This window comes from Panthera tigris, chromosome A3, assembly GCF_018350195.1.
Source record: "Panthera tigris isolate Pti1 chromosome A3, P.tigris_Pti1_mat1.1, whole genome shotgun sequence".
NCBI classification, from domain to species: domain Eukaryota; kingdom Metazoa; phylum Chordata; class Mammalia; order Carnivora; family Felidae; genus Panthera; species Panthera tigris.
In genome coordinates, this window is record NC_056662.1 from 15,025,804 (window position 1) to 15,095,537 (window position 69,734).

Sequence of the window (69,734 nt, forward strand, 5' to 3'; positions counted from 1 at the left end):
TGTGGGGATTCTAACGATTGTTCTGCCTGTGAGGCCTGAGCTCCTAACCACCACTCTTATGGCACTTATTCAACCCCCACTGACCTGCCTGTCTGCCCCCTGACCTTCAGCCTCTGAGGACAGGACTGTGTTTTTTCCCCTGCTTGATCCCCAGCCCCAAGCATAGGGCTTGTACTGCAGGCGCTCAGTAATGGTATGGGGTGAATGGGAACAATACCTTCTCCGTCTTGTTGCAAGTGCCAGAAACCTAAATCAGATGGACTTAAACTAAAAAGGGATTTGCTGGCTCACGAAACTGGGATGCTGAGGCGTCAGCTGGAGGCCAGTCTCAATGTCACCTCCATCTCCCAGCTACTGGTCTCTGCTTGGCTTTCTCCCATCTGCAATTGTCTGCACCAGCTGCCCAGACTCCCTCCTCTTTTAAGGCAACCTCCTCTTAATAGGCAACCCTATTAGTAAAATCATTTTACTTTCTCCCAGGGATTAATTCTAAGGAACACTCTGATTGGTTCTGAGCTATAGGCCACCCCTGTGACTGACACAAGGCAGGCCATGTGGCCATCTGGGTGGCCCAAGAATTGGATCAAGGACCACGTGGAGAAGCCTCCTAATGCAGACAAAAAAATATACCCGCCTTGGCCAGCATTTAGTAAGGATCATCTCAGTGCTACTTTCTGAGCTGTCTTCTTAGACATCCTCTAGTCACGTATTTTCAAAGTTGAGAGAGCCTCAGAATCCCGGAGAGCTTGTTGGGGCCAAGAATTTGCATTTCTAACAAGTTCCAGGTGGAAGGGCCACGCCTTGAGAACACCGCTCATCTTCAACTTCGGGAGGAATGCAGATCCTCAGGCCCCACACAGACCCACTGAATCAACATCTGCACTGGAGGTAGACCCCAGGCAGACTTCTCTGCACATCCGATTGGGCAGCACTGCCGGGAGAGCTAGCCACACAGTGTCAGCCAAATCCCATCCCAGATCCACAGGCCACTTCTCACCTGCCTGCTCCGTGGGGGCACAGAGCAGGGAAGGAGCCTGGGCTGGCAGGAATAAGAGAAAAGTGAGAACCTTCCTGATGCCTTCCGCTGCGGTATCCTCCCCCCCACTCCCCCGCCGAGGCCTGCGCAGTCAGCTGCTGGCAGAGCTGGGTGAGGCCAAGACCCAGGCGGTGTTGGAGGGCATCTTGCTGCTGTGTTGGTCCACGTTGGAGATTTTCCTGCAGTACCTGGGCTGGGGCCATCACCTTACTCCACCTTTCCCCCTGCCCAGACCCCAACTGGTCAGCACAGGAGTTTCCTCTCAGGGCCCCAAAGGCTGGGGCCTGTGGCAAGCCAGTGGAGAGGGCCTAGGGGCTGGGGGCCTGGGCCAGTGGGTACAGGAGCGGGAGGAATCGCTGGTGATGAGTGGGTGAATGTGAGTGGGGGCATGGGGGGCCTGGGGCAAGGGGGGAGTCGGGAGCTGTCCTGAGGTCTCTGCCCGGGAAGAGGCATTCCCCGGCTGTCTCCCAGACCCCAGGCCTGCTTAGGGTGAGCTGAGTGCTTTCTTTTTCCTTTTTCAGGACCAGAACATCCCGTCATAAAAGGTGGCTGGTCCTCACCTCCCAACCCCCTCCTGTGTGCACGTGTGCACGTACACGCTTTCTTCTTAAAAAATTTTTTTTTTAAGATTTATTTTTGAGACAGAGAGAGACAGAGCATGAACCGGGGAGGGTCAGAGAGAGGGAGACACAGAATCTGAAACAGGCTCTAGGCTTTGAGCTGTCAGCATAGAGCCCGACGCGGGGCTCAAACTCACGGACCACGAGATCATGACCTGAGCTGAAGTCAGACGCTTCACCGACTGAGCCACCCAGGCGCCCCCGTACACGCTTTCTGATTCAGCCTCATCTGTAACTCAGCTGGGCAGCTCCAGTATCCACTGACGTCCCTGGTTCATGTCACAACTCTACAGAGGCATTTTGTGAGACCCATCTTATAGGTGAGGAATCAGATGCAGTCATGAAATGACTAAGCTCATAGAGGAACGAGTCCTCATCACCCCTGTGCAGCCACACAGCCTCTCAGCTGCTTCTAGTCCCTGGAGAGGAGCAGGGCAAGGGCCTGGACCCTACTCCACCCATGCTGAACACTCCCAACCCTGAGGAAATTACAAGGCAACTTGTACAAAAAAACAAAACAAAAAAAAAAACAAAACCCAACCAATGTATTTATTTAATATATTCATCACAAGGGCTCAACCAGACACTTAATTTAAAAAACAGAAATAAAACAAAAATAACACCACAGTTTAAGATACAGAGTCCTAGGCAGAAATGAAGGAAAGGACAGACCGTCTAAGGAGAAAATAAAAAGACAACACAAGGAAAGAGGCTAGACAGTCAGGGTTCTTGGCTGGAGACCTGCTTTGAGTAGGTTTCTTGCAGATACTTCTTGAATGCTGGAAGAGAACAGGCAGGTATCAGGGAGTGGTGGGGACGGGGGTTAAGATGCACATGAGGGCAATCAAGGATACAAAATCTGGGGAGCTGGAGAGGATTTCTTAGCACAACAGAGTCCCTTTTGCTGCCCACCCGGTCAGGTCTTGGGGAGGGGTTCTGCTTCCAGTGAGGCTGGGGAGGTGACTGGGGGGCCTCAGTGAGCAAATCGTTTGCACAAAGCTTTGCCTTCTACTTAAAAAGCCCCTCAACCTACATTAACGTGGGAAGAGTTTCCTGATTTTTATAGCAAACAGGCAAATCAGAAAACACCAAGGCAGAGGCAGAAGTGGATTCCCTAGGTTGACATCCACTCCCAACCCAGTCCTCAGGACACAGTCCCAAGTCACCAAGATCCTTCTGTGTGAGGGAGCCTTTGAAGGCTGGGGAGGGATCACCCGGTGCCGGGAAAGGATGGAGGACCCACCTGTGGGGTTTTTCCAGAGCTCAGCAGCATGTGTGTTCAAAGGGCTATCGATGTTAGGTTCTATGGACGGACAGAAAGAGAATAATCAGTAGGGGTAGAAGAGGCTGGCCTGGGGGAATCCCGGGAGGCCTGACAGGTTCCCGGGTTCAGGGGACGGGCTGGTCTCAGAAGTCACCTCCTAGCAGGCTCTGGATGGACAGCAGGATGGTCCTGACATCATACAAGGCAGACCACTTGTCCTTCAGGATGTCCAAGCAGATGTTACCCTGGGTGTCCACGTTGGGGTGGTAGCAGGGCGTGAGGAACTTGACCGTGGGCGCATTGTAAGGGTAGCCACTGGGGAACTCCAGGGAGAGTTTATACCTCAGGTCCTCGTATACCTGGCATCGGAGAAACAGGTGGGGAGTACACCTCCCACCCTGAGCCTCACAGCCCAACCCAAGCCCCAAAAAGGGGATTGCTAGGACCTTTGGGTTTATCTGGGACTTGACAAAAGACAAAGTGTTGCAATGGCTCTGGTTCTTTCTCACATATCTGGCAGGGACATCAGTGATCCTTATCCTACAGATAAGGGGCGTAAACTGGCATCCTGAGGGTTACCACAGCTGTGCTTTAGTCAGTTATAACATTAGATACTAACATGTAAAAACCAGGATGTTTTAGACATATACCCAGATTTTTTTATTCTTTAAAAGATTTTATTTTTACGTAATCTCTATACCCAACGTGGGTATAGACACAACCCCAAGATCAAGAGTCACACGTTACACTGACTGAGCCAGCCAGGCACTCGTGGATTTCTGACTAATCGTAAACCAGATGTGGAGCAGGGCGCCTGGGTGGCTCAGTCGGTTAAGCGTCTGACTTTGGCTCAGGTCATGAACTTGCGGTTTGTGAGTTTGAGCCCTGCACTGGGCTCTGTGCTGACAGCTCAGGGCCTGGAGCCTGCTTCTGATTCTGTGTCTCCCTCTCTCTCTGCCCCTAACCCATTCGCATTCTGTCTCTGTCTCTCTCAAAAGTAAATAAACATTAAAAAAAATTAAAAATAAAATACCCCAAAACCTACCAACCAAAACCCAGACATGCAGCAATGGCAAGCTGCCATCTTGGGACTTACTTGAGCCCTTTCATCGGCCAAAGTCCTCATGTACCCTCCATTCTCCTTTTTGTCTGGCCCCCTGTAGGCACTTAAGATGGGAAGCCCTGCTTTAAACCCAACCTCTTACTGTACAGAGGGAGAGACGAGGCCATAGGCTCAGAGCACAAGGCCATAGGCCAGCACGAGGTCCTGGCAGGGGAACGTCCTGCCAGGCTGAAGACTTGAAGCTGACCTGCACTTGGATTTCTCCTCCTACCTCTCCCCAGACCCAGCCAAGTCACACTCACCGACCTCAACCCTACACTTACTGTGCCAGCTGCTCCATGGATGGTCCCCACCCATTTGAAAAGGTTGTCGGATTCAGGGAAGGCAGAAATTCCTTTGTCACCAGACATCTGGGGGAAGAAACAACACCTGCTGGGCTGCAGACTACACTTTTAGGGGTCAGTGGGTGAACTCCTTCCTCTGAAGCGCATCACATTTTGATCCGAAATAAAGCAACCAGACCAAATTGACAGGCTTTTCTGGGGAAGCGATTCAGTTCTTGGGGGCTGAACCTTCCCCTTTGGGGAGGGGTACTGGGTATGTTAAGGAGAGAGGGGTTATGCAGAGAAGCAGAAGGGAGCTCTGTACCTCCAATCTTGTTGGGTGCTGGGAATTCAACTGAGCATGCCAGTGAGTGCTGGTTACACACAAAGCTTCCAGATCATTCACAGACTAGGTAGATTTACATAGGGGCACTGAAGGATTTGAGTTGATATTCAGGGTTAATGCAGACAAGGTCATCTGGGAAGAAGCATTTCAAAGTATGACAGGATTAAGAATATTAAGGGTGGAGAGCAGGGTATGGGTAAATCTCCAGGCAAGGAAGTAGGACCAGGCAGGATAGAGGGAAAGCCTTGTATGGTTTCAGGGAACTGTATTTTAGAGAGAACTTCATGGTGGGGGTGGGGGTGGGATGGGGAGTAGACACTGCTGGAAGGAAAGGTGTAGGTGGGGTATATGAACTTCTTCCCAGAAGGGCGCCAACTGGACTCGTGTTTTAATCCCCTGCACTATGTCTAGCAAAGAACCTGATGTACGAAAGTCGCTGATTAGCGGAGGGGAGTGGGAGGTGGAGGGTGGAAGAACTGGTTGGGGGGTCTGGGCACGTAGTCACTCACCATAAGGGTCATCAGCTCCTGCTGTAGCCTGCAAAATGAGTGCTGGGAGTCATCTGGGAGTCTGGAGGAGCCAGGGCTCCAGGCGGTGCTTCTCCCCCCACCCCAATCTCTCTGGAGGAGCTGTCATGGAGGCTTCCCCTACCCCGAGGTCAGACTTCAGCGGGGGCACACTCATTTCCACTTCCATAGGAGGGTCCCAGTGAGTCCTCACCCTTCCTAATTCCAGGCTCCCGCAGGGCGGTCTGGCTTGTTCTTCACTCCCTCAGCTTCTCTGACGTCTCTCCCCGTGCCGGGTCCCAATTTCCACCCACTTCCGTCCCCACTCTCCCCCCGCCCCCCGCCAAGTCACCGAAGGTCCCAGTCACACTTTCATCTTGGCTTACCCGCGGAGGATCCTGGCAGCCTGCCTCCCCCTTCCGTCCTCCTTCGGGAGGCCCTCCCAGGGCGGCCCGAGCTCCCGGCGTGCCCTCCTGTCCCCGTATCTGCCCGCTCAAGGAGGAGGTGGGGGCCCGGAAGTCCGAGGTCTCGACCCCAAGGCCCAGGGCGTGCTGGGCACGGCCAGTGTTACCTCCATACCGCTCACCTCTTGCCCACGGGGCCCCGGGCAGCGCCCCCGCTGGGCTCGGCTCCTTTGCGGGCGGCGGCGACGCTGGCGGCGGCTGGGTCGCGGTTCTGGGAAGCCATCCGGGCGGCGCGGGGAGGGAGACAGGAACTCGGAGAGCACAACTGCAACTGCAGGGCTGGGGGCCCGCCCGCCCGCGTTTGAATTGTAACCCTCCGGCTGCACCAGCCAATCAGCGGCTCGCTTGGGTTTGATCCAGCCAATGAGGAGCGCCAGAGCACTCTGTAACTGCGCAACTGCTAGACCCACCCTCCAGCGTACCACTATTGGGCGGCAGGAACAGACTTCTGATCGACGATTGGTAGAAGAGGCCGCCATTAACTAACGGATCTGCAGCGGATTGGTGGCCTTTGGAAAACGCCGACCATTAAAGGGCCAAGAAAAAGTCCACGTGGGATGATGAACCCTTCCAGGACAAACGCCGGGATGCGGCTGGGAACGGCCGGCGCGCTCAGCCAGGATCCCTACGCCCAGGGGAAGGGAGCGTCCGGGTCTCGTTGACGTTGGTACTTCTTCCCTCAACCCGGAAACCCCTGGTCCTCCATCTATTATAATGTCCCGGGCACCTCTGAAAACTCATGCGAGGGGAATGATGGCCAGAACAGGAGACTCTTAGAAACGGGCTCATAACGCTGCCTCTCCAACCGTCCTCTGGGACCTCGGACACGACATTTCGTATCTTAACCTGTAAAACGGGGGAGGTAATGAAAGCCTCTCATTTTCTGGTCTGTCATCAACCCCTATGGATGCCAGCCATCACATTCTGGCACTTCGTCTATACCTTAGGGGATGAAGAAATAAGAGAGACAGGGAAGGTTAACAAAGCACATGATGTCCCCAGCCTCGTCTCATAAAGCAGATAATGCCTGGGGCAGTGGGACTTCACTGGGTCTGACCTGGAATGGGGGAGGGTAGCTGGTCATCTTTTCCTGTGCCCCCTTCTTCTAGAGCCCTTGGTAATCCGTCCATCCCTACAATGCAGACCACACAGCAAGCTCACTATGTTTATTACAAACTGTTTAATTGCTTCTTAACCCGATAACTTTACAAATATAGAACCACGTGCCATTCTGGGGGTGCTCTGTAATGAGTCACTACAGACTAGCCCAGGCAGTTTAATGCCGCTGAGATCCATCCAGGAGCAGTCCCGGCAGTGGCCTCAGCCATGTGGGGGAGGGCCTTGGGAGGAGGGCTGCCAAGTGTGGCCAGGGGACCCGGCTTCAGGTCTGAGGAGGTGCTTCAACAGCACGATGCTCATGCTCTGTCCGTAGTGTCTCCATGTACTTTCGCATCTTCTCAACCATCCAGGAGGGTAGCACAAAGGATTTCAGCTCCTCCAATTTCAGGTCCAGGCATCCTCTGGAACAGACGTTGAGGAGAGTTGAAGCAAGGGAGGGTATGGGCCCAGGCTCACCCCAAGGGGCTACTGTGATGGGCGGGGAGAGGCAGGGGACAGATGACTGGTTTTACCTGTAGTCATCACTGGCAGCAAGGTCCCGGATGTCCTCCTCAATGAGGAGGTAGGCCTGAGGTGGGAGCAAAGGAGAGTGGTCACTGCCTTTGATTCAATTCAACTCAACAACACTTGATTAAACATGTGCTTACTGTCAGGGCTGGAAGGGAGAGGGGCACGATCTACAATTTAGGAGGGGAGACTGAGTAGGGAGAGACTGGGGAACAGCGCCCTGAGACCACCTTTCACACATACAGAAACTTTATGGGTTAGGGAGTGGGACTGGTGACTTATTTATGGCCCTTTCCTCTTAAAAAAGGCCTCTGAGGTAGCTTAAAATGAAATGGCAAGAGAGCTAGCAAAACACATATGGAAACAGGAAATCAGGAGGAGGAAGCCATATGTTAACTCTAAGAACGAAGATAATCTGGTTTTGAACTTCATGGCAAAAGGGAAAACATGAGAAGCTGCACACACTGCTGTGGTCCTGGGGCCTACGGAACAGCTTTGGCACAATGCCACGGTCTGCAGTGGGAGAGAGCCCTCTCATGAGCTCACCATACAGGGGATGTCATCCGTCACATGAGAAAGTCTTCTGTGAGAGACAGTTCTTTCTGCTCTTATGGTCAGGATTGTGTGTCCCCTGAGGAATCTGTTTTCACCTTATGAGCACTGTGAACTATCTAACAGATGAGGTGTCCTTGAGAAGGGCCTAGAGCTAAATTTGTGAAAACCCATGGAAGTGTGCTGGTTTATCAAGTCAGCAATTAAAAAAAATTAAAAAAAGTCAGCTGCTAGTCTTGCAGCGCCTGGGTGGCTCAGTTGGTTGAACATCCGACTCCGGCTCAGGTCATGATCTCATGGTTCGTGAGCTCGAGCTCAGCATCAGGCTTACTTCTCAGTGCAGAGCCTGCTTTGGATCCTCTGTCCCCCTCTCTCTGCCCCTCTCCTGCTCAAGCTTTCTCTCTCAAAAATAAAAATTAAAAAAGAAATAAAGCTCGTCTTGCTTATCGCTTAACTTTAGATCCTGTCCTTCCTTTTTCCCATCGATTTCTTATTTATGTTATGTTGCGTTTTATGTATCAGTGCTAAGCTCCCTGACATCTTCTTAAACAGGGGGTAGGAATAAGAAGAGTACTAAAAAGAAGATGGTTTTTCCTTGCCAGAAAGGAGATGGCATACTGGTTCGCAAGGCCACTGAGTTCTAACAGGTGCAGTCACAGTGGTGCGACTGAGGCCTCAGGTGGGAGACACTGCACGTGATGAACAAAACCCTGCTACTTTTAGAACACACACAGCGATGATTTTCCCCAAGATTGTTGCTTGATATAAGCTAAGTACTCTTTAAGCAGAGGTGATTCTGGAAAGGGCTGCTAGGTGTGGCAAACAAGTTTTACTGCATGTGCTAACTCCTACTGACAAGAGGTGCTGCCTGGATCACTGTGTTGGGAAGATTCTATAGCTGTGTCTGGTAGAAGAGTGTTGTGATCCACGAGTGCAATCTGTCAATGGGCACATGAGGGGAAAGTAGCGTTAAGTGTGTCTGGTGCTTGACATTTGTAGGCACAGCGAATACAATCTAAATACAAGGGATGATGTGGGAGGCTGAGGGAGTGGTGTGTGGGAAGGGAATCCAGGGATTAAGTCCGACCTTCAGCATGAAGGAATGGGCCGGGCCCTCTCCACCCTGACAAGTCTCCCTTTCCACATTCGTCAGGCTTTGAGTCTCACTGAGTCTCACGTGGAGGTAGGCCGGAACCTCGGTCCCCGGGCTGGGTGGGTCTCTGACATGGCACGTGTGAACAGTGCTTACCATCTTCCCTCCTGTTGCCCGCATGTGATGCTGCTCGGCCAGCCAGTGCTTGTCCTGGGGGTCAGCTGCGTACTGTGAGGGATGAAATCACAGACGTTAGCCTAGTGAGAGGAACTTTTCTCATTTGGTCCCAGAGCCATCTCTTGGTCCCTGAGTAGCTCTTACTAAGAAGACCTCGTCTCAGCCTGGTGGATGTCAGAGGGCTCGCCAACTTCTTCACAGTCAAGTAGAGCTGAGCCCAGGAGGCCAGGGGTCGGGACCCCCATACTAGACCTTTAGCACTTCTAATCCCTACCCCTTCCCTTCTCAGAACACAGAACTCTGGCAACTGGTCAGACTGATGACTACTATTCTAGAGCTTAACTCCTCTTTAAAAAATGACCTGAGGTAGTTTATAACACATGTGAATGGTTATGGTGACCATTATTTTCTAAGACAAAAATCAGGACAGGTCAAGCTCTGGGGGAGGCAGAATAGTACTGCGGTGAAGAACCTGGTTTTGGAATTAGGTTTAAATTCCGGTTCCTGCCCCTTAGTAGATGGTGTCAGCCTGGGCAGTAATTTGCTTGGGACTCGGTTTCTTCATCCGTGAAATGGTGTTCATACTTACCTCATCGGGTGCTCGGTAAGGATAAATGATACAGTGCATAAAAAGTAGGAAAGATAGCACCCGACACAGTAAGTGCTCAATAAAGGTAGGTTTTATAAGACAGGCACAACATTTGAGATAGAGACAAAGCAGAGAAATCTGCATCGTTACCACTCTTTGAGTTTAAATACTTATTTCATTTCCCAAGTAACATAAATATTAATCAGAAAATTTAAAAGTATGCACTTTCTGACCCAGCAATCTCACTTCCAGGGATGTATCCTGCAGAATCACTCACACATGTACACAGGCATATTTGGGAAAGCATTGTGTGTAATAGCAGAACTACTGGGAAAAAATGTAAATATCCATTAATAGCGGAGTAATGAAGTAAGTTATGGAATATCTAGTCTATAAGTTCTACACAGCTGTTAGAAATAAAATGAAGGAGACTTAATTTAATAACATGGACAAATCTCTCAGATATTATCCATAGATTCATAGTGGTCAGCATACTTTTTCTTTTCTTTTTTTTTTAAAGGGCCAGCTAGTAAGTATTTTATTTTATTTTTTTAATTTTTTTTTACATTTTATTTATTTTTGAGAAACAGAGTGAGACAAAGTGGAGGGGCAGAGAGAGGAGACACAGAATCGGAAGCAGGCTCCAGGCTCTGAGTAAGCAGTCAGCACAGAGCCTGATGCGGGGCTTGAACCCACAAACTGTGAGATCATGACCTGAGCCAAAGTCTGATGCTCAACTGACTGAGCCACCCAGGCACCCCAGCTAGTAAGTATTTTAAACTTTGCTGGCCACATACATTTTTGTCACGTATCCTTCATTTTTATTTTTTTAAATTACTTTTTAAAAATATAAAAAACCAGAGTTGGACAAAAATAGGCTATAGGTTGGATTTGGCCCCCAAGCCATGGCTGCTGGTCCTGAATGTTAGCTCTGTGGGACACCTGGGTGGCTCAGTCAGTTAAGCATCTGACTCTTCATCTTGGCTCACGTCATGATCTCACAGTTCGTGGGTTTGAGCTCCAGGTTGGGTTCTGTGCTCACAGCACAGAATTCCTGCTTGGAATTCTCTCTCTCCCTCTCTCCCTGCACCTCTCCTGCACATGTGCTTGTGCACATGCGCACTCTCTCCCTCAAGAATTAAAAAAGAAAGAAAGAAAGAAAGAAAGAAAGAAAGAAAGAAAGAAAGAAAGAAAGAAAAGAATGTTAGCTCTGTGAAGGCAAGGAGTTTTTTGTGTCTGTTTTGTTCACTGCTATGTATCTAGCACCTTGAGAGTGTTTAGCACTCAATAAATATTTGTTCAATGAATGAATTTTGGGGTAAAAAAAATACAATCAGAGAACACTATGTACTTATTTTTTTTTTTAAATTTTTTTTAACCTTTATTTTTGAGACAGAGAGAGACAGAGCATGAATGGGGGAGGGTCAGAGAGAGAGAGAGGGAGACAACACTATGTACTTATATACATATTACGGCTACTGACATATGTATTGTCAAATCACTAAAGGACACACACACACACACACACACACACACACACACACTCCCATGTGTGTGCACAGGGCGGGAACTGAAGGATGCTACCATGTTGGTGGTGGTGGCCTCTAGGGGAGGAGACTCCAAATCAAGGGTGAAGGGAAACTTTGTGTTTTGTTCCCTATTAGCTTCTGTATATTGAGTCTTTTTACAATAAGAATGGGGTGATATATTTATAATAAAAAAAGTTAAAAAGGAAAAAAATTTGAATAATGTGTCAGAAGGACAAGAATGGGCAAAAAATTCAATAAGCAGTTTACAGAAGAAATACAAAGGGATGCATCGAAATGATGCTCGTTGTCACTAACAGAATATAAAGTAAAACAACAAAAACATTTTCCCTCCACTTCTTAGATTGGAAAGATTACAGTGAGACATCACACCCACCAGTAATGAGTGTGGATCGGCAGTTTATTGCAAATGGCGAATCTAAGAATCGAGAATGTCTGCTGGTTACAACGAACATTTGCTGAGCCCTTGCTATGCGCCAGGCATTGCTCCGGGAGTTCACTGCACTCTCTCTTAATTCTGCTCATCCTAAAAGGTTGGTTTGTATCATTTTCTTTTTGTAGATGACAAAACAGACTGGGAAATGTGAAGCCACTTGCTCAAGGTCACCTGGCTACTAAGCGGTGGAACCTGGACTGAAACTCTACTCTTAACCACTGTGCTACTGGAGTTCCAAGTAGGTCCCGGAGCACAGACATGGGAGATAATGCTAGAGGGGTTTTAGAAGAGGTGGAGGTTACAGAAGAGTCAGGCAGAGATACGCCTGGGGGAGGAAGGTCATCAAGCGCAACAGCAGGAGTGAAGGCACTGAAAGGGAAACGAGGTAGCAAGTAGGCATACTGTCCAGGTGCTGAGGAGCCCAGGACGTAAGACTGAAAGACTAGAAGCAAGTCTGCCCATCAGAGAACTTGAACTTGCACAGAATGTAGCACACAGAGCCGTAATTCTGGGACCCCAAAGGAGCCGTGTGGTTCTGGCAAGGGGCACCAAGCCTTATGCACAGGTGCAACATCACCTGTCTTCAACACACACGCCCTACTATCTTTGTAATATATTTGGATGCTTTTGTGACTGAAAAAACATAAATTCATTTAAGGGGGTGAGGGAATTTGTGCCCCTCCCCCATTATTTTCTTAAATAGTAGAGACCAAAGTACCTTTGTTTGAAAAGGATTAGAACTGCTGCCCTGCTTCAATCTCTTTATTTTATAGACAACTGAATAAGGTAGTGGTAAAGAGCTCAAACTTTACCAAAGACAGGCCCGGCCTGGAATCCTGACTCACCACTTACTGGCTGAATAACTTTGGGCAAGTCACTTAGCCATTCTTTACCTCTGGGTTGTTTTTTGTTTTTTGGTTTTTTTCCCTTTGTAAAACAATATAGCAATCCCTATCTTAAAGGATAGTTCCATGAGATAATGTAAGTGCAGCACAAGAAACTGGTACACAATAAGCACACAAAGAAAGTTGCTGTCATTATTGAGATATAGAGTTGTTGAGTAAATTACAAAAGGTAAAGGTTAAGGGCAGAGGGGTGACTAGAACCCAGAAGTCCTGACTCCCAGATCAGTATTTGTTCTAAACTTCTCTGTGCCATCCAGAGCTCCCAACAACCATCTACACACACTGCAAAGGCCTGCCTAACTCCTAGCACTCACCTACCTTAAAGAGGTGCGGGTGCTTGATGTAGATTCTCCCTCTGGTGCCCCCCATCCCCAGGGCCCTGAAAAGGAACAGACGAGTGGTAAGGATTCCAGCAGCTGCAGTCCTAGGAGCAGGCCCCGGAGTTGCCCCCCTCCCTCCGCGCCAAAGCTCTTGGACTTACTTGTTGGCTCGAGATCCCAACACGAAGGTGGTAGATTCATTCAGCCGGGCTGGGTCCCACTATGCAAAAGATAGAGGCGGGTGAGGGTGAGGTGTACCTGGTGGACAGGATGGAAATACTCTTCCTACCATTATCTTTGTCCACTATTCCAAACAGCTGATTCAAGTAACCGAGTACTGACGATATGCTAGACTAAATATTGGGGATAAAGAGACGAGTAAGATACAGTCTGCTCTCCGGGGACCACAGACGTATGTGTAGTAATTATACCACCATGAGACAGGCAGGGGTACAGATGAGGGCCGGGCATGAGGGATGCCAAGGGGGAGAGCAACAGGAAGGCTCCCTTGCAGAGGTAATTCCCAAGTTAATTCTGAAAGGGCGGAGGAGAGGAAGAAAGGGACCAGGATGAATGCAGGAGGGGACAGTGGGCTTGGCGTGCTAGAGAAACCATGAGCAATTCTGTTACACCTAAAGGAGAGGGAGCACAGATTAGCAAGTGGCAACTGATGAGACTGGAGAGAGAGGCAGAGAGGGCTTGAGGCCCTGGTATGCTTCTTTTTGTGGGTCTGTACTTTATTCTGTAGGCCACGGGGAGTTACTGAGGCCTCTAAATAGGGAGAGTCAGATTTGCTTTAAAGACAGCTCACTTGCCCACAATGTGGCTAATGGATTGGAAGTGGCAAGACTGTAGGCAGGGAGCAGTTTAGAGGGTGCTGTCCTAACGTACTTCTGAAAGATGAGGGTCTGAGCTCAGATGGCAGTATGGATGACGAGAAGGGAAGAGGAATGGTGATATATTTGGGAGGTACAATTGTCCAGGACTTGAGGGGATGTAGATGGGAAGGAGGGGGAGAGGGAAAGATGACTCAAGTAGAGAATGTCAAAGAAGGTCTGTGAAGAAAGATTCTGACTGCAATGTGGGATATTTGAAATGCTATGGAAATTCCAGGCAGGGCGTTCTAGCAGGCAGGGTATATAAATTTTACACCAGAAAGAGAGGTATGGGACAAACAAGGGGGTATGGCAATTTCAGGACATACTGAGCCCTGAGTACATCATTCCCAGAAACTTCGGGGGCAGGAGTGGGCCAGGGAGAGAATTCTGAGGAACGCCCATGTATATGGGTCATTGCTGAAGAACTCACGAGAGAGAAGGGATGTCTGGGGAGGAACAGAAAGATCAGGCAAATGCAGGAGCATTTCAATCAAGGGAGCAGAGTTTAAGACGAAAGGCATGGTCACCAGTGTGAGAGCAGAGAAGGCCAGTAATACAGGAGGTGGAACCTTTCTTTTCTTTTCTTTTCTTTTCTTTTCTTTTCTTTTCTTTTCTTTTCTTTCTTTCCTCTTTCTTTCTTTTTAATGTTTATTTATTTTTGAGAGAGAGACAGAGCACGAGAGAGGCAGAGAGAGAGGGAGACACAGAATCCAAAGCGGGCTCCAGCTGTCAGCTTAGAGCCTGACATGGAGCTCGAACCCATAAACTACAAGATCATGACCTGAGCCGAAGTCGGATGCTAAACTGACTGGGCCACCCAGGCGCCCCGGAGGTGAAACATTTCTACACTTGATCTTAGCCAAAAGGCCGAGAAGCAATGGGAGGTGAAACATTTCTACTGGACACAGCCTCAACCAGGACAGAGGAGTTTTCAGGTACCTTACTGGGCTTCCACACATGATTTTATTTGAAGAAAGGATTCTATTGCTAAAAGAGCTTGCAAACAACCGTTCTGGAGGCAACAGAGGCTAATGGTTAAGAGCATAGCCTCTGGTGGCAATGAACCTTGGCTTTGAGACTTGGGTTGACCACTCAGCAGGTATGCGACTCTGAGCATGTCTCTAAGCCTTCACATACGTTCGAGGGTATTAAGTGTATAAGATAACTAGATAAAATAGTTACTTCCCACAAGGTCGTTCACAGGAAAGGAAGCTCAACTACAGAAGCATAACAGAATCTATCTCATAAGATTGTTATAAAGATTAAATGATACTCCTGAAACCAGTATTACACTATATGTTAACTAACTAGAATTTAAATAAAAACTTGAAAAAAAAAAAAGATTAAATGCAATCACATAATCCGTACAAAAGATTTAGTACAGTGCCTGTCACATGTTAAGTATCCTTAGCTCCAATCCCTATTTAAGACCCTTCTGGGAGGCCAGCAGGGGCGTGGATGCAGGGCAGGGGTCGGGGAATTGGGGGATGGCTCTGGAATGGCATTCACAAATACCTCACACACTCGCCCCTTCCCTCATGGTGGGCCCAGAGCCTTGACTGAGTCTCCCTGGCATCGTGGTCACTGCCATGCTCACATAATCATACCTTGGGGCCTTCTCGGCGAATTGGTTCACAGGATTTTGGTTTCCATCTGATTAGAAGGAAAGAAGAAAGGTGACTTCTCCGAGGTGAGGCCCAGGACTGGAGCAGAGCCTGCTGGCGGTGGTGGGAGTTCCTCACATACTCTCACTTTGGCCCTGGCTGTCTTTCCTCCTGGTAACCCACAGGAGGAGGTACGAAGGCAAAAAGCCATTCTAGGACTGGCTCTGATATTACCTAGCCACGCGGACAAGTCCGGGAACCTCTCTGAGCTGCAGTTTTCTCATCTGCGAAAAGGAGAGAACAGCAGCAACTGCCCTCCCTCTCCTGTTTGTGAGCAGCGGGGCTGCTTCGGGAGACCACGCTACGGTACGATGACTTTACTGCTCCGTCTCCTAGACCAGTGGTTTCAAGCTGTCCCCGTTGTTCCCAACCCCACCCGTGCGGCTCTATCAGGCTTCCATGTAAAGTTTTGTTTGAAAGAAAGATTCTGCTGCTTCAAAAACCGTAGCGCAATTTTGTTGATTATTAGCTGTGGGACCCTGGACAGAAATTCTCTGAGTCTGTCTCCTTACTTGCAAAAGTAACTATACCTTCACTACAGGGTGGCTGTAAGGATGAAAAGGTAAAGTACATAAGGTGTTTAGACCAGTTGTGGCACCTTATGAGCATTTAATATATACTAACAATAAAAACAGCTCTGGTATTTAATCAAGCTGGGCTGAACAGTTCTGGGGCAAAAGCAGGATAAAACAGTGTCCCCCCTTTGCTGCCTTCTTTCCCCAGCCCTCAAACCAGACTAACCCTCCTCCCTGGTGACTCAAACGCTGGGTCTGATTTTGGCAGGCAGAACTCTGGCCTGTCCCCCTCCAGGCCCACTCCCTCCCCGTTCTCACCACACCGCTGGCCCCTACTCACACCATGCCGGCAGCCGCCCGGTCATTTGACAGCATGTGTCCAGGAGGCCGTCCCTTCCTCTGCCGTAAAGAACAGCTGTCAGAGGCCTGACCCTGTGGGAAGCCCTACCCCGTGCCACTGGCAGGTCCAGGGTCACTTGGTGGGAGATGGTTTTCCAAAGAGACCAAATGAGAGTGAACAGGGAGAGTAACAGTCTCCAGGGGCCCTGCCTCTTATGCTAGATAGGCTCCACGGTGCACGGAGGAGGCCCTCTACCTTCTTCTGGACTTGTAGGGCCTTTTCCCAGCCAGAAAATGGGGAGATGGTTTACCTTTTTGGGAATGGGGCTTCCTCGATGGGCACATTCTTCTTCTGTCTGTCGGCCACGCTGGAGGAAAATGGAAGGGAGGAGTCAGTGAGAGGCCAGAGCATGGGAGCTGCAGGTCCCCAGGGGCTGCAGAAGCCAGAGCCTGGGACTACACCCTCCAGCCCCTCCCTGGACCAGGCTTCAGAAGCTCTCCCAATGATGCTATTTGGACCTGGTCCTATAAACAGGTAACACGTGGAACCTCCCTGGGCCCACAGAGTTCACCTGCCTCCCAGCCTCATTGGTCTCCCCATGCAACACCCCAGACACAGTGAGTCTGACCTTTATCCCTGGAAGTTCATGGGTCAATCTGGGTATTACTTTTTCTCCATCTGAAAACAGTAGTTTAGCCTGAAGGGAAAAGACCAAGGTGTTAACAGTTATTATTTTGGTGGATAACAGCTAGGTTAAAACTCCAAACTGGGTTGAAAATTTTTCATGATCAGTACAAAGGCACCCCAAGATATACATATAAACAGAGACCTATTTTTTAAAATAATTAAGTACGGTTGACCCTTCGAATTGTGTAGGTCTACTTACACACAGATTTTTCCCCATAAAAACAGTACAGTACTGTAAATGTATTTTCCTTATAATTTTCTCAATAACATCTTCTTTTCTTTAGCTTATTTTATTGTTAAGAATACAGTATATAAAACATACAACATACAAAATGTGTTCATCAACCGCTGATGTTATTGGTAAGGTTTCAGTCAATAAAGGTGTTAGTAGTTAAGTTTTTGGAGTCAAAGTTTATAATATGTGGGGGCATCTGACTGGCTCAGTTGGTAGAGTGTGGGACTCTTGATCTCAGGGTAGTGAGTTCGAGCTCATGTTGGGTGCAGAGATTACTTAAAAAATTTTTAAAAAAATGTTTTATCTATTTCTGCAAAGAGAGAGAGGGACAGAGAATATGAGTGGGGGAGGGGCAGAGAGAGGGGAACACAGAAGATCTGAAGCTGGATCCACGTTGACAGCAGAAAGTCCATGTGGGGCTCGAACTCACAAGCTGTGAGATCATGACCTGAGCCGAAGTCGGATGTTTAACCGACTGAGCCACTCAGGTGCCCTGAGATTACTTCTAAAAACAAGTTTATATGTGCATTTTCTACCACAGGAAATTGGCGCCTCTCATCCCTGCCTGTTCAAGGGTCAACTGTAATTAATGATCATTGATGAAAAATTAGAAAACTATGTAAAAAAAAAAAAAATCAAACTTGAAATTTCCCATATGCACAGGCTACTGTTAATATTTCAATGTAAATTCCTCATTACTCTTTTCCTTGTAAATATATACTATATATTTTTCCTAACTAAATGCATTAATACAATACATATTACTTCATAAGCCACTGCTTTTCATTTAATAAATATTTGGCACCAAGTATAGACGTGCTGGGGACATAGTAGTAAATAAATAGCACCTGCAAAGTCCCTGCTCTTGTGGAGCTCACACTCTGTGGGCAATCTGGAAGTAAGGAAATCAACAAACATACAAACAAGGTAATTTCAGATCATGATAAATGCTCTGGAGAAAAAAAGTCCAGGCAGATGTGACAGACGATTAGCAGAGGGGAGGCTGTTCGGCGAAGGCAGCCTTCTGGGCTGGGCAGGAGGAGGAGGAAGAGGGAGAGGGGGAGGAGGGAGAGGGGGAGGAGGGAGAGGAAGCAGCAGTTAGAAGAAAAGCTGAGGGGAAGCATGTCAGCAGCAGGGAGGAGTGCAAGAGCACCAAGGTGGGAACAGACTTGGCCCGTGTGAAGAAAAAGATGGCCTGGCAAATAATGGGCAGAGGACAGAGGGGTGAGTGAGGAGCCCTATAGTCATGTGAACACCCGTGTTCATGTGAGCGGCATTTGACAGGCCTGGGCACTCCCCTCTTCTGGAAACTCTTTCCTACAGGCTCCTGTGGCCACACTTCCCTGGTTTTCCTCCTACTTGTGTGGCCACTGTCTCTCAGCCTTTTCTGCTGGCTCATCTCCCGCAATCTGGTTCATTCTATCTTCGTCCATTTGGTATTCTATCTACTCTCATCATGTTCACAGCTCCACTTAACATCTATAAAGTGACGACACCATAATTAAAAAAAAATTTTTTGAGTAGAGTTGACACACAATAGAGTTGACACACTATGATTTTCTCTCTTCAGCTGTGGCTTCTCCTTTGAGCTACAGATTTATACAACAGTCTGTCTGATGTCTATGCGCTGAGGTCCCCAAATCTGCTAAGTCTGAACTCATGACCTCCTCCAAACGCTGCAGTGTAGGGTGCATAAGTCTCCATGTGAAATTATGTGCATATTTTGTGGTAATTTCATTCATACCTGTCTGCCCTAACCAGGCTGTCAGTTTTATGAGAGCAGGAACCCTGCCTGTTCATTTGCCATTTGTTCCTTTGTTTCCTCATTCATTCATTCATTCATTCACTCACTCACTCACTCACTCACTCACTCACTCACTCACGCAACCACTCAACACTTTGTGTACACATATTACGAGTCATAGTCTCAGGCTGGGAATACTGCAGCGGACAAGATCAGGCCTCAACTCTTGCAAAGCTCAAGCTTTTAGCAGAGGTGGGGGTGGAAAGGGAGACAGGAAGTAGGTGCACGAACTATTAATAATTTCATATTGAAATAAATGGTAGAAATAAACAAGTAAGGTGACAGAGATTAACTGGAGGTGAGGAAAGGAGTGAGATGGGGTGCTACTTTAGATGGAGGGGCCAGGAAAGGCCTCTCTGATGAGGCAATATTTGAGCCAAAGCTGAAGAAAAGGAGGCACCTATATAAAGAGTTAAGGATAGAACATGCTGGGCAGTGAGAACAGCAGGTGCCAAGGTGCTGAGCTTGGTGTACTGGAGAAGCAGAAAGGACTCCAGTACAGCTAGAAGATAGCCAGCGAGGGAGTGGTGGGATGAGATGAAGTTAATGGAGCTAGTGGAGGTAGGGAGGGCTCTGTGGATCACGTTAAGGCATCAGGGTTTTACTCTGCCTGCGGTGGGAAGTCACTGGGCTTTAAAGAGGAGAGCAACGCAATCTGGTTCACCTTTAAAGAGAAAGGTCTGGCTGCCGTGAGAGTGGACCGGAAGAAGGCAAGGGGGGAGGCAGCTCCGGGCTCAGATACACATTTGAGAATCATCAGCAGTTAAACTGCTTCAAAGCCACAGGACTGGAGGGAATCACCTAGAATGAGAGTGAGCCGCAGAAGAGAAGGGGTCTGAGGACTGAATTCACGAACGCACCAATGGTTAAGAGGGCAGGTAGAGAAGGTGAGCTGGTCCAGGGAGCCGAGGAGGAGCGGACGCAAAGTCAAGGCACTGGAGAGGAGTGTTCGAAGAAACATGAAATGACCCCCTGGCACAAACGCTACCAAGAAGTAAACTGAGGACACTTCGGGTCCAGAGGATCTGACAACATGGAGGTTACTGGGGACCCTGATATGGGAGGGGTTTTGGTGAAGTGGTGAGGAATGGCACCGAAACAAAGTGAGTGAAAGAATGAACAGCAGGTGCAAAGTGGAGCCAGTGACAGCCTCCTTTCCCAAAGTCTAGCTCTAAGAGGGAACAGGGTGGCAGCTGAAGGAGACTGCGGGCTCAAGGGTGGTCTGTTTTTGTTCCTCACTGCATTCCCCGTGCCCCCATGAGTGAACACACATAGGTGAAAACATACATAGGGAGAAGAAGAAAATGCACCAAAACGTTAATATGAGTTACTGCTGGTAGGGAGATCAGGAGGAATTTGAATTTTCTTCCTCATAATTTATTCTAATTTTAACATAAACCAGCAGCAGGTAACATTTACTGAGTCTTGGTTGCTGACTGAAATGTTTTCAGAGTACCACCACATTTAAACCTCACAACAATCCTATGAGGTAGCACCTCTCTACTCACTTTGCAGATGAGAAAATGGAGATTCAGTGAGGTGAGGTAACTTGCCTAAAGTCACACAGTGAGTCCAGCCAGCACTCATATCTGGATGGTGTAAATCAAGAAAAAGCCTGCCTTCTTAACTACTATGCCAAATTGTTAATGGATGTATATTACTTGCATAAATAGAATGAACAAATAAAAACAACTGCTGTGCAAAATAAAATGAAGGACACAAAAAATGCAAGGCAATGGGCTATTGCTAAGATCAGCCATTTCTCCCTAAGAAATCGCCATAAAGGGATAGCTAAGGAGATTAGGGAACATGACTGAGATGGTAAATGTCGGTAACAGAAGTGCAAACAGGCAAATCAAGTCTTAACCCAAACAAACTAAAAACCCTACTCTAATTATATCATGTCCAATGTGAAGAATCTTTGCATGTAATGAAGTTCTGCGTGCAGTTTAGACAAGGGGACCCCAAAGAACTTCCGAGTACCTGGCCACCAAAAACTAGGTTCTGTTGTAAGGCAGTTGTGTATTACATTTACTATTTTTTTAAAAATGTTTTTAATGTTTATTCAGTTTTTGAGACACAGAGAGAGAGCATGAGCAGGGGAGGGGCAGAGAGAGAGGGAGACAGAATCTGAAGCAGGCTCCAGGCTCTGAGATGTCAGCACAGAGACCGAGATGGGCTCGAACTCACAAACCGTGAGATCATGAGCTGAGCTGAAGTCGGATGCTTAACCGAGCCACCCAGGCGCCCCTTACATTTATTATTTTTATTTTTTTAAGATTTTATTATTTTTTAAAGTAATCTCTACACCCAACGTGGGGCTTGAACCCATAACCCCAAGATCAAGACTCGCACACTCTACTGACTGAGCCAGCCAGGGGTCCCTAAGGCAGGCGAGTGTTGTAATTATGGATAGAACTCCCATGTATTTAATATCTAGTATGTTCTGCGTCAGTAGTGTATGTATATTTTCTCATTTAATCCTTACAGCAAACCTTGGGGGTAGGGGGGTGGGATTCTTACTCCTAATTTTAGGAATAAGGAAACTGAGGAACAGAAAGGTCAAAAGACTTGTTCAAAGTTTCTTGATTCGTCTCGTTTCAAGATGGACTTTGGGCTTTCTACCTTCCTGTGCTCGAATTCCTGTGCTCTGATCATATACCTTCTGTTCCACATGCTAGCTTCCCAGTCCCATCAATCCCAGCAAGGGGGGAGTCCACAAGGTGGACATGGGGATTCAGGAGACTGGAAAGGTGAAACCATTCGTGGAGTACAGACTATGCCCAGTTCACTTTAATCTCATCTTTCATGGGGACTCAGGCATAGTTTCACACATTTCCCTTCCAATCTCCTCTTGGCAGCCAGAGTGATCTTTCAAAATGCAAATCTCATTAGGCGGCTCTTTTGCTTAAAACACCATAGTACAATTCAGTTTGCAGTGCTCTGCTTGATTTGGCCTCTGCTTACCCTTCCGACCTCATCGAGTATTTTCTCCACCCTCTGAAAATCAGCAACCCTGCCTGCTTTCCATCCCTTAGATGTACTCCACTCCCTTACCTTGTAGTGTACTCTCTCATGGCCTCCCACACTCACAGCACTTCGAACAGTTTGTAATCCTAGGTCTATTGTATGATTACTGGAGTAACATCAGGGATCTGGGGGTAAGGACCATGTCCATCTGGCACAGTGCTGTCGGGGCATGGCACAGAAATGGCACACAGTGGGCTCTCAATACATATTACCTGAAGCGAAAAATAAACTAAAAAAAAAGCATTCTAGGGGGCACCTGGGTGGCTTACTTGGTTAAACGTCCGACTTCGGCTTAGGTCATGAACTCATGGTTTGAGAGTTCAAGCCCCACATCAGGCTCTGAGCCTGCTTGGGATTCTCCCTCTCTCTCTCTGCCCCTTCCCCCTCCCCAAATAAATCAACTTAAAAAGAAAAAAGCATTCTGGGATGCAACTGAGACTGAAGGTTTATTAATTTAATCTTGATTTGGTTCAAACTTATAGTAACGTTAGCAAACTGCCAGGTTTTATTACCAGCAGACGTTACAACTGATTATATACTACAGACCCAGAGTGAATTAATGAATTGGCCTCCTGGGAGTTTGGCTAGCTTAAATGTGACAGACCATGAGAAGCAGATCAGCTTTCACTGCACTGGTGGATGGAATCTTGTCCTCTCGAGGCTGAGGCTCCGGCCCTGGTCTTGCTCTTTTCTGAGGCTGTGCCTGAGCAGCTGGCCAGCCAAGCACCCAGAAGACATCACTCTCTCATGTCTGAGAATCGTCCTCACACGACTAAGCTCAAACTAGCCTCTGTGCCTCTGAGTATGAAAAAATTTCCATCTCTGATACCTAGTGGTTTCACAGTCGAGCACAAAATCCGGGTGATGCTGACAATTCCTATTAGTAAGAACAGCTGACACATGCAAACAGGTTCACTTCTATCTTGGGAACACAGCCATATTTATAGACCTGATGTCATGCCTCCTGACCACACCCTGAGAGGCAGAAAGGGTGACAGTCTCCATGATGCCAAAAGGGGCTGTAACTACTTGAAGAGTTAAGTCACCAAGTATTTGCAGAGGTGAGACAGTCCTTAGCTATTCTAACTCTTGCTTATCCTGAACCACAGTTTCTTCTTCTGTAAACTAGGGATGAAAATATGCTTTCTGGGATGTCAATGAACTAATACATGTGAAAGTATCTATCACAGAGCCTGGCACATGGGAGCCACTTCCCTCCTCTCTGCCAGCAGCAGCTCTAAGCCCTAGATGGATATTAGTGGCTTGTCAGGCACCACACCCCCCGCTCCCCCAAATACCATGAACGAAGTGATCACATTTCTTAATAGAGCCCCAAGGACTAACCCTGTGCCTACATCTCTTGCCCCTTTGGTCTCACCTGCTCCAGGCAGCTCCGACAGGCCTCCTGGATCAGCTGCTCTGCGTCCACTTCTTCCCCCACATTGTCTCTCACATTCAGTGCTGCCTTCTGGAAGAACTAGGGGGAAGCAGAACAGAGGACAAGGTCAGAAGACCTGCTAATTTGCATCAACTTGAAGGAAATGGAATATAAAAGAGAAGCTTTTGTCTTACCCTCATACAGAAGGGAAAGGGATTATGAATGTGGCTTTGAGATCAGACAGATTTATTAAAAAAATTTTTTTTAAATGTTTATTTTTGAGACAGAGGGAGATAGAGCGCGAGTGGGGGAAGGGCAGACAGAGCAGGAGACACAGAATCCGAAACAGGTTCCAGGTTCTGAGCTGTCAGCACAGAGCCCGATGTGGGGTTCGAACTCACGAACCATGAGATCATGACCTGAGCCAAAGTTGAACGCTTAACCAACTGAGCCACCCAGGAGCCCCAAGATCAGACAGATTTAGAGTCAAATCCTAGGTTCCTCACTTTATTCTCTCTTAAGGAGGGAAATAATCATGGAGATGCCCAAAGGATGGTCATTACAGCATTAATGTGTAAGCAGTACAAAACCAAAGAATAACTTAAATGTCCAATTACTGCTCAAATAAATTGTGGTATATCCATACCAGGAAGTAGTGTGCAAATATTAAAAACCACAGTAAGAAAAGGGGCGCCTGAGTGGCTCAGTCAGTTAAGCGTGTTGACTCTTGGTTTCAGCTCAGGTCATGATCTCATGCTGGTGAGTTCGAGCCCCGCATCGGGCTCTGTACTGACAATGTGGAGCCTGCTTGGGATTCTCTCTCAGGGACCCTCTCTCTGCCTCTCCCCTGCTCACACTGTCTCTTCTCTCTCAAAATAAATAAATAAACTTAGAAAAGAAAAAAAAGATTCTCTCTCTCCCCCCCTCTGTTCCCCTCTACTGCTGTTTCTAAAATTAAAAAAACAATCCCTTTCCTTTCCTTTTGAGAAAGAGAGCAAACAGGGGAGGGGCAGAGAGAGAGAGAGGGAAACAGAATCGGAAGCAGGCCCCAGGCTCTGAGCTGTCAACACAGAGCCTGATGTGGGGCTCAAACTCACGAAACATGAGATCATGACCTGAGCCGAAGTGAGACGCTTAACCAACTGAGCCACCCAGGCGCCCCGAGAATATATTTTTGACATGACAAGGCATTCAAGACATGTTGCTAAGTGAAGGGAGCAAGGCATCAAACAGTTTTGTATAGAGTGAGTCTATTTATGTAAAACAGCACAAAGCAAACACAGACAAAAGAACTATAAAAATTTTATTAAAGTAACAGTGGTGATATTATGGATGACTGTTCTTTCTTTTTTTTTTTTTTTTTTTGCTTATCTATAGTCTCTCAATTTTTACAATGTACCTGTATTACTTTGTATAGGAAAAGAGGAACAGCCCAGGCCAGGAAAGATCCCGAGCGTAGAAGGTCCTCACTGAATTTTTTGCCCTATCTGAAAGAAATGTGTGGGATGGACAGCATGAGACCTGGCCAGGGCCCCAGGACACCAGAAGTCCCAATCAGCTGGGGAAAGGGAAGGCAGAAGGTTCCTCTATGGGGGAAGAGGGAGAGCTGGAGCCTGAAAACACTGAGGGACAGGTGATGAGCGGCCTCAGATGGAGTCACTGAGAGAACACATTCACAGTAAGAGTCCAAGTTGTGTCCTAAAAGAGTGTTACAGAAAAATGCTGGCATCTATAATCACTGCTCCTACTGTGGGAACGTACTTTCTTTCTTTTCTTCTTTTTTTTTTATTTTAAGTAGGCTTGGGGCACCTGGGTGGCTCAGTCAGTTGAGCGTCCGACTTCAGGTCATGATCTCGCAATTCATGAGTTCGAGCCCTGTGTTGGGCTCTTTGCTGACAGCTCAGAGCCTGGAGCCTGCTTCGGATTCTGTGATTCCCTCTCTCTCTCTGCCCCTCCCCCACTTGCACTCTGTCTCTGTCTCTCAAAAATGAATAAATGTTAAAAAATTTTTTTTTTTAATTTTAAGTAGGCTCCGTGCCCCCCAACTTAGGGGCCTTGAGATTAAGAGTCATGTGCTCTACTGAGTCAGCCAGGCACCCTCAAGGAGATATACTTTCATTTTATTTTATTTAAAATAATTTTTGAAAAATGAATCTATCAGTATCTGTATTCAGCTATTTTTTTTTTTTAATGTTTGTTTATTTTTGAGAGAAAATGAGCAGGGGAGGGGCAGAGAGAGAGGGAGACACAGAATTCGAAGAAGGCTCCAGCCTCTGAGCTGTCAGCACAGAGCCTGGTGCTGGGCTCGAACCCATGAACCATGAGATCATGACCTGAGCCAAAGTTGGGTGCTTAACTGACTGAATCACCCAGGTGCCCCCCCCCCTGCTTTTTGAGTTTATTTTATTTATTTTGAGAGACAGAGAACAGGAGGGAGAGAAAATCCTAAGCAGTCTCCACACTGTCAGCATGGAGTCTATGTGGGGCTCAAAATCATCAATGGTGAGATCATGACCTGAGCTGAAATCAAGAGTCAGATGCTTAACCAACTGAGTCACCCAGGCACTCACATTTTATATTTGGCAAGGCCAAATGCCTGATATTATTAATGTCCAGCCAAGGAAAAGAGTGAGAAAGTGTGGATTAGAAATCTCACGAGATGAAGAGGAAAATTCTTCAGGCCAAATTAAATGAATGGTCACAGTTTCACTTTAGAACAAAACCCTAAGAACTAGAGATTAATGTTGGTATTCAGTGTTGAGTATTGGCTAAGTGAAAGCTAGTTAAAACAGTCTGGATTCTTTACAGCCAGCAGGGGAGATGGCAGTGTGATGAATATACAGGGGTGACTGTAAGTGATCTCTGGACCTGAGAATGAAATTTGGTCCTGAATAAGGTGTTCGCAAATGCTGCTGGGAGAAATACAAAATTGTACAACCCTCTGGAGAGAAATTTTTCTCGGGGCAAAAAATGTTTTCCTTTCTATCCACCAATTCCATCGCTAGAAATTTATCCTCCAGAAAAACTCTCACAAGCGAATAAAGATGTATACTCAAAGTGTTCAGTGTAGCACTGTTTGTAATAGATAAAAATTTGAAATAATCTGAATGTTCTTGAGACTATCTAGTTGTGGTACATCCATACAATATACTATTCTGCAACTATTATAAAAGAATCAGGTGGGGCACCTGGGTGGCTCAGTCGGGTTAGGCAGCCGCCGACTTGATTTTGGCTCAGGTCATGATCACACGGTTTGTGGGATTTCACTTCGCTGACAGTGGGGAGCCTGCCTGGGATTCTCTCTCTCTCCCTGTCAAAATAAATAAATAAACTTAAAAAAAAAAAAAAGGTATCAGGGCGACGGGGCGCCTGGCTGACTCAGGCAGTAGAGCACGTGACTCTTGACTTCAGGGTCGTGAGTTCAAGACCCAAGGTAGGCACTGGGATTACTTAACAAAAAGAAAAAAAAGAAAAAAAAGAAGAAAAAGAAAAAGAATCAGGGTGAGCTATTATGTACTGACCTAAAAACAGGACCAAATTATATCGTTAAATGAAAATACTGAGTTGCAGAACAGTGTGTGTAAAATGATGCCACATAGTTTTTGAACATGGGTGCGCGCGCACACACACACACACACACACACACACACAAATAAGTATGGGAGACTACGTAGTCACTGTTAACAGTTTGGTATCTCTGGGAGGTTTAAGTGACTTTAGGTTTTTACTTTTCAAAATATTTGTATTATTTTTTTCCCAATATTTTCTTATGAAAAACTTCAAACGTAAAATTGAAACAATTATTCAATCAGTGACTAGCTAACATCTACCATGTCGAGTCTATAATTAACATTGTGTTACATTTGCTATAACATATCTATTTATTCATCCCTTTGTCCATCAGTCTATTTTATGAACTATATTATTAGGATATTTCTTTTAAAAAGAGGGATGCATTTAGTCATCACACAGATCAATAACGATGAACAGATGAACAATGTCTCAGATAAGATCAGTCGTGGCTAGAAGTTACTACCCTAAACATTTTTAAAACAATGGATAGACAGAAGAGGTCAATCAACAGTGTGAACTTATCTGAAGCAGTGATATAATCAAGTCTCTTAACTGAAAACAAGGGTGATAAGGAGATATACATTTTTTAAGTTTATTAATTTATTTTGTGAGACAGAGAGCACGAGGTAGGGGAGGAGCAGAGAGAGAGAGAGGGAGAGAGAGAATGGGGGGGGGGGGCAGGGGGTGGAGCAGAAAGAGAGGAAGAGAAAGAATTCCAAGCAGGCTCTGTGCTGTTAGCCCAGAGCTGGATGTGGGGCTCGATAACACAAACCATGAGATCATGACTCGAGCTGAAATCAAGAGTCGTACGCTTAACCGACTAAGCCACCCAAGTGCCCCAATAAGGAGGTATCTCGACAGACTACATAAGAAGGGAGCGCAGAGCCACAAATTGTGTTCATCCAGCATTTGTCCAGGAGAGAAAGTTCTTGAATCACGGTATCCACTATTGGGAAATGATAAGGAAAGGGCTTTGGAGACCAGCAATCCTGGACTGACTCCTGGCCTAGCCTTTTCCTAGTGGATTAACCTCTTTACTTCTGCATATGTAAACGTGTGCAGGCGTGAGAATACATGGTGCATTCTGGAACATGCAATATTTGGGGGTAGTAATAACCGGGTATATGGGGAGGTGTGGCTGGGGTCTGATCACAGTGGGCCATATATGCCATGTTAAGGAATCTCGATTTTACCCAGAAGGCAATGGAAAGTCACCGAGGGATTTTAAATGGGGAAGTGACACGCTTAGATTTACACCTTAGATGTCACTGGCAGCTGTATGGAAGGTGAGTTGAAAGAGCGGCAGTTACAGCTAGAGCCTGGGTGAGAGAAGATGAAAGCCTGAACCAAGGCAGAGGCAAGGAAGAAGACGGATGATGAAGGCATGTGTGACGGATGATGAAGTGGAAGGTACACGACTCCGTGACTGGATGGGGAAGGTGAAGGAAAGGCAGAGTTCTTGGTTTCCAGTTTCTAACTGAATGGTAGACCCATTCAAACTTCACACTAGCTCCAAAACTGAGCTCCCGATTCCCTCGCTCGTTCCTGCTTTCCTCATAGTAAGTCAGTGGCAATGCTATTTTCATAGCTGCCCAGGGCAGATAACTCAGAAATTGTTTACTTCTGCTCTTTTACCCCGCACATCTGAATTGTCAGCAAATCTTGTTGGCACCTTTAAAATACACACTAGAATAGAATAGAATAGAATAGAATAGAATAGAATAGAATAGAATAGAATAAAATAAAATAAAATAAAATAAAATAAAATAAAATAAAATACACACAGAATCTGGGGTGCCTGGGTGGCTCAGTCAGTTAAGCATCTGACTTGATTTCGGCTCAGGTCACAGTCTCGTGGTTTGTGGGATTAAGCCCCATGTTGGGCTCTGTGCTGACACAGCTAAGCCTGCTTGGGATTCTCTCTCCCTCTCTCTGCCCCCACCTTCCTCACCCCCCACTCATGCACAAGCATGTGCGTGTGCTCATGGGCTCTCTCTCAAAATAAATAAAAACTTTAAAAAAATGCACATGGAATCCGACTCCCAACACCTTTACTGTTAACACTCAAGCCACTATCATCTCAAGCCTCCTAACTGGTCCTCCTGCAGCTGCTTCTTTTCACATCAGAGTGACCCTTTAAAAATATTCAGATCAGGGGTGCCTGGGTGGTTCAGTCCGTTAAGCATCTGACTTCAGCTCAGGTCATGATCTCATCGTTTGTGAGTTCGAGCCCTGCGTCGGGCTCTGTGCTGACAGCTCAGAGCCTGGAATTTGCTTCAGATTCTGTGTCTCCCTCTCTCTCTGCCCCTCCCTTGGCTCACGCTCTGTGTCTCCCTGTCTCTCAATAATGAATAAACATTAAAAAAATTAAAAAAAAATTCAGATAAGTACTCTGCTCAAAACTCTCCAAGAACTTCTATTTTACTCAGAGTAAACCCCAAAGTCCTTACTGTGGCCTCAAAGATTCTGCATGAACTGGGCCCCTATTTCCTCTCTTATTACCTCTCATTACCCTCCTACTGGCTCAGTTGGTTCTAGCCACACAGGCAACTTTGTTGCTTTTTTTTTTTTTTTCCCAAAGTTTTATTTAATTAATGTCTACACCCAACATGGAGCTTGAACTCATGACCCTGAGATCAAGAGTTGCCAGCCAGCCTTCTCTTCTGAGCCAGCCAGGGGCCCTGACTTTGTTGCTTTGAATGTGCCAAGCACACTCGTGCCTCAGGGATTTTGCCCTTGTTCCCTCTACCTGGACTGCTTTTCCCTGATGTGTCCACATAGCTTGTATTTTCCTCACTTTATTCAAGTCTCTGCTCACGTGTGGCTTTCCTAGATACACTCTATGAACTAGAACTGCTCCCCACCGGTCACTCTCCCCCTTCTCTCTGGTGTTCCTAATGCAGTACATATCAGTTTAAAGAGAACAAGGACACTGTCATTTTGGTCATTGCTACATCCTCAGTGCCTTGAACAGTGCCTGCTATTATGGTGGGTTCTCAGTAAATACTTCTTGAATGATTAAACAAATACAAGAAGAGGAAAAGGTTTAGGAAGAAAAACAGTTCAGTTCTCAATATGCTGAGTTTGAAATATCTATGGGACAATCAGGTAGAGTCATGTGGACGTTTATTTATAGGTCTAGAAAGGAATTTTTAAAATTTTAATTAATTTAGAGATGGAGGGAGGGGGGGAGGAGCAGAGAAACAGGGAGACAGAGAATCCCAAACAGGCTCTGCACCATCAGTGCGGAGCCTGACGTGAGGCTTGAACTCATGAACCATGAGATCATGACCTAAGCCAAAACCAAGAGTTGCATGCTTAACCAAATGAACCACCCAGGTGCCCCCAAAGGAATTTTAAGTAATAATAATGGTGATACTACTAAACAAATAAAAACACTTGTTCGAAGCACAGTGCTGAGCACATTACACTTAAATCATTTTATGCTCATAATGACTTGACAAAGAGGTATTCAAATTACCCCCCAAAGAGGGGAGAAAAGTTCTCAGGGATTCAGAATAGGAGACCTTTACACATCTGTGCACTAGAGAGAGCCAGGGGGATTGTGATGCAGGAAAGACCTGTCCGTGAATCTTTGTCCTTCTTAATTTTTTACTGCTGTGTCCCTCTCACCTTCATGTACTTGTTGAAGACAGTCTGGATCTCCTCATTGATGCTAGGCTGGAGAACAGCTCGGAGGAGGTCCATGGAGATAGCAGGATCTGTGAAACTGCATTCAGGAGGGAGACATAGTTAGGGATCATGTCCCAAACATATCTTTCCTGGTCTGCCCAATTATTGACACAAACTCCTTTATTTATTAAAAAAAAAATTTTTTTAATGTTTATTTATTTCTGAGACAGAGCATGAGTGAGGGAGGGGCAGAGAGAGAGGGAGACACAGAATCAGAAGCAGGCTCCAGGCTCTGAGCTGTCAGTGCAGAGCCTGACGTGGGGCTCGAACCCACGAACCATGAGATCATGACCTGAGCTGAAGTTGGACGCTCAACCGACTGAGCCACCCAGGTGCCCCTATGTTTATTTATTCTTGAGACAGAGACAGAGCATGAACAGGGGAGGGGCAGAGAGAGAGGGAGACACAGAATCCGAAATAGGCTCCAGGCTCTGAGCTGTCAGCACAGAGCCTGACGCAGGGCTCGAACCCACGAACCATGAGATCACGACCTGAGCTGAAGTCGAACGCTCAACCAACTGAGCCACCCAGGCGCCCCTGACACAAACTCCTTTAATGAGAATAATAGATAGCTTCTACTGAAAACAAGCTATGTGCCCAGATGTAGTATGCACTACATAGATGTATGGCTTTATTCCATTTTCATAATAACCTGTGAAATGAGCATTACTTTTCTAAAAAAATTATTTTTTTAATTTACACCCAAGTTAGTTAGCATATAGTGCAACAATGATTTCAGGAGTAGGTTCCTTAATGCCCCTTACCCATTTAGCCCATCCCCCTTCCCACAACCCCTCCAGCAACCCTGTTTGCTCTCTATAAGAGTCTCTTATGTTTTGTCCCCCTTCCTGTTTTTATATTATTTTTGCTTCCCTTCCCTTATTTTCATGTTTTGTATCTTAAATTCCTCATACGATATTTCTTTCTCTGACTAATTTCACTTAGCATAATACCCTCTAGTACCATCCATGTAGTTGCAAAAGATTTCATTCTTTTTTACTGCTGAGTGATACTCCATTGTGTGTGTGTGTATGTGTATGCATATATATATATATATATATATATATATATATATATATATACCGCATCTTCTTTATCCATTTATCCATCGATGGATATTTGAGCTCTTTCCATACTTTGGCTATTGTTGATAGTGCTGCTATAAACATTGGGGTGCATGTGCCCCTTCGAAACAGCACACCGGTATCCCTTGGATAAATGCCTAGTAGTGCAATTGCTGGGTCATGGGGTAGTTCTATTTTTAATTTTTTGAGGAACCTCCATACTGTTTTCCAGAGTGGTGGCACCAGTTTGCATTCCCACCAGTAGTGCAAAAGAGATCCTCTTTCTCCGCATCCTCGCCAACATCTGTTGTTGCCTGAGTTGTTAATGTTAGCCATTCTGACAAGTGTGAGGTGGTATCTCATTGTGGTTTTGATTTGTATTTGCCTGATGATGAGTGATGTGGAGCATTTTTTCATGTGTCGATTGGCCATCTGGATGTCTTCTTTGGAGAAGACTTTCATGTCTTTTGCCCATGAAATGAGCATTCTTCTTCTTTTTTTTAAAATGTTTTATTTATTTTTGACAGAGAGAGACAGAGCACGAGCGGGGGAGGGGCAGAGAGAGAGGGAGACACAGAATCTGAAGCAGGCTCCAGGCTCTGAGCTGTCAGCACAGAGCCTGATGCAGGGCTCGAACTCACAGACCGCAAGATCATGACCTGAGCCCAAGTCGGACGCTCAACCTACTAAGCCACCCAGGCGCCCCGAATGAGCATTATTCTTAAAGTGTTTTATGAAATACAAAATCTGTATGCTTTAACAAATAGTTTTAGTGAACATCCATTTAATCACTACCCAAGTCAAGAAATATAAGCCACATCCTATAGGCCTATCTTGTACTCTCTCCCTTCACGGAGATAAATACTACTAGCCCCACTTTTTTCTGAACCTCCATGCTATTCTTTCTTTTTAGCAGTATATTCATTAAATTTTTTTAATGTTTATTTATTTTTGAGAGAGAGAGAGAGAGAGAGAGAGAGAGAGAGTAAGTAGGGGACGGGCAGAGAGAGAGGCACAGAATCCAAAGCAAGCTCTACGCTCCGAGCTGTCAGCACAGAGCCCAATGAGGGGCTGGAACCCATGAACTATGAGATCATGACCTGAGCCGAAGTCGGACGCTTAACCGACTGGGCCACCCAGGCGTCCCTCTGGATCTCTTTATAGCCCTCAACCACAGAGCCAGTGAGTGTTAGGGATCTTAGGCACGGTTGAATCCATGACTACCCCTCATTTGGTACATCAGTTCAGAGGAGACAATGACTCAACCAAGGTCACACAGAGTTACAGAATCTTAGTCTCCTCTTTCTTAGTCCAGTGCTCCTTCCAATGGCTCATTATCTCTTCTCAGCTCGGTGCAGTGGGGACCCCAAAGGTGCCATCCAAGCCAATGCCTGGGAGGTAAATACGCAAGACCAGCCTTACCTTGTCGTCATCTGTGAGCGGCGGCCCCTTCGCTGCACCTGCCGGTGCTTTATCATTATGTTCCAAGGGTTCTGTGGGGACCAAGGGAACGGGTGTCACTGAGGTCCATGACACTGGGGTGGAGGGTGGAGATGAACTTAAACGTAAACATCCCCGCTTCTCTGGGACGGGGTTGGCGGGAGGGCAGCGGTTGAAAGGCCCTGCCCGGGAGGGAGGAGGAACTGAAGAAAAGTTTCCTGCCTCCAAAGGTCCCAACCCCACCTTTTCTGGAACGGCAGGAGGAAGGTAACCAGTGTTCACCGAGGGGCTACTCTGGGGCAGGTGGTGTGCTGGGCGCTTTCCTCGTACTTACACCCCATCCCCACAACTTTATGAGGCAGGCACTAATCATCTCCATTTTACAGAAGAGGAAACTGGAGCTCAGGGGTTGGCAGGACTTGCTCACGTCACCTAGCGAGGAAGGCGGCACCAGAATTTGAATCCAGGTCGTTGGACTGCGAAAACGCCAACTCCCTGGGCAGCAGCACCAGCCGCCGCGTTCTCTCACCCGCGGGCCAGGGTCCCGGGAGCCCGAGGCCCAGCCGGCCCGAGCCCAGGCCCAGCCCCGGCCTCCCCGGGGGCGCCCTCACCGTGAGAACCAGCTGCCCCGCTGCGCCCGCGTCGCCCAGGTCGGGGCCGCCCCGCTCTGCCCCGCTGGGTCCCCGCGGCTGCTCGGCGTCGCCAGTGGCCCCCATGGCTCCCCCGGCCCCCACAACTTCAGACCGACTCTACCACCGGCCGGAAAGTGGCCTCGTGACGTCATTGCAGCGCGCCGTTCGCCGGCCCGGAAGCGCGCCGCGGGGAGCTGCGGCGTTTCCATGGGAACCAAACGGCCGCGACTCGCCAGGGTCTGAGACGCCTACAGGCGCTGAGTGCGCGGTCGCCGGGGCTGCGTCCGGGGCGGGGCCGCGCCTCCCGTGTGGGCTGTGGGTGTTTGGTCCCGGAACGCTCCCCGTTGGGTCAAGGCCGGTGGAGAAGTGTGGGGCAGGAGGAGGGCAGCAGGCTCCCTGGGCTGGGGTTGGGGAGCGGAGGGGAGCACAGCGGCGCCTACCGTCCAGTCTTTGAAAGCCGTAGAATTTAATATGCCTCGTACTCATCCCCCCGGAATGGAGGGAGTGGGCCTACTACGGGGACCCGATAACCCAACAAGAGGGGCTCTGGCCCGTGCCGTCCCAAACGCTTACCCACCGGGGCCCTCCAGGCCTAGACGCCAGGGGCTGCCTCTAGCATCTGAAGGCATCATAATGAAGGTTGAGTCTTGGGCCGTGGACTCCCCAAGCCCCAGGGAGCTGGGCTTCTATCCCCAGAGGGGTGATTCTGGGATGGGCAGGGGATGCAAGGGGTTAACAGCTATGGAGCTCCTCTTAGCTCTGGCTTAGAGGTAAGAGGTCTGTGAAGAGAACTGGATCGATTTATGGGTGGTAGAGAAAGTTCCTTTTACCAGGTCACAATATGGGGGAGTAAAAAGTACACGAGTTTTACATGTAGAAAGATCTGAGTTCCAATTCAATATGATATGGTGATTAACAACATTGACTATGCAATTGGGCTGCCTACCTTTGGTCTACTACTAACTGACCCACGTTTCTTTCTGTGCCTCAGTTTTTCCATCTGTAGAGTGGGGATAATAGTACCTAACCTATAAGATTGCAGTGAGGATTAACTACATGCAGTTAATTCATGTAGAGCACTTAGAACTGTGGTGCAAGTAAACCCTCAGGCAATGTCCTCTATTGTTACTATTAGTAAATTCTGGTAGCCACTACTTACTAGCTTAATGACCTTGGGCATTCTTTCTCAACCCCTCTGAATCACCTTTCTTACCTCTGCAAGATTATTGTGAGGATTAAAATGAATAATACACACAAAGCAGATGTTAGGTCGTCAACAAATGTTAATTATCTCCATGCTCCCACATCAGCCTTAAAACGATGAGGCAACTATATGGCACCAAACTCTGGCTCTATTAAGGAGATTTTTACTTTGGGCCTTGAATTTCCTCTGCCCTTTAACCTTACTGGGATAAGCAGCGTCAGATGAACAGGAGCCACAGTACATTTTATTAGCTTTGGTTATTATTAAGTCGTGTCTCTGGTCCTTCCCTCTGTCACTTTGGCTGCGGCTGGGTCCTTCCAGAGGCTCCTTTATCTAGTGGCCCTCCCTACATTTCCCCAGCTACTGAACAGGTTCCTCATCATTGTCCAGGGATGTTGTGTGTATTGCATTACAGAGTCTGATCACCATCATCACATGTGCCTTTTGGGAGTGCCAGGAATTTTCCCACACACCAGCGACCAGTCACTTTTCTTTTTGTCAGGAGAAGACATCCTGGGGGATATTGCACAAGGGGAGACTTTGGGGCTGGGTTTGGGCCAGTCTCCTAGTCCTGCCCTTCCTTTGGTTGATGCTCTGGGCAAGGTGTATACCTCCGGCCTGGACTAAGTGCTCATCTCACTTCTCAGCATCATCGTCATGTTGAGCTGCCTTTTCCTCCTGAAGGCACTTCTTGCTCTTGGGTCCCTGATATCCTGGGTGGCTTCTGGAGAGCATGGTGAGCTATTACTTGGATTCCTTGGCTGACAGTAATAGAAAGTGACTAAGGAGAAATTATCCCCTGCCTCTTTTTGAAGTGAGAGTCCTTATTTGTGGAAATGGTGATCCCTGTAGGACAGGACTGGATGTGTAGATTCTCAGGACAGCCAGGGTAGGTCTTCCTGGCTTGGAGGTAGGACTTCCAGTCTGGCTTACTAGAGGTTCTAGGTTTTCCCTAGGGCTCCTTAAATGGGAACAAGATCACCCCAACATTTCCCTCTCTTTATCCACAAAGTGGCTGGTTGTTTAGTAGTGGTGGGCGTGTCTCACTGGTTGTGTGGGGGGAGGAGAAAGTGGTTGCAGAGATATTGGATAGGAATGTTTGCAGAGCCTGAAAAATCCTTGAAGTGCACTTGGCTTTCATTCCCTGTTTCTTGAGGCTCAGCCAGTTACCCTAATCTCGCGTGCTATCTTTTGCAGTGAAAGAAGGAGAATGCCCTCCTAATAAGAACCTATGCAAAGAGCTGTGCTGGGGGGACGAATCATGTCCGGCTGGGCAGAAGTGCTGCAGCAACGGCTGTGGTCGGGTCTGCCGAGGAGGCATTCTGAAGGGTATGTTGGCTGGACGGGCAAAATCCAGGTGTGCTTTCTGACCTTGCCTCTGGGCTAGAAAGACCTGGAGAGCTTCCCACCTCCTAGATTGCTCTCTCTCTTTTTTTTAATGTTTATTTTATTTTATTTATTTATTTATTTTTTGCTCTAAAGCATTTTATTAGAATCCTTTTGACAAGACCAAGTATTTGATTACAATGAAGCAAAGTGGTCTGAATGATATTTAAATATCTCAAAATTTCTATGCAGTTTTTTTTCCCAAGTTCAAAGCTGCTCACAGGTTAATGCAAGACAGCTAGATGAAGTTCCTAGGATTTGCTCAACACCAAATAAGACACATCCTCTCGTTAGCAAAATCCATAGGAGCCAGGGAGAAAGGACATGGCTCTTCACTCCTCATTGCAGCCCAAAGATTCAAATGGCAGGAGCCACTATCTAGGCGACCCGGAAGTCTCAACAGCACTTCTCCAAGAGGCTAAGTTCCCAACTTCAGCCCTTCAGTCACCAGATTAGACACTGATCTGTGAAAGGGCACTGCCCCAAGTAGGCTTCTAGAATAATCATGCTAGAAAAGTAAAAAGACAGCCATTGAGAAGCACAAGCAGATTTAAAGGCCCTCCTGTTGGCCCCTTCTCAGACCCAAGCGTCCAGTTCTCCAAATGAGTCAGAACTTTAATGTTTATTTTTGAGAGAGAGAGCGTACGTGTGTGCAAGCTGGGGAGGGGCAAAGAGAGAGGGAGACACTCTGAAGCAGGCAGAGCAACGCCAGATATGGGGCTTGACCCCACGAACTGCGAGATCATGACCTGAGCGAAAGTCAGACGCTCAACCAACTGAGCCACTCAGGTGCCCCTGGATTGGTTCTTGAGATCTAGCTTGCTTGCAGACCCTCCTCCCCCTTTTGGGGTCTCTAATCACTCAGTTCCCAGTTCTTTGTCTTTCATCAGGAGAGAACACATAACAGATGATCTCTGTCTTTTATTGTTATTTTATTTATTTATTTTTACTTTTTTAATGTTTATTTATTTTTGAGAAAGAGAGACGCAGAGCATGAGCAGGGGAGGGGCAGAGAGAGAGACACAGAAACTGAAGCAGGCTCCAGACTCTGAGCTGTCAGCACAGAGCCCAATATGGGGTTTGAACCCACGAACCGTGAGATCATGCCCTGAGCCAAAGTCAGGCACTTAACTGACTGAGCCACCCAGGCACCCCTATTGTTATTATTTTAATGTTTATTAATTTATTGAGAGAGAGAGAGAGAGAATGAGTGCGGGAAGGACAGAGAGAGAGAATCCTAAGCAGGCTCTGTGCGGTCAGTGCAGAGCCCAATGCGGGGCTCGAACCCACAAACTGTGAGATCATAACCTGAGCCAAAATCAAGAGTCAGATGCTTAGCTGACTGAGCCACCCAGGTGCCCCTCTGTCTTTTATTTGAACTTGGGGTTCCTGTGAAGACTGGAGGGCAAAGTTGTGCAGGGAAGCCTGTTAAAGGTAGATGATCAAAAGGGGCACCTGGGTAGTTCAGTTGGTTGAGTGTCTGACTTCGGCTCAGGCCATGATCTCGCAGTCCGTGGGTTCCAGCCCCATGTCAGGCTCTGTGCTGACAGCTCGGAGCCTGGAGCCTCTTCGGATTCTGTGTCTCCCTCTCCCTCCCTCTCTCTCTCTCTCTCTCTTTTTTTTTTTTAAATTTTTTTTAACGTTTATTTATTTTTGAGACAGAGAGAGACAGAGCATGAACGGGGGAGGGTCAGAGAGAGGGAGACACAGAATCTGAAACAGGCTCCAGGCTCTGACCGTCAGCACAGAGCCCGACACGGGGCTCGAACTCACGGACCGCGAGATCGTGACCTGAGCCGAAGTCGGCCGCCTAACCGACTGAGCCACCCAGGCGCCCCTCCCTCTCTCTCTCTGCACCTCCCCTGCTCACATTCTGTCTCCCTCTCTCTCTCTTAAAAAATAAAATGAACATTAAAAAAAAAAAAAGGTAGTGATCAAAAGAGTAGACCCCAGAGCCAAGCAGGCTTTCCGTGCCTCAGGTAAAGCTTTACACTTGATCTTAGCCAAAAGGCCGAGAAGTGATTGCCTTAGGTAAGCTTTAAACAGCTCTTTGTAAGTGTTAAGCTTTTAAGCCTCAATTTTCTCATGTGTAAAATGGGGATAATTGTTGTGAGGATCAAATGAGAGGTTCCTGGCACAGGTAAACTCAGTGAACCTTATAGTAAATGTGAGCTGTTATCACTGTCTCTGCTCTAGCACCAGAGCTGAGAGTCCTAAAGAAGCTCAGGGCTTCCTTGCTTTGATTTTCCCTTTTGCTACACCCGTGGGTGCCACCGGGCACCATTATCTCTCTCTCTCTCTCTCTCTTTTTTGAGTGTGTGGCTGTCTCTCTTTTTTGCTACAGGGAGGAAAGGAGATTGTCCCAGGGCTGTTCGGAAACAATCCTGTTTCCAAAGGTGCGTCACTGATGAGACTTGTCCGGGTAGAAAGAAATGCTGCGCGTTTGGCTGCAACAAGAGCTGTGTGGTCCCAGTGTCTCAACCAAAGCTGGGTAAGAAACACTACCTCGGGCCCCATGGGCTCTTTGGGGGCCTACTTGTTTCTTTCTCAAATAAGCCCATACCATCTTATTGCTGGTTTCACTTTACTTTGAAAAACAATAATTAAGTGCCTGCCAAGTTCTGAGAACCTTTCTAAAAAAAGATAGACAAAGGCTTACCAGCCGTGATGATCTGTGGTATGTGGTCCAGGCAGGCAGAGGAGGCTGCCAGAATGGAAATCTTGGCGTGTCCTTATTGGCAGGCAGATTTGAAAGCTCTTGGCTAATTCTCAATGCCCCTTGTCAGTTGCAGTCTTCTCTATTAATTCTTAGCTCGAGAATCTGCAGGGAGACAGCAAGATAGAATCTTGGTACCTATGCAAGGCAGCAAGCGTTTCCCTGCTCACTTGCTTCTGAGGCCTTATGTCCCCTCTGTCCGCACCTAGGTAGGCCATCTCCTACTGGAAATGTGCCCTGTTTTATTCTGGTTCTGGTAGAGAGGTGTTTGAAAGAGATTTCTCCTACCTTTTGCAGGATTCTCATGCCCCAAATTCTCCATTTACACATTATGTCTTCACCAATTATTTGTTGAATGTTTATTGTTTCCTAGATCTAGCATGGGCTCCGGGTATATTGTGGTTAACAAAGGGGCTCCCATCCCGGCCTTCTTGGAGCTCATGGTCTGGTGCGGGAGAAAGAGGTTTCCCAAATGAGCAGGTGAACATACACTTTCCAACTGTGAGAAGGATATGGAGGAAAACTAATGGGTGCTGAGAGATAGAAAGAGGGGGTGCTGGCTTTGGACTGGGTGGTCAAGGAAGGCCTGTCTGGGGCAGTGATATTTCACCTGGAGTTGAGGTTAGCCAGGAGAAGGGTGTGATGAGCATCCCAGGAGCTTTGCCACATTAGAGAAATCGAAAGAAAGCTGGTACGGTTGGAGTAGAGACAGGGAGGGACCGGATGCTTCTTGCTGAGGATGGAGTCCAGTCAGACCAGGGGGTTGGCAGTGGGGACGCAGGAAAGGTGACACAGTGGAGAGAATTTGGCGGTCAGGAGGTGGAAGTGACAGAACTTTCTGCTCGATTGCTTGCCTCCTCCTTCATTCCCTGAGAGGCCCTCCCCTGCCCTCCGCCCCCGCCAAAGGTATTAGGAATTGACCATGTGTCTGTCTCCTGTGTCTAGCCCCTTCTCATTTCTCTCTTGTTTCCAGATTTTTATGATTAATTTTGCTTGTTTGTGCTTCCAAATATATTTTATCATACTGTCTATCACTCCCCCCCTCCAATACAGAGGCTATTTTTATTGGAGAGGTGTTAGATGTATACATTAATTTAGGGACAGCTGATATTTTTATGTTGAATCTTTGTCTTCCCACTGTCCAAGTGTATTTGGTGTGTTTCAGGGTATTTTATAGTTTTAAAATACTGTTTGATAGGGTAATGCCCAAGATACTTTATTATCTTCTTTGTTGTCTTAAATGGGGTCTTACATCATTCCTCCCATTAGGTTTTCTGAAGAAACTGGAACCTTTCTCGCCTCTGAGCGCATGTGGCAGAATATTACAGTAGAAAAGAGTAGGTTTTGGTTGTCAGAGAGCCGGGTTCAAACCTGAAGGCTCACCAGTTACTGGCCAGCGTGTCCCTGGTCAAGTGTCTTCTGCTTCCCTGAGCCTCAGTTCCCTTCTCTATAAAATGGAAAGAATAAGCCTCGGAGGTTGTTGCAATGATTCAAAGTATGTAAGGTGTTTAGTATACATTACACATTAGCTTCCTTCCTCTCGCCTACTAAGGTGGGCTTCATCAGGAGTACAGTTTCTAACCAACTCCTTTTGTCGCGAATCAGGATTGCTTTCTCCTCCCCTGATCACTCCCTCTCTGAGACCCTGAAACTCCACAACATGTGACAATCTCTTTCCTTCTGGCCAAACCTCCCCAGGCGGTGGGCCCCTTCCCTGTAACCCAGTGGGGCTGTGTCTGGCTTAGGCAGATCTTTTGGGCGTCCTGCCCATAAAAGAGAATAGAGGGTTGTACTCCTTGCCAGGACTCTTGAGGCCCAGCTCTGGAAACAGAGCCTGGGAATCTGTGTTAGGCGGGTCACTCCCTGCCAGCCGGTAGGGCCCAGCACAATCTTCCCAGTGTGTGAAGCTGATGGCTGAATTACGGGGGCCGAGGGTGAGGCTGGCACCCAGGCAAGGCACTTTGTGAGCTGCTCTGGGGCCTGGCCAGCCCTGATGGGGATTCCTCTTCCCTTCGAGCCAGGCGGGCTGCAGTAGTGATCCCCCTAAAGATCTCCCAGAGTGCATTGGCCGAGTGGGGACTGGCCGGAAGCGATCCTGGTTGCTGTGTCCATAGTTAATGACTTTTCTATAGCTTCAGTCCTGCACTGGCCCACTCACCCAATGGGACTGGTTGCTATACTCAAGGTCACAGGAAGCCGTCTGTCTTGGGCTCTGGGTGGTTCCTGCTTTCCTTCAGTTCTGACATTGCCAGAGGTTTACCATCGTCAGTGCTGGTCTGTTTGGTACAGTGGAGGGACAGTCAAGCCTCCAGAGGGCTCAGGGCAGACTCTGGGACCTGCTCCCCTCAGGCAGTTCTCGTCTGCACCTGCATCTGAGTCTTGGCTTCTCTGCTTGCTGTGTGGCCTTGGGCAAGTCCTTTCATCTCTCTGAACCTCACCTTTGTCATCTGTAAAAGTGGAGATGAGGAAGTTTACCTCAAAGTGTGATAATGTAGTGTCTTAGTCCTTTGGGCTGCGCTAACAGAGTGTCACGGGCTGAGTAGCTTATAAATAACAGCAATTAATTTCTTATGATTCTGGGGGCTGAGAAGTCCAAGATTAAGGTGCCAGCGTAGTCAGTGTCTGGTGTGGGCCAGCTTCCCGGTTCACACACTGCTGTGTTTTCACCGTGACCTCACATGGCGGAAGGGCAATACGGGCATCATCCCATTCATGGGGGCTCCCCTCTCCTGACCTCATCACCTCCCGAAGGCCCCATCTCCTAAAACCATCACATTGCGGGTTAGATTTCAAGATACGAATTTTAGGGGAATACGAACATTCAGTCTGTATCATACAGTTTGGAAGAAATGTATTTAAAAAGCCGGAACAAAACCTACCAAATAATGCTTAACAGCTCAGACTGTGATACCAGTGCCTCCCTGTTCAGCTTTCCACCTGTCTGAAGTCTGGCCTGTTTGCTCACTCACTTATTTGCTCACTGGAAGTGTGGAAGTGTGGAAGGAGAGTCCTGGTCCAGTTTTCATTAAAAAAAATTATTTTATTTTTTAGACAAAGCATGCACATGGGCAGGGGAGGGGCAGAGGGAGGGAGGGAGGGAGGGAGAGAGAGAGAGAGAGAGAGAGAAAGAGAGAGAGAAAGAATCCTAAGCAGGTTCCATGCTCAGAGCACAGCCTGATGGGGAACTCCATCCTACGACCCTGGGATCATGACTTGAGCTAAAATTGAGTCGGATGCTCAACCAACTGAGCCACTCAGATGTCCCCGGTTTTCATTTTAAAATCACCACCCTGCTGGCGTGTGAAGAATGGATGGATGGGGGCAAATGTAGCAGATGGCAGGCCAGTTAAGAGGCCGTTGTGGCAGGCTGGGGGGGAGGTGAGCACGGTTTAGACCAGGGTGGTGACGGTGTGGACGTGGGAAACTGGCAGGCTTGGAGTACTTTTCAAGGTCGAGTTGACAGGTGAAGAAGTAAGTGGATGTGGGTGCTGAGGCAGAGGAAGTGTCAAGAACAGTGCTTAGGTGTGTGGCTGGAATAAGTTGAGTGATGGGAGCACTTGGGGAGGAAGAGGTATTGGAGCAAAGATTCAGATTATGGTCTAAGAGTTGTCTCCTTTGGATCCCTCACGGTCCCCTCTCTCACACCATGAAACGTGATCACTCCTCATCACCTGTGGCCACTGTTTTGCTTATTACAACATGTGTAGTATATCCTTTGGACAGATGGGTGGCATGGGCTCCCTGTGTGCTTGGATGACCTTTTCCTGAAACCTCACTGCTGGTTGTTGAGAAAAGAGTTAATGTAGCAGGCCTGAGATTGATGTTCTTAGAAAGTCCTGCCTGTAACATTGGCCCTGGCTGGCTTCTGGGAAGTTAGATTTTTGAGAGTGTTCCTACCACCGTAACTGGTAAGAGTCGTATCTGCTAGGCAGAGAGTGCCCCGTAAAAACCCTGAGTCTCTCGTGAGCATTCCTGGGAGACAACACTTCACATGTGTTTTCATGTGTCATGTGATTCCACCGGAAGAAGACTCTTGGTGCCTGGTTTCTTCTGGGCTTTGCCTCATGCACCTTTTCCCTTAGATGATTTTGCTTTGTATCCTTCTGCTGTAATAAATCATGGCCATGAGTCCAACTGTACTCTGAGTCTTGTGAATCCTAGCAAATCACCCAGCCTAGGAGTTGTCTTTGAGACTCCCAACACACTGGTTTATTGATACATTTTCCTAATCCCTAAAACTCTCTACCACTAGGTCTTCTTTTTTGTCAGAATTGAGCTAAGCAAGTCCTAGCTCTTATTGATTCATTTTTGGGTAATCCTCGTGGAATGTAGGGAGTCATAGTGATGTGGTTTAAAGGGCACCGGATCTAGTGTCAGGGCTGGGATTTTGGGACCCAATTCTGCCACCATTGACCTCAGGCCAATCCTGCCCCCTCTTCCTGGATGTCTGTCTGTCTGTTTGCAAGAGAAGTAGGTTTGATAGCTCTGAGGGCCTGTCTTGGCTTAAGAAGTTTTGAGGTTTTACTTTTCTGCCAGCACCTGGAGTCCTTCCCTCGGATATAGTGGAAGGTTGGAGCTGGGGCAGCAGTAAAGCCTATGTCCGAGTATTTCCTGGCTTTCATATTTTTATTCCACTTTTTTTTTGGTGATAGCTTGGGGTCTTGGGATAGAGACATATTTGCAGGGTGGGGATGACCATTCCCATCCTGACTCTCTTCCCTATTTCTCATCCTGGTTCCTGGTAAGATAACTGTGAGGTGCCTAGAAACCATGCGGTATGAGGAACTGAGCTTACCTAGTCTGGGAAAGCTGAGATGGTGAAGGGCAGAGGATCCTATCTAAGGGGATGGCACAAGCCATGTTTTCCTCAGGTCTCTGGGGATAGGACAAGGGCCAATGGATAGAACTTCTAGAAAGCCAGATTTCAGTTGAGTATAAAGTACAAGGATGGGATAGTCCGGCTTGGAGGTCGTGACACCCCTTTCCAGTGTTTGAGCTGAGAGTAGGGAATTATTGGTAGGGATTTAGGCATCAGACATGGGGGCCCATGCTGGGCCCTGGTCAAAGGGCATATGTTCTGACCCTCAGGGCTTTAGCCTGTTCCCCAAGAGTCCATTCAATGCTTCTGGTATTTGACAAAACCCCAGGGACCTCAAGGAAGCCTGTCGTGGAAGAGAGTAGAGGTTTGGTCTCAATGCCTGGTCCCGGGGATGAGGGCAGAAAGTGCAGAGTGCTCCTGGCATTGGTCACTTTGGGGCCAAGCTCAGCCAAGTGGTGAAATCTGGGAAGGGTGCTGCTCAGTATAATTCCGTGAGGAGTTATGTTGCTAGGTTTTTCTCACCAGGAAGATTGTTTTTATGCCCAGCCTTCTTAACTGTGGATGAAAGGCTTTGTTCTTTGTTAAATAGATTTTTAGTGTTTGTCAAACAGGAGGGGAGGTGTGGAGGGGTACATCGGCAGTTACAGTGGCCATATTTTCTGGATAAAAAATCAGGTTTGAAGGGCGCCTGGATGGCTCAGTTGGTTAAGTGTCTGACTTCGGCTCAGGTCATGATCTCACAGTTTGTGGGTTCGAGTCCCCACATCAGGCTCTGTGCTGACAGCTCGGAAACTGGAGCCTGCTTTGGAGTCTGTGTCTCCCTCTCTCTCTGTCCCCTCCCCGCTTGTGCTCTCTCTCTCTCTCTCTCTCTCTCTGTCTCAAAAATGAATAAAATTTTTTAAAAATCAGGTTTGACGTGATGTGCCATTGGCCTAGAATCTTTGAAAGGGGGGCTGTTCAGGAAAATCCTGGGATGCAGGGTTATTAGACCTTGATTGTTCAGCTGCACGTGTTCTTGGAGTCCAGCACTTGCTTTTTCCATCATGGCAGACTTCCCGGCAGCCATATGCATTTGTACTCACATGTCCTTACTCAAAGGTCCTGGACCGGTCCTGCTTTGGTTTTCTACAATGCTTTTAATTGCCTGCCACTTCTTTTCTCCATTTCAAAAACTTGAAACAAACACTGGGATGAATGAATCATGGTGAATCAGTTTGTTTTGGGTGTGACTTCTTAGGGAGTGCCTGCTCCAGAGGACCTGGCCTGGTGCCTGCGTGTTTTAAGGATGGTGTAGTAGAAAGAGTGCTTCCTTGCAAACCAAGAGGCTGAGTTGCGTCCTGCTTTGCCGCTGACTCACTCTGTAGTTCTGGGCAAACCCCTTCACTTCTCTGAGCGTCATTATCTTCCTAGGGGTGGTGAAGGGGCGCATCAGGGATGTTTGGCTGTGTGCAACAGAAAATTAACGGAGTCGGTATGACATTTTTCTCATATAGCAAAAGGTCCTGAAGTAGGTACCAGGACTGGTGTGGTGGCTCCATGATGCTAACAAGGATGAGGTTATTTTTTTCTTTCTCCTTTGCCTTCCTTGTCTTTGTCCTCATTAGTTGCCTCACGGTTGAGAAAAGACGGCTCTTCCTCCCTGTGTTATGTCTGTCTTTGCACTGGAAGAAAGAGAAGCCAGGGGGCAGTTTGAAAGGAGCATTACCTGGGTCGGGAATGCAGAATTTTCCCAGCTTATGTCTTCATTTCTGGTCCTTCTAGTTACCAGGTAATATGGGGAAGCAACTCACTGTAGCTGGCTGGGCTCATTGACTGCATGAACCTGTGGCTTTATTAGCAAGTGTTTCTGTTGTCCATGGCTGCATAACAAACACTTCCTGAACTTAGTGGCTTCAAATCCCAGCAATTGACTCTTTCTCACAGCCGTGTGGGTTGGCTGAGCTTAGTTCTCATAACCTATATGGTGCAGCCATGTCACTCATGAAGCTGCCTGCAGCTGGGAGCTCAGCGGGGAACTTGACGGTGGCTGGGATGTTCAGGATGCCTCTCTTCATGCCTCTCTTTGGGGCATCTCATCATTCTGCAGTGGAGCCCAAGCTGCTTCACAGCATAGCGGCTGGTTTCCAAGGAGGCGGTGGTGGGGGGGGGATTGTTTTAAGAGGATGAGCCCCAGTATGCAAGTGCTTACCACGCCTCTGCCTGCATCACACTTGCTGGTGTCCTGTTGGTCAAAGCAAGTCCCTTACAGCCCAGCCCAGAGATAGTATGGGAGGTGTGGCTCACTGGGGGCCACCACCTACCACAGGAAGGAGGGACGGAGAGTGACTGTGGGGCTGGCAATAGGTACGTTTGCCACAGTGGGTTAGACCTCAGCAGTGTTTCCCAGACGGCGAATCTTGAGATCAGTTTAGTAGTTGACGGCCAGCATTAAAAAAAAGAAGAAATAGACTATAGAGTATATACATGTGTGTACATAAATATATACGTTTGAGGCATGCATACGGATTAACATACACAATGAAAGATGTATTTTGCACTCAAGAGTCACAGTGAAAATAACCAGAAACACTGGGCTTGAACACCTCTGAGCCCCAATGCTATGATTCTATGGCAGAGCCTGGAGGTGAATGTCCGGCTGACCCCCTTCCGTGTAAGGAGCTGTGTGATGGGGACGTATCCTGCCCCCAGGGGCTTAAATGCTGTAGCACCGGCTGTGGCCACTCCTGCCGTGGAGACATTAAGGGAGGTATGTTGGCTCCTTGGGGAACAAGTCCTGAGTTCCAGAGTGGGATGGGGAGGGAGCCATCTCTGGCCTTCCTGTCTTTCCCTTTCTGGAGGGGGGGGGTGGTGAGAGTTCTCATGCTTCCTGTCCTCCTAGCCCCCCAGTCCAAAGCAACCCCTCTTTCTAGGGCCCAGGGGCCCATGTTGGCATTGAAAGAACTGGAGGAAGGCAGTGTGGGTTAGTAGGAAGGGTCCTGAGGCCGGAAGATGGGCAGTGTGGCTTCTGGGCTTCATTCTGCTGCCGACTGGCTCTGTGACCTCAGGGAAGCAAACTCCTTTCATTGAGCCAGTTTCTTCATTTGTAAAGTGAGGGAGTTGCCCAAGATCAGGATTTTCTGACTGATTTCTTAGCAGCATGTATGCAACAGAGAAAAGCATTGCTGCTCTGATTTCTTTGTTTCTTCAATATATTTTAAAAAACAAATACATCTTTTTGAATGCTCCTTTTGTACCAGACTGTAGAACTCCATTAAAAAATTTTTCTTTAAGTTTATTTATTTATTTATTTATTTAAAAAAATTTTTTTTTCCAACGTTTTTTATTTATTTTTGGGACAGAGAGAGACAGAGCATGAACGGGGGAGGGGCAGAGAGAGAGGGAGACACAGAAGCGGGAACAGGCTCCAGGCTCCGAGCCATCAGCCCAGAGCCTGACGCGGGGCTCGAACTCACGGACCGCGAGATTGTGACCTGGCTGAAGTCGGACGCTTAACCGACTGCGCCACCCAGGCGCCCCTTAAGTTTATTTATTTTGAGAGAGAGAGAGAGAGAGAGCGCGTGCACGAGTGCACAAGTTGGGGAAGAGCAGAGAGAGAGGGAGAGAGAGAGCATTCCAAGCAGGCTCTGCCCCGACAGTGCAGAGCCTGAAGTGAGCTTGATCTCACGACCACGAGATCATGACCTGAGCTGACATCAAGAGTCAGACGCTTAACTGACTGAAGCACCCACGTGGCCCTGTAGAACTCCATTTCAGAATCACTGGCTCAGATGTTGTTTTTAGACAACACGTGGATTCCCAGGCAGGGTTCAAGGTTCTGAAGACAGATTCTCTTCCTTACGTAGCTTAGAGTTTATCAGGGAAGGTAGACGGATCAGGCATCGTAATAAATTCTGATGAAAGGCACACAAAGCAGGGCACCAAACCTTGTCTGGCAGACAAGGCCTCCCTGAAGAAGTAACACTATAAGGCCCAGGTGTGGGGGAGAGAGTGGTGGTCTTGACAGACCCCAATCAGCCCCACCCACAGAGCCGTCAAGCCCCGAGGGACCACCATAGGGAAATCTGAGATGCCAGTTGAAAACTATTGGTCCAGATGCTCTCTTGGGGACCTACCTATTCTCAGAGGCTGTGGCTTCCTGGTTTCTCAGCCAGATGTTTGGTTAAGATCTAGTTACAGTCAGGGATGGATTCATCTGGAGCCTCTGAGTCTCAGTGCCAGTTGGAACGTGGAGTCCATGGAGTCGACTGTCCTGTCTCTTTACCCGTGCCTGTTTATCTCGCAGGGCGGAGTGGTGATTGTCCAAATATTTTGGTGGGCTTGTGCATTGTCAGTTGCATGACGGATGAGAACTGCCAGGCCGGGGAAAAGTGCTGCAAGTCAGGCTGCGGCCGCTTCTGTGTCCCACCAATTCTGCGAGCCGAACTGGCCACAAACCCCAGCTGGACCCTCAGGTCTGATTCTGAATTAGGTGAGTACAGCCTGTCATCGCTGAAAACAGCCAACTTAACTGCTAGGTGCCGAGCACTGGCTTAGGTGCCGGGCAGGGGGCTTCAGAAGGTCGAGACAAAGTTCTTGCCCTGCAGAGGCTAGTTGGGAGAAAAAGGTCATGTGTCACAGATGAGAATCCTTGAATAGACGAGCTGGGGCTTCTAGGCTCTCTGTGTGGGAGTGGCTCCTTAGGAAGGTCTTTCTGCCAGAAGTGGGATCTGATCTGGGTCCTAAAGGCTAGGTGGGCTGTGACAGAGGGAGAATAGCACAGAGTACACGCTGGACAGCGAGTCTGGTGGTTAGCAGGCACAGAGGGTGGAATATGTGTGACATGTTTGGGGAACTGGGTGGGGCAAGTGTGGGTGAAGGAACAGCTGGGCTGCTTTCATGCCAGGAGATACGAGGTTGGTATCTGAAGGAGTAGAGTCTTCACCACCAGTTTGGACTGGATTATCTGGGAAGCAGGGCACCATTCGAGGCTTTGGGGAGCAACGTATGCCATGCTTCTCTAGGGTGTAGAAGGGAAACCTCTCTAGGGTAGAGGGGAGCTGGAGCCAGGAGGGCACAGTTGTGACCTGATGTTTCTTCTTTTTGCAGAGACCCGGGTGTCCTAGCTGTCCTGAGCTGCTACAGGGGGCTTGTTCTGGCTGCCAGGAGAGGGAGATATCCTGGGGCTGTGACCCTCCGGGGGGCTCTCATTGCCCTCCCTGCTCTGCTTCTGTTCCTGCTGCTGCCTTGAGCGTGGGAATATAGCCGTGGATTTGGGCAATGGTGTTCGGTGCTGCTTGTCCCCAGTAAAGGCTCATGCTGACCTTCTTGTCTGTGCTGTTTGAGGGCTAGGATGAGGAGAGAGAGCTAGGGGGTCTGAGCATGGCTGCAGGATTATGGCACCTTAGGCAATCCATCCTTTCTGAGAACACTGAAATGTTGCTGCTCAGGTGGCGAGGGCAGAAGAGGGTGGGAGCTCAACTGACTTGCCCCAGAAGTCTCTCAAGCCTCAGGAGTGGGACCCTCAGGCCTCTTCTTGGGCCTGCTGACCTTTCTTTTATCAGAATGTGAGTTGGGCTTGGAACTGGTTTACTGCAGTCGTTTGGATGTTCCTACCTTGGACCTCCTTCCTTAGGGGCTGGCCCATGGCTCCAAGACAGGCAGTAAGTCCCCTCCAGGTCACTTTGCTGTAGGGAGGAATTATCTTTAGGTTCTTGGAATCAAGATCAGTTTTTAAAAATTATATTTGTTAGAGGGCATCTGGGTGTCTCAGTCGGTTAAGCTTTGGACTTTGGCTCAGGTCATGATCTCGATATTCCTGAGTTTGAGTCCTGTGTCGGGCTCTGTGTTGGGCTCAGAGCCTGGAGCCTGCTATGGATTCTCACTCTCTCAAAAATAAACATTAAAAAAATAAAAAAAAATTATATTTGTTAGGTATACAAAATGGACCACATTCTATATCTTTGAGAAATTTATGTCCTCACATACACTCTTGTAGTGGGACTCCATGAAAATAGCTAATTTGGCTAGTCATCTCTTGTTGGACCTTAATCTGTGTACGTTTAATGTTGGCCTACTTTTGCAGGTAAATCTGGGGACAATTCTCAATAGTAGAATTCTAGGTTCTCAAATAGAGTCTGACAAAAAAGACACACACACACACAAAGCCCCTCAATCAATGTTCATTGAATGAATGGAAGAATTTTTTGAGCTGCAAGTAATAGAAAACCCAACTAACAGTGGCTTAGCCAATAAAGACATTTAATTTTCTCACATCAGAGTCTGGAGAGAGGCAGTGAGGCTGGTTTGGCAGCTTACCCTCAACACCAATGCGCAGACTCCTTCCTTCCCCACCAACCTCAGCATGCTGGCTTTTGTCCTCAAGAGGGTCACCTCACAGGTGTGGGATGGCTGCCGTAGCTCCAGACATCACAGAAGGAAGATGTAGTGGTGAAAAGACCTTCACCTCAGATGGTGCTCTCCTTTTAATGATGGAGACCATCTTCCCCAGAGGCCATCCCCTCCCCGGATTTCCCTTGTCCTCTCATCGGTCAGAACTGTTGCCACAAGGGAGGCCAGAAAAGCAAATGGGAATGGGAAAATGTGACTGTCTTTGATTAAACATGCTTCATCCTTGAGGCTGAGGGATGGACCCATCTGTATATAAAAGCTGAGATTCTATTAGCAAGGAAGAAGGAGAGAATGACTTTGGGGTTAGGTGGGTAATGAACCACACATGTCGTATTGGGTCAAAGGACACATGCATTCAAAATTTAGAAATTGCTAACATAGGCAGGGCTTTTATAACAAGAAAAAAAGAGTATTAGTGCTCAACTTGAATATTGCAAAAATGTTTTTGTAATTCCCAAGTCTAGTGGAAAAAGGCAAGTTACAACTTAAGAAGAAAGTTCCCATCACTGCTGTCTTTTTTGTTCCTCCCTTCCCTCTGTTTTCACACTGGCCTATGAAATTCCGGTTTCTGCTATGATCCAAGCACTCTTCTCTCTGAGCAGACGTGTCCGTTGTTGCCTGGTCTGAACAAGAATAGATGGTGTGAGCCTGTCCATGGCCATCCCAGGGCTCCGGGCTCACAGCGCAGGGAACTAGGAGGACCCACAGGTGTCAGTGTGACAGGCTGCTGGACATTTTGGCAGGTTCCTCTTCCATTGTTTTGCTTGTCGTGTTATTGTTTATTAAAAAAATCAAAATAACACGTGCACACTTGAAAAAAAATCAATGTGGAGAAACTTTCAATGAAAAACAGCAGTCCTAGAACCTTAAAATACTGTAAAGTAGGGTGATTTTTCTGCCGGGATGGGGGTGGGACTGGAAAGGAAGGTGTGAGCCCCAGCACAGCACAGGCTGAGCACCAGGAGAGAGGTCCCTTCCAGGTCTTCCCTCCTCATCTGGGGCTACCCACCTTGTCCACTTGGGAGCAATGACATGGGGCTGGGGGCGGGGGGAAGGGGAGGGGAGAGAATGAGGTGGGATGGGGGGAGAGGGAGAGAGAAAGAGAAAGTATGAACTGAAGGGCTGATTTTTTTTTTAATTAAACATTTTTAAAAATTTAAATATAATTTATTGTCAAATTGGTTTCCATACAACACCCTGTGCTCATCCCAACAGGTCTGAAGGGCATTTGGCCTTGGGGTTGTGTTGGAGTTGGAGGTCAAAAGCCAGATTCTACGCCTCCCCCCGCCCCCCTAGGCCTTTCTAGGCCTCTTTTCCTACTGTTGTACCCTAAACCAAAGCCATCAGAACCTTTCCTTCCTCAGAGTTTAAGGCCATTTCCACCTCAGGCCTGGGGGAGCAGGTCTCAGTGGACCCTGCTCCTATGGATGCCCCAAACTTGCACCCTGAAATTAGCTTCTGACCAGATGGAAAGGCCACACACAAGCCCCTCCCCATCCTCAGCTTCCAGGTGGTTCACCTTGGGAGGGGTGAAATCTGAAACCGGCCCCCAGACACAGAGGGCAGGGTAAGGCAGAGGAAAGAGAAAAGAGGCCACTCTGATCTCCGCAGGTGGCAGGTGTAACAAGCAAGGGAATTTACACACTGGCAGGTGTAACAAGCAAGGGAATTTACACACTGGCAGGTGTAACAAGCAAGGGAATTTACACACTGGCAGGTGTAACAAGCAAGGGAATTTACACACGATGCTGGTCTTGGGCTCTGGAAGACAGAGGATCTCAGCGCCTGCCCACCAGAACCTTAACAGTTTACGGAGGGGCCTTAACCAGGCTCGGTCACAGGTACCGGCCAGAGGGTCTCAACAACACTTTGCTCCCTCAAGGCTACATCCGTGAAAATGGCTCCGCTGTGGGAATGGTGGGCGGAGCCTATGCTCCAAGGATGGGGGAGGGGGAGGAAACTCCAACTGCCCAGGGTCAGCTTGCAGGTCAACTGGCGGCCACCATGTCCTCTCTGTGACCTCCTCCAACACTTCCTTGCATTGGGCAGGGATTTCTGGGGCTCTGATACTTGCCAGTCCTCAAGTGTGAGTCGTCTGAGACCCGTTCTCTGACCACTCTGTGGGTCTTGCAGCTCCCAGCTTCTCCATCCCTTTCCTTGACCATCAGGTGGGGGAAACCCCTGGCTGCACACCCATGTGCCACCTCAGTGACACCACAGGCCCTGCGTCCTCTCCCTGCTGCTCTTCTGGATCTTACTCTCTGGGAGGCATAATGTCATTGGTAAGTGGGATATGTGGGGTGAGAGGGGCAGGCGGCTGAACCTGTGCCCCCTGCGAGGGGGTGCTCTTGAGGGCTACCTTCCTTTTCCTACCCAAGTGAAGGCCTCTTGTCAAGGGGATTGGTGCCTAGAAGGCCAGCTTCATATAGATTCACAAGCATCGGAAAAGAATGAAGAACACCCCCCCCCCCCCCCCGCCCCTGGAATTAACAGCTAATCCTTACCGAGCACTGACTATATCCCAGGTGCTGGGCTTGACGTGCACACTCGTATTTAATCCTCACAGTAGGCCTGGGAAAGTCCTGAGAAAACTGGGAAAGTTTAAATAACTTGCCCAAGGCCTCAGAGTGAGTGGCAGGGCTAGTTTGAACCTTGGTCTGTAGGAGTGCAATAATTTTGGTATTCTACCTTCTCTCACTATAAAATGGTGGTAGGCAAGTGGTTTGGGATCAACTGTGATGGTTTGGGAAGTAAGGAAAAGAGAGACAGGTAGGGGTAACTCTGAGTTCCAATCCAGACTGGCTGCATGAGCTGGGGCAGGGTGCTTCTCCCTCTAGGTCCGAGAGGGAGAGAGATGCAGGGAGGGAGAGACAGGGAGAAATGGGGAGGGAGGGAGGGAGAGAGTGAGAGAGAGAGAGAGAGAGGACAGGGAGGGAGAGAGGGAGAGACAGATAGGGAGGGAGAGGGAGGGAGAGAGGGACAGGGAGGCAGGGAGAGAAAGAGAAGGGGACAGAGACAGACATCGGGTTCCATGAGATTTACAGTCCCTTCCAGGCCTGAGATTCTGCCCAGCTGAGCAGGTCCCAGGTGGGAAGAGCTTGGCCCTGGGTATCTGTGACCTATTCATACTCTCCCTTTCATGCTTTCTCATTCATATTCTGGTCACTCTGCCATCCTCTGATAGCAACTCTTGAATTGTTGTCTTCCAACAACAATCTGGGTCCCAGCACCAGCCTGAATCAGGACACCAGTGCACCCAGGGGAGGGAAATGAAATGCAGTTTGTGAGGGCTGGGGCAGAGCCCAGACCCTGAAGATGGGGTGTGTGTGTTCAGAGAGGGTTCAAGGCCTGTTTGGAGTCGGGGGAGGGGGGGAGCTCAGATGCTCCTCTCCTCAGACCCTGGGCTCCGCTGCTTTGCGGGCCTGTGAGAACAACAATGGTTGGGCAGTTTTGAGTGGAAAGAATTCTTGGCTGGGTGCCTTTATTCTCAGAGACACCAGAGGGCAGCAGAGGTCTAAGTCCTAGGCCATTCCCAGGCAAGAGAAATATGCTCCGAAATTCTAGGAGCCTAGTGAAGGGAAAAAGTTCAGTATTGTCTGAGTTCCTCCCAACTGTTTCCTGTCGCTTTGAGAAAAACGTTACATAGCAGGGTCTATAATCCAGATCCGTACTGGATTGCAGTTAGTCAATTAAGACATAACATTAAGCCCTCCCTTTTCATACCATATGGAATGACCCTGCAGTTTGGGTACCACTTATCTTGGGGACATGATCACGTTGTATCAGTATTTCTTGGACAGAGTCACAGAGCAAGTTCTTTGTGGAGCTCAAGGTCAGGAGAAAGTTTCCCTCTGGCCATGAACCATTCTGAGAATGGGCAGGGAAGTAACTTTACTGGCATCACCTCTGTTACTGGCCCCTGTGAAAAGGTGCTTTCTAGAGCCGATGTTTCATTTTTGCCTCGGCTACCAGGAAGCCACGAGCTTGGATTTTGCATTGAGGCCTGGGTTCAAATCTGGACTCCGCTGCTGCTTATGGGCTCTGTGCAAAATGAATGAGGACAATCATGTTATCACATTACCCACCTCACAGGATTGCCGAGTGAATATATAAAGAAAGCACTTGGCACAGAACCGACACAAAAAGGGCACATTCAACAAATGTCAGTGATGGTTATTCAGTTTCTCTGAAAAAAGATGAATCTCTTCGTGATACCCTCTTTTATTATTCTCTTTGCTTTCTTTTACTCTTGGTATGATTTTCAGCTTCCTGTAATCTATGCCTGTTTGGAAGATGGTGTGGTATGTATACATGAGAGGTTAGCATCAGTGAAATTTTGGGGCAGAAAGAAATATCCAGAGCAGCGCTCTCCAATAGAACATAATGCAAGCCACACATATAATTGCAAATTTTCTAGTAGCCACTTAATGTAGTAAAAAGTGTGGTGGTGGCTCAAAAAGTTAAGCGTGGGATTACCATGTGGCTCAGTGAATCCACTCTCAGCTGTGTAACCAAATGAATAGAAGACAGGTGTTCAAAGGAAAACTTGTTCAACAGTGTTCATAGACATGCAATTTGAAATAGCCGGAAGGTGGAAGCAAACCAGATACCCATGAGAGGATAAATGGATAAAAAAAAAAAAGTCACCTATCCCTCCAGTGGAGTATTATTCAGCCGCAAAAAGGGATGAAGTACTGATCCATGCTACAATATGGATGGACATTGGAAACACTGTGCTAAGTGAAAGAAGCCAGACACAGAAGGCCACCGATGGTGGGTGATTCCATTTATACGAAAATTCTAGAAGAGGCAGATCCATACAGACAGAAAGCAGGTGAGAGGTTGCCAGAGGCTGGTTTTAGAATACGGTTACTTGAGTGGGCTTGTCAATGTGCAGATTCCCAAGTTTCGTCCCAGATATTTTGATTCAGTAGGTCAAAGGTGGGGGCAGGCCAAAAGAAACTGCTTGTTTGTCTACCAGGAGCTACATTTCAAAAAAGCTTATCAGGGGATTCTAACGTGTGGTGCGGTTTGGTAATCTCTGAATTAGAAGTTCGTGAAAGTCCTTCTGGGCTCTGAGGATATGGGAGCCTAACTCAGTAGGATTATGGGATTATGCTTCTTTTTTTTTTTCTTCCTTCCTTCCTTCTGCCTCCTCCTCCTCCTTTTCCAGTTTTTTTTTTTTTTTTTTTTTTTTTTGAGAAAGGAGGTGTAATCACTGTTGAGATATTCAAACAACACAGAAAAGTCCAAAGAAGAGGATCCCTCGTCCATAGATAATGATTGCTAACTGGTGAACATTCATCCAGCCTTGTCTTAGGTATTCATGTTGATATGGTAGCAAGTGTGGGAAGGAAGTTCTTGCTGTTCTGTAATAGCTTTCGTCACTCAACGGTATGTCATAGACATGATTTTTGAAAAAAAATTTTTTTAACGTTGATTTATTTTTGAGAGACAGAGCATGAGTGGGGGAGGGTCAGAGAGAGGGAAACACAGAATCCGAAGCAGGCTCCAGGCTCCAAGCTGTCAGCACAGAGCCTGATGCGGGGCTCGAACTCACAGACCGCGAGATCATGACCTGGGCCAAAGTCAGACGCCCAACCGACTGAGCCACCCAGATGCCTCTAGACATGATTTTTAATTGTTAAAGTGTTCGGTTTCTTTAAATATATAAGAATTTTTTTTTTTATATTTAACCACACCCTGGAACTCTGTAGCTGCTGCTTGCTGTGTTTCCCATGTTCTTTGCCAAATGGCCTCAGAGGCTTTTACTCTCAATCTCACTGCAATTAGACCAATAAGTGTATTTAGATGCAAAGCCTCTATTTTTTGCAACGCTTCTTGGGCTTGCAGATAGATTGCTATGGATGTTTCCTGATATATAGGGATACTGGTTTTTAATTTTTAGGCTCTCCTGTCCTGTGGTGCTCCACTTTATAGGTTACATCTTCCATTTTTAATATTTTTCCAGTTTTAACATTTTTTTTTCGGTCTTTTGAACATAGGCTTCTTTTTATACCATTCTCTCCCCTGAGCCCAGATGGAAACAATCTAGTCTCTTTCCTCTCCCTTGTTTTCTTCTGCCTTCTTAGCACTGAAACTCAAAGCTAAAGCAAGCTTGCCTCAATACCCAACCAGTGGCCCAGACCACTGGGCTCCTAAGAATGAACAGTTTAAGGTACTTGATGAAGAGCTTACATTTAGACTGAAATTAAAATAGTTTCTTTCTGGTTTTCTGATTACAAGTTCTAGTGAAGTTCCTTAAAGCCACACTTTTCGTTACTTCGCTGATGCTTTATGTGCATGCTTAGCCTAGCAGCTGGGTGAGGCTACCCTTCCCTGGAGTGGAACCCTCATCTGACTAGGTAGCTGTGGGTCAGGGTTCTTTGTTACCAGCAATGGAAAGATACTGGCTAACTCAGTGTTAGAAATAAGACCTATGACCCTATCAAAGGAGGGATGCGGAGACTCGGAGCACAGTGAAGCGAGGCTTTAATTAACGTTCTTGCAAGAGTGGGTGTCTGATGGACAGGCACACTTGGGGCAGTTACAGCAGACAATTTATCTCCCAGCATGCAAGTCCCTCCCCTGGTTCCTCATTGGCTGAGTACTACAGAGGTTACAGCCTTACTGGGATGTTGCCTATGCCCACGTAAGGCAAAAAGTAGTCTGATTGGAAAAAGTGTACATTCCCTGGGGTGATGCAGAGACATTTAGTCCTTCCTCCCTTTGTTTCTTTGGTGCATGCTCATTGCAAAGCCCGTGAAAATAAGCCCGTGAAATGGAGAGGGGGAGAAGAACCAGGAAGTGAAGTGTCTAAGGGTTTGGGACTCCATTGTGTGCGGGAGTCCATACATATTTCCAATAGCTTCTAAACCTATTATTAATTAGACAGCATACCCTTTATTTAGTATTTCTGAAATGAATCATCTCCCTTACGTCTCACATCAAGCAAACCCAGGAATGTGTTGGGACGATACTGGTGCTCACATGATTCATGGAAAGCTGGGGCTCCACGGTTGGGAACTGATGGCACCGCAGAGGGTCAACGAGGAAGAAGTACATTGTCTAAGCAGGAAGGTCATCTAGATTGGGTTGTGGTGGCACCGCTGTGACAGCGATGTTCACTTTCTCTTTAGCTTTTCTGAGAGAGGAAGAATATGATTCCTAATTGAAGGTTTCGCAACCTTCGATCTACTATCATTTTAGACTGGGTAATTCTGTGTTGTGGTGGAGGGACTGTCCTGTGTATTATGTGATGTTTAGCAGCATCCCTGGCTTCTTCCCACTGGAGGCCAGCAGACTTCACCCTCCTTTGTGACAACCCAAAGTGTCTCTGGATATTGCCAAATGTCCTCTGGGAGCAAAATGGCCTAGCTGAGAATTTTGATCTTAACTAATGTGCTGCCCCCTACACACCCCATGTGTGGAGAAATGGTCTCGTTCCCTGACTTCAGTTGGTCAGTAGGCTCCTGGAATTGACCTTCACAAGACATCACAGAATGGGGGGGGGGGGAGAGAATTCCCTGAAAGAGAAATAAGCCACTACTAGGAACAAGAAAGGGATGGAGGCGGCTCACTGTAAATCCTCAGGGCCATATAGACTCTGTGAAGAGGTTCACATTTTATGGGTAGAAGGCAGCTGGTGCAGGAGAAACTTTCGTTGTAAGAAGCTACTCAGGTAGATTTCCTTTCCTGATGCTTCCTGATTTTCCATAGGCTCGTACTTGCAAAATGAGCATACAAATCACCAATGGGTCTTGTTAAAAGGCAAATTCTTTTTTCTTTTCTTTTCTTTTCTTTTCTTTTCTTTTCTTTTCTTTTCTTTTCTTTTTACAAACTGGGGAAAGGCCTTGAATTGACATTCTCGCAAGAAGATACACCAATGGCCAATAAGCACATGAGAAGATGCCCAATATCAGTCATTAAGAAAATGTAAGTCAAAATCACAATGAAATATTAAACAGGTTCATACTCACTAGGATAGGATAGCTGTAATTTTTTTTCTTTAATGAGGAATAACAAGCGTTGGTAAGGATATAGAGACATTGGAACCCCCAAACATTACAGGAAGGAACATAAAATGGCGCAGCCACTTTGGAAAGCAATTTGGTAGTTTATCAAAAATGTATGGGGTACATGGGTGGCTCAGATGGTTAGGCGTCCAACTTTGGCTCAGATCATGATCTCGTACTGCGTGGGTTCGAGCCCTGCATCGGGCTCTGTGCTGACAGCTCAGAGCCTGGAGCCTGCTTTGGATTCTGTTTCCCTCTCTCTGACCCTCCCCCACTCATGCTCTGTCTCTCTCAAAAAATAAATAAACATTAAAAAAAGTAAACATAGCATTATCACATGACCCAGAAATTGTACTCCTAGATATTTACCCTAAAGAAATGAAAACACGTGTCCATATTAAAACTGATACATAAAACTGATTCTCAGGTCCACCAGAGAATTGCCAAATTAGAATTGCGTTTTAAAACTGTTAGTCTGCCGGGGTGCCTGGGTGGCTCAGTCAGTTAAGTATCCGACTTTGGCTGGGGTCATGATCTCACGGTTCATGAGTTTGAGCCCCACATCCGGCTCTGTGCTGACAGCTCAGAGCCTGGAGCCTGGAGCCTGCTTCAGATTCTGTATCTCCCTCTCTCTGCCCCTCCCCCACTCGCACCCTGTTTCTCTCTAAAAAATAAATAATAAAAATAAAATTTAAAAAATTAGAAAAGGGGCACCTGGGTGGCTCAGTCGGTTAAGGGTCCGACTTCGGCTCAGGTCATGATCTCACGGTCGGTGAGTTCGAGCCCCGCGTCCGGCTCTGTGCTGACGGCTCAGAGCCTGGAGCCTGTTTCAGATTCTGTGTCTCCCTCTCTCTCTGCCCCTCCCCTGCTCACGTTCTGTCTCTCTCTGTCTCAAAAATAAATAAAACATTAAAAAAAATTAGAAAAAACTTATAAATGGATGCTCACAGTAGCACCGCTTATAACAACGACCTAAATATTCATCAACCGATGAATGGACAAAGTATAGTATACCCACACAACGGGACATTATTCGGCAACAAAAGAATGGAGTACTGACACGTACCACAACCTGGACAACCCCTGAAAGCACCATGCCAAGTGAAAGAAGTCAGGCACAAAAGAACACATTGTATAATTCCACTCACATGAACGTCCAGAGCAGACAAACCCACAGAGACAGAAAGCAGACTAATAGTTTTAATGTTTATTTATTTTTGAGAGTGAGACAGAGAGACAGAGCATGAGCTGGGAAGGGGTAGAGAGAGGGAGACACAGAATCCAAAGCAGGCTCCAGCCTCTGAGCTGTGAGCACAGAGCCTGAGCCCAACGCGGGTCTTGAACCCTGAGCGGTGAGATCATGACCTGAGCTGAAGTTGGACGCTTAACGGACTGAGCCACCCAGGCGCCCCAGCAGACAGATAGTTTTAAAACGCAATTCTAATTTGGCAATTCTCTGGTGGACCTGAGGTTCCACATTTCTAACAAGCTCCCAAATGGTGCTGATGCTGCTGGGTTTTTTGTTTGTTGTTTGTTTGTTTTGTTTTTTAGATTATCATCCTTAGGTTGTTTCATATTTTGAAAAAAATCCAACAATTTCTTAAAAGTCACAAAAGTAATATTTGTTTATTTTTAAAAAAATTATAAAAAGGTGATATATACAGATATATATGTATATATATGTATATATATATCTGTATATATCAGAATATTACTCAGCAATCAAGAACGAAATCTTGCCATTTGCAACAATGTGGATGGAACTTAGAGTGTATTATGCGAAGCAAAATAAATCAGAGAAAGACAAATATATGATTTCACTCATATGTGGGGTTTAAGAAACAAAACAGATGAACATAGGGGAAGGGAAGGAAAAATAAGATAAAAACAGAGAGGGAGGCAAACCGTAAGAGACTCTTAAATACAGAGAATAAACTGAGGGTTTCTGGAAGGGAGCTAGGTGGGGAGATGGGCTAAATGGGTGAAGGGCATTAAGGAGGGTGCTTGTTGGGATGAGCACTGGGTGTTAGATGTAAGTGATGAATCACTAAATTCTACTCCTGAAACCCATACTACATTATATGTTAGCAAACTAGGATTTGAATAAAAAAATCAAAGCTATGAAACCTATCTGATAATTTGGCACCTCTGTCCTGGCTGGATTCTTGGAATATCACCTGCATATAAGAGACTGGGGAGACAATCAGGGATTTGAGAGGAGGTTGTATAACAATGTTGGAGATTCCCTCTTGTGGTTGTCTCCTCTTTGGATTTCCTCCCTTGATACATAGTTGCTTTGGGAGTCTATCCTGAGTACTGTCTTCTGACTTCTCAGGACGTAAGACTATGGCTTTCTGCTTGAGCTTTATCTGCCTCGCTCAGGCTGGATTGGGGGTCTTCCTCTGAGAAAAGCCATGTGTGGATCTCTTCCACCGTGGCTCTTTTCTTTCAAGGATTAAATCCTATCCAGCTTCTGCTTAATTTTGGTCACTGTCCAGTGACTTAAAACCGCTGTTTTTTACATTTTGTCAAGATAATATAATCGTCATCTGTAGAATAGTTTGATATAAGCTATTCTGCCGTGCTCAGAACCAGAATTCCCCGAATGGTCTCTTAGAAACATTATTCTTCTTTTTGAAACCCTCCATTAAAGAAAAATTATGTATTTAATTTGGGGGCAGAGTGGGAAGGGCAGAGAGAGAGGGAGAGAGAGAATCCCAAGAAGGCTGTGCATTGTCAGTTCTGAGCCCGATGTGGGGCTCAAACTCACAGACTGTGAGATCATGACCTGCGTGGAAATCAAGAGTCAGATGCTCAACTGATTGAGCCGCCCAGGTGCCCCGAAAACCTCCATTTTTATTCATCACAGTTGAAAGAAATCTAAACTTCTTTCCCTGACATATAAAGTCATACAGATGACCTGGGCCTGCTAACCTCCATATCTTCACTGTGCCCCCAGCTCTATGGGAGCACATTCAATTCTTAGAATATGTTATGCTTTATCCTGCCTCAAGGTATTCACGTTATCATTCTCTCTGGTGGGAATGCCTGTCCCCCTTGTGCCTTGTTATGCTTCAGATGTCAGCTTAAATATCATTTATTCTGGAAAGTATTTGCTGAATCTATTGATAGGTTAAGTTCCTCTACTGCACCTGCTAATAACACCCTATGCCTTTCTTGTAGATCGTGTATTAACATTTATCATCAGGTACTGGGTGGTTGTTGGATAAATGTCTGTCTCCTCTTTAGATTGTCAATTCCATGAGAACAGGGTATGGCCCTCTCTGCTCACTACTTTATCCCATGCCTCATATGGTATCTGGCTTACAGTAGGTGCTCAATGAACGTGCTGAATGAATGAAGAAGGAGAGAATGCATCGTGCATGGAAGAAAGTTCCCAACTGAGAGTCGAGGTATAAAACATAAATGAAACTATGAGATAACAGGGGCATTAGTCAAGTCACCTCACATTTCAGACCTTTTGTTCCAGTAAGTACAATAGGTCAGAATTGGTTTGGGTCACTCTCCTCTCTCAAAGTCCATGCTACTCATAAAAAGACTCGTAAAGTTGAGACAAAAGTATAGGAAACCGTAATAATATGGGGCAGACATGGGAGACCTGGATATTTGGTTAAAATCTTAACCACAGGCAGTGTGTGTCTTGAATCAAGGGCCTGAGAAACAGAAATGGTGCTTGCGGATAATTATTCTGGCAACAGCAGATAGAACTAATGAGGTTTTGAAGTGGCCAGATCAAGGATGGATCTGATAAAGGGAGCTTGGCAGGATGGAACTGGTGTCAGGCTGCTGGATATGGAATTTCATGTGGGGAGAATGATCTACCAGACCCAGTGAAGGCTAGCCTGGGGAAGGGTTGGAGCTTTTCTCCTACCCTATTTATTCCCCTACAGGAGATGGAATGGATGGTTAGATGGGGGAAGAGATCAGTGTCTTCATGACGATCATTAGATCTCCCTTCTTTCCATCTTCTCCCGGGTTCTGCTCTGCACCCAGATGTGAGGGTGGAAGGCACTGAGTATCTCTCGAATGACAGGCATACTTGTGCCACATTCCAAGGTCTGCTGCACAAATTCCTTCTTTCTGGGGCCTCTTGGAATCAGAAACCAAACCTTCGAGTTTCTCTGGTGATCAGATATGACCTTGGGAAGAGACCAGACTCAGGACTGTAATCTTTTCGTTCTGTCCCTGGTGTACCCCAAGACGTTGCTTTATGTTGTCATCTGTGGCCCCCCTTTTATCAGTGATCACCCCCTCAAACTATCTCACTTGAATTTAATGTGAAATTCCTTTGGGTTTCTCATTAATTGGTGTCCTGTATTACTCCTTGGGTATGTAGTTCTGTAGGAAGGCCTGCAAATGTTGTATGGCTTTGTGCCTTTTTACTGATCTTTGTTGGCACTTGTGAATATCATCCTTCAGCACCACAGAAAACACACACACAAACCATCCTACAGGCAAATTTAGGATTGAGTGAGAAGGAAACTTGGACAATCACTTGAGCGCCCAGGAGAAATCTGAAAACCTGAGGCTAAAATGGACTTTGGATACTAATTGTCTTCAGAGAGCACTTTACTTGTAGTAATTCTTTGGAATACTAGACTACAGTTCTGAAAGAGTTTTCAAGGAAATTACACTCGTTTATACTTGTTTATGTGACACTGTGTTTCACAATAGTCAGAGGGTGGGAAGTCTTCAGAATCCATGAATGTGCACCAGATAGGTCATACCCGTGATGCCAGGCCTAGGAAGAAGTTTTCTATGGATTCAGAATGGTCTGAGTTACTAGACTTTGGTTCAATACCCAGAAACTACCTTTTTCATTTGTGTCTTTTTACACAGGAACAGTTCCTGGGTGAAGGGCTAGGGTGACTGACATCTTTAACCTATGCTTCCTGCCAATTCCTGAGATGTCTCCAAGGCTGTGCCCAAAGTCCAGAGGCAGGGGTTGCCATTGTTGGGATTGACTTAGCATGCCCATATATGGACTTACCCTGGGCTACAGTGCCCCCCAGTGTTTATGGTCCTTAGAATGCTCGTATCACTGGACTCCTTTGTGAAGCTGGGTCCTTGATGAGAATGTGAATAGGGAAGTCAGGGCAAAGGGGAATGACTCTCCATACTCTGATTATAGAAGTTCAGCTTCATTTAAGATTTGCAGCTTCCAGGTGTAAAGTCATAATTTCTATATTCCTGGTCCCTGGGGCACTGGAGATAGTTCCCTAGAATATGAGCCTTGTTGAGGGTTGAATGCTCATTGATTTGGGGCAGATGAAACAACTTAATGAGGATTATTTTAGTGCCACTTATATGGAAATCCACTGGGGTCAGTGACAAAATACAGGAGCAAACTCAGTTTTGGCGGGTCATGCCAAGGAGGTGCCAACAATGATTGCCTTTATGCAGATGAATTCATTACATGGGTAGGTTGGTATCTTCAGAGAGGTCATCAGTGGTTTACATTGGAAGAATCTAGGATGGGAGGAAGTTTTCAGTTAAATTTTTATACATATAATCAGCATGAAAGGCAAATCTGAGCAAGGAAATTAGCAAGAACTCTGAATTCAAAATCTTCCAGTAATAGTCCCATTTATATTCAGAATTATTTTGGCATACTTTTGCATAAGGAATATTCCTTTTTCTTCATTTCTTCCTTATGTTGTGTTGGGTTTCCTTTCTTCCACTGCCTCTGTCTCTGTTAATAAATAAATGTAGCAATTGTTAGCACCTTTGGTAGAATCCATGGGTCTTTTACATTTCAGCAGAACTTCAGAGCTTTTTTTTTTTAACTTTATTTTTTTACATCCAAACTAGTATATAGTGAAGCAATGATTTCAGTAGATTCCTTAATGCCCCTTACCCATTTAGCCCATCCCCCCTCCCACAACCCCTCCAACAACCCTCAGTTTGTTCTCCATATTTATGAGTCTCTTTTGTTTTGTCCCCCTCCCAGTTTTTATATTATTTTTCTTTCCCTTCCCTTATGTTCATCTGCTTTGTCTCTTAAAGTCCTCATATGAGTGAAGTCATATGATTTTTGTCTTTCTCTGACTGACTCATTTCACTTAGCATAATACCCTCCAGTTCCATCCACGTAGTTGCAAATGGGTTTTTAATTCCTATACCATCCTGATCCATAATGCATCCATAAAATGTTAGTGAGCCAATATAGTACTCTACTCTGAGGACATACAAATTAATAAAGTGAGGTCTCTGCTCTTGAGTCTAAGGCTATTGTGTAGCCATTTACTATAGATACTGAACTACTCTGCCCATTCTCACTACTTTGCTTTTTAACTGTACAAAAATAGGGGTTGAATAGGATCTTAAAGACCTGAGGTGATCATGGTAGTGGTGAGTTGTTGGGTGGAGAGTTTGGGCGTCTGGACCCACGTCCTTCTTCTGAATGAGCCTCTCGTTGTTAGCCTCTCTGGGCTCTGATTTTCACAATTTCAAAAGAGTTTTGTTGGACTAAATGACCTGAGACCTTGACATTTGTGCCTGTGACTGATCGTCCCCAACCCAGGTACAATCTTGTCCCATTGCTCAATTTCCCCTGGCCTCTTTCTTGCTTTTTGACTGAAAAACCAGGGTTTCTAGTATTTGGTGTCATTGGGGGTTGGGTGAGGAGCTGAGAGACTTACTTTTCAGGAATACAAAATTTTTCGCAGAGAAATTTATGTTTAAAGTTGTTTCTGTTGCCTCCACAGCCAGAGAAGACGAAGGGCTCACACAAAAATGTCAAGGTGTTGTAGTAGAATCTCGTGTAACCTGACTTACAGGTGCCAAATACTGGAGGATAGTTGCAGATTTCTGGGCATGAGAATCCCAGAGTCAGGTTTTCTTTTCTTTTCTTTTTTTTAAAAAACTTTCATGTTTATTTATCTTAGAGAGAGAGAGAGAGAGCGCACAAGAGCAAGTGGGGGGAGGGGCAGAGAGAGACGGAGACACACAATCCGAAGCAACCTCCAGCTCCAAGCTGTCAGCACAGAGCCCTACACGGGGCTCAAACTTGTGACCCACGAGATCATGACCTGAGCCGAAGTCCCTCGCATAACCGACTGAGTAATCCAGGCACCCCAGGTTTTCTTTTCTACTGCCAAGCGGACATTCTTTTCCTCATGGACTCAGATGACTGATGGTCATCAGCCCATGTGAATCTACCTGTTACTCTTTCACTGGGAGAGTTCCTTCAGCAAAAATATCACTGTATATGTGATATGGGGCAATGATTCTAGACTACGGCCTGCGTCAGTGACTCAGATAATTGGAGAAGGACGGTAAGGTAGAGTGGAAAGCAAGAAAGACCTGAGGCTTCTGCGCTCTATCACAGAATTTCATATTAAATATATCCCATTTCCTGATTCTCCACAGGCTTTCCCATGGCACTGGAAGTAAACATGTCATCTGCTTCCCCAAGGCCATAGGTCAGAGCCCTTACTTTACTTTTACAGAGTCTCTGCAAACACAGGCTAAAAAGGCCTTTGTCTGTCTACATCTACTCCTGAAGGATAGGCTCAAAATGCTTAATTTGCAAAAGATCTTCCTTCCTTCCACCAGTGTCTGTGTCCTCTCACATCTAGCTATGCCCCTCCCCTTTTACCTACCATGCAGACTCACCTGGCCTCACTGAGACCATGGAGGTGGGTGGTCAGAGCAGGAACAATGACGTCCGTGTTGGAGACAAAGAATGAGTTAATGTCAGTCTTCCTGAAGTCCAACTCCAGCCCTCACCCACAACTGGGACTTTGCCACATTTACTCATGGATACATGAGTATTCCACATGTGTCCATCATGATAAGTAGATGTGAGTGCCCCAAGTGTGTGAATGATGGCTTTGCTTCTCCATTATCTGTGGAATGCAGAGTGGTCCTGTATATATGCGTTAAGTAGAATTAAAGTTCATCTAATACACACACACCCACACCCACACACAACAATAAAGAGGTTTTCTGGACACTCCTTACGTTAATCCAATTTTCACAATCCCCCTCCTCTTCCACTGAAATCCCTTGGAAAAAACTTGATTCTATTTTCTGTCTTCCTCCTTCTCCAATCCATAGACAGAAATGAATGAAACTTCTGGAATTAGATGCTCTAAGGGCTGTGTGGTGTAAGAGAAAAGCAGGACTTCATTACTGCCTATCACCCAGGCTGCCTAGATCGCCTTCACCTTCACAGTGTTCTCCTGGGCTGCCCTTCCTATTTTGCCTTACCTCCAAGATGTCCACTTTCACACAATTGTTTTCTGAGAGGTAAAGGAAACAGGACGCCTGAAAGTGTCTGGAGGGGCATAGACAAGATGAGGAGACATAGAGAAAAGAGGATCCATTCAGTCTTCATGGTGTTGCAGGCAGGAGATAGGAGAGTCTAGGACTGGGCTGACATTTTATATTTGGGATGGAGCTCCTTCTCTTGGGAGGAGTTGAACCCATCTTTTTGATTTCATCTCCCCAGGGCCCAAGCCTGGGCAGAGTTCTGGTGCATACAAAATCAGCCTAGTGAGCAGAACACTAAGTGCTTGGGTACCCAACCATGTAGCATCCAAGGTCATGGTTTGTCACAGCTAGACTGGTGAGCCTCAGTGCCCCCACTCTCTTCTTCATATCTAAGGCTCAGGGCATCAGCATTTCTATAATGAACATTTAACATATAAATGTAAAAATTTGAAAGTAAGTTAATGCAGGCTTGAACCTAAGAAAATGGAACAAAAACAGCAAAATAAATGTAAAGAAAGTAGACAGGATATTGATGAAGATATTGATGCAGATATTGATGAAGATAGTTGAAATTAGTGAGTAGTAGAAAAAAGACAATACAATTATCAAATAGTATTAAAAATTTGTACTTTATTTTTTTATTCTTATTTTTAAAATTATTTATTTTTTATTTTTTAAATTTACACCCAAGTTAATTAGCATATAGCGCAACAATGATTTCAGAAGTAGATTCCTCAATGCCCCTTGCCCATTTAGCCCATCCCCCCTCCCACAACCCCTCCAGTAACCCTCTGTTTGTTATCCATATTTAAGAGTCCGTTATGTTTGTCCCCCTCACTGTTTTTACATTATTTTTACTTCCCTTCCCTTGTGTTCATCTGTTCTGTGTCTTAACGTCCTCATATGAGTGAAGTCATATGATACTTGTCTTTCTCTGACTAATTTCACTTAGCATAATACCCTCTAGTTCCATCCATGTAGTTGCAAATGGCAAGATTTCATTCTTTTTGATCGGCGAGTAATACTCCATTGTGTATAGATACCACATCTTCTTTATCCATTCATCAGTTGATGGACATTTTGGCTCTTTCCATACTTTGGCTATTGTTGATAGCGCTGCTATAAACATTGGGGTGCATGCGCCCCTTCGAAACAGCACACCTGTATCCCTTGGATAAATACCTAGTAGTGCAATTGCTGGATCGTAGGGTAGTTATATTTTTAGTTTTTTGAGGAACCTCCATACTATTTTCCAGAGTGGCTGCACCAGCTTGCATTCCCACCAACAATGCAAAAGAGATCCTCTTTCTCTGCATCCTCACCAACATCTGTTGTCGCCTGGATTGTTAATGTTAGCCATCCTGACAGGTGTGAGGTGGTATCTCATTGTGGTTTTGATTTGTATTTCCCTGATGATGAGAGATGTTGAGCATTTTTTCATGTGTCGGTTGGCCATCTGGATGTCTTCTTTGGAGAAGTGTCTATTCATGTCTTGCCCATTTCTTCACTGGATTATTTGTTTTTGGCGTGTTGAGTTTGAGAAGTTCTTTAAAGATTTTGAATACTAACCCTTTATCTGATATGTCGCTTGCAAATATTTTTTCCCATTCTGTCAGTTGCCTTCTAGTTTTGCTGCTTGTTTCCTTTGCTGTGCAGAAGTTTTTTATTTTGATGAGGTCTCAGTAGTTCATTGTTGCTTTTGTTTCCCTTGCCTCTGGAGACGTGTTGAGTAAGAAGTTGCTGCGGCCAAGATCAAAGAGGTTTTTGCCTGCTTTCTCCTCGAGGATTTTGATGGATTACTGTCTTACATTTAGGTCTTTCATCCATTTTGAGTTTATTTTTGTGTATGGTGTAAGAAAGTGGTCCAGGTTCATTTTTCTGCATGTTGCCGCCCAGTTTTCCCAGCACCACTTGCTGAAGAGACTGTCTTTATTCCATTGGATATTCTTTCCTGCTTTGTCAAAGATTAGTTGGCCATACATTTGTGGGTCCATTTCTGGGTTTTCTGTTCTGTTCCATTGATCTGTGTGTCTGTTTTTGTGCCAGTACCATACTGTCTTGATGATTACAGCTTTGTGATACAGCTTGAAGTCCAGGATTGTGATGCTTCCTGCTTTGGTTTTCTTTTTGAAGATTGCTTTGGCTATTTGGAGTCTTTTCTGGTTCCATACAGATTTTAGGATTGTTTGTTCCAGCTCTGTGAAGAATGCTGGTGTTATTTTGAAAGGTATTGCATTGAATATGTAGATTACTTTGGGTAGTATTGACATTTTAACAATATTTGTTCTTCCTATCCAGGAGCATGGAATATTTTCCCATATTTTTGTGTCTTCTTCCATTTCTTTCATAAGCTTTCTATAGTTTTCAGTGTATAGATTTTTCACCTCATTGGTTAGATTTATTCCTAGGTATTTTATGGTTTCTGGTGCAACTGTAAATGGGATCGATTCCTTGATTTCTCTGTTGCTTCATTGTTGGTGTATAGGAATGCAACCGATTTCTGTGCATTGATGTTGTATCCTGCCACTTTGCTGAATTCATGGATCAGTTCTAGCAGTTTTTTGGTGGAATCTTTTGGGCTTTCCATATAGAGTATCCTGTCATCTGTGAAGAGTGTGAGTTTGACCTCCTCCTGGATGATTTGGATGCCTTTTATTTCTTTGTGTTGTCTGATTGCAGAGGCTAAGACTTCCAATAGTATGTTGAATAATAGTGGCGAGATTGGACATCCCTGTCTTGTTCCTGACCTTAGGGGGAAAGCTCTCAGTTTTTCCCCATTGAGGATGATATTAGCATTGGGTCTCTCATATATGGCTTTTATGATATCGAGGTATGATCTTTCTATCCCTGCTTTCTTGAGGGTTTTTATCAAAAAAGGATACTGTATTTTGTCAAATGGTTTCTCTGCATCTATTGAGAGGATCATATGGTTCTTGTCCTTTCTTTTATTGATGTGATGAATCACATTGATTGTTTTGTGGATATTGAACCAGCCCTGCATCCCAGGTATAAATCCCACTTGGTCATGGTGAATAATTTTTTTAATGTACTGTTGGATCTGGTTGGCTAATATCTTATTGAGGATTTTTGCTTGCATGTTCATCAGGGAAATTGGTCTATAGTTCTCCTTTTTAGCGGGGTCTTTGTCTGGTTTTGGAATCAAGGTAAT

The 69,734-nt window shown here is 46.6% G+C and overlaps 3 protein-coding genes across 7 annotated transcripts; 1 reads left to right on the forward strand and 2 right to left on the reverse strand.

Annotated features, from left to right (window-relative positions):
- Positions 1 to 2,188: 2,188 nt before the first annotated feature.
- On the reverse strand, positions 2,189 to 5,911 carry UBE2C (ubiquitin conjugating enzyme E2 C). 2 transcript variants are annotated; one of them, XM_042979705.1, is made up of 6 exons: positions 5,745 to 5,911; positions 5,162 to 5,189; positions 4,307 to 4,393; positions 3,075 to 3,279; positions 2,900 to 2,959; positions 2,189 to 2,435 (listed from the first exon to the last, which is right to left on the reverse strand). In XM_042979705.1, the coding sequence occupies exons 1-6, from the start codon at positions 5,843 to 5,845 to the stop codon at positions 2,377 to 2,379; spliced, it is 540 nt and encodes a 179-aa protein (XP_042835639.1). In that variant the 5' UTR covers positions 5,846 to 5,911; the 3' UTR covers positions 2,189 to 2,376. The 2 variants fall into 2 exon arrangements, with proteins under 2 accessions (XP_042835639.1, XP_042835640.1); XM_042979706.1 differs by lacking the exon at positions 5,745 to 5,911 and adding an exon at positions 5,545 to 5,667.
- An 872-nt stretch (positions 5,912 to 6,783) lies between these two features.
- DNTTIP1 (deoxynucleotidyltransferase terminal interacting protein 1) lies at positions 6,784 to 33,884 on the reverse strand. Of its 2 annotated transcripts, none has more exons than XM_042980289.1 (13): positions 33,780 to 33,884; positions 33,151 to 33,221; positions 30,605 to 30,701; positions 23,399 to 23,497; positions 16,893 to 16,961; positions 16,575 to 16,631; positions 16,265 to 16,323; positions 15,353 to 15,398; positions 13,029 to 13,087; positions 12,866 to 12,926; positions 9,050 to 9,121; positions 7,254 to 7,309; positions 6,784 to 7,142 (listed from the first exon to the last, which is right to left on the reverse strand). In XM_042980289.1, the coding sequence occupies exons 1-13, from the start codon at positions 33,882 to 33,884 to the stop codon at positions 7,004 to 7,006; spliced, it is 990 nt and encodes a 329-aa protein (XP_042836223.1). In that variant the 3' UTR covers positions 6,784 to 7,003. The 2 variants fall into 2 exon arrangements, with proteins under 2 accessions (XP_042836223.1, XP_042836224.1); XM_042980290.1 differs by lacking the exon at positions 33,780 to 33,884 and adding an exon at positions 33,601 to 33,684.
- On the forward strand, positions 33,883 to 49,224 carry WFDC3 (WAP four-disulfide core domain 3). 3 transcript variants are annotated; one of them, XM_042980291.1, is made up of 7 exons: positions 33,883 to 34,115; positions 35,652 to 35,740; positions 36,202 to 36,333; positions 38,735 to 38,881; positions 46,540 to 46,671; positions 48,208 to 48,393; positions 49,011 to 49,224. In XM_042980291.1, the coding sequence occupies exons 1-7, from the start codon at positions 33,883 to 33,885 to the stop codon at positions 49,025 to 49,027; spliced, it is 936 nt and encodes a 311-aa protein (XP_042836225.1). In that variant the 3' UTR covers positions 49,028 to 49,224. The 3 variants fall into 3 exon arrangements, with proteins under 3 accessions (XP_042836225.1, XP_042836226.1, XP_042836227.1); XM_042980292.1 differs by having other exon boundaries at positions 33,883 to 34,061; XM_042980293.1 differs by lacking the exon at positions 33,883 to 34,115 and adding an exon at positions 34,147 to 34,570.
- The last annotated feature ends 20,510 nt before the right edge of the window (positions 49,225 to 69,734 follow it).

Excerpts from the sequence above, each read along its gene's own strand:
- UBE2C (XM_042979705.1), bottom strand. The coding sequence starts at position 5,845 with ATGGCTTCCCAGAACCGCGACCCAGCCGCCGCCAGCGTCGCCGCCGCC. Across the intron at positions 4,394-5,161 it reads AGGAGCTGATGACCCTTATG|ATGTCTGGTGACAAAGGAAT; the intron begins GTGAGTGACTAC and ends TTCTTCCCCCAG. Across the intron at positions 2,960-3,074 it reads CATCCAGAGCCTGCTAGGAG|AACCTAACATCGATAGCCCT; the intron begins GTGACTTCTGAG and ends GTCCGTCCATAG.
- WFDC3 (XM_042980291.1), top strand. The coding sequence starts at position 33,883 with ATGGCTCCCCCGGCCCCCACAACTTCAGACCGACTCTACCACCGGCCG. Across the intron at positions 34,116-35,651 it reads CCGCGCCTCCCGTGTGGGCT|CATCATCGTCATGTTGAGCT; the intron begins GTGGGTGTTTGG and ends CTCACTTCTCAG. Across the intron at positions 36,334-38,734 it reads CCGAGGAGGCATTCTGAAGG|GGAGGAAAGGAGATTGTCCC; the intron begins GTATGTTGGCTG and ends TTTTTGCTACAG.
- DNTTIP1 (XM_042980289.1), bottom strand. The coding sequence starts at position 33,884 with ATGGGGGCCACTGGCGACGCCGAGCAGCCGCGGGGACCCAGCGGGGCA. Across the intron at positions 16,632-16,892 it reads ATGAACTTCCAGGGATAAAG|CGTGGCCGACAGACAGAAGA; the intron begins GTCAGACTCACT and ends ATTTTCCTCCAG. Across the intron at positions 12,927-13,028 it reads TTGGGATCTCGAGCCAACAA|GGCCCTGGGGATGGGGGGCA; the intron begins GTAAGTCCAAGA and ends GTTCCTTTTCAG.